A 52,713-nucleotide genomic window follows, 5' to 3' on the forward strand; every position below is an offset into this window, starting at 1 on the left:
CTGCTGCATCAGGAGGCCCACGAATAGGGCCTGGTATGTAAATCACGATGTACTCAACACCTAAGCACGAGGGGAGCGAATGCACTATTCAGTTAACCTTGGCAACGACGGGCAAGGCCGGTATTCCTGTGCCACTTCACTTACAGAGGTGCAGCAAAGGGCTGAGGTCACATCCCATGTGGAGGTACAAGGACTCAACTTGAGGCCCAAATGCCTCTGAAGTCCTCTGTATTTGCAGATGCCCGTAGGCGGCCAACCTGGCTTTCAGAGCACAGCATCCTGAGGTTACTGGTGGACGAGATCAAACTTCTGCACGCACCTAAATATTAACTTGAGGGGCTTCCTCCATTGAGCAGGGCACGTGCCGCCTTTTGTAAACATCACCATCAACTGAAACGCATGAGAAAAAATCCGACGGAAGCGTCCACTCTCACGGGTGAGAGTGGTGGGGGCACGCGCACTGGGCAGCAGCTCCAACAGCCACAGGACGCAGGCGCCCAGGGGTTCAGAGGCTCCCTGGGAGGCCTCGTGGGGCAGCTCGAGGGAGTGACGATGGGAGAGAGCGGCAGGGGTGGGCGTGAAAAGGAATGCAGTGGGGAGAAGGGAGAGATGGAGACAGTGGATAGTGACTATGGGAAAACGGGCAATTTTCATTTTCAAAATTATTTTTTTGAGATGTCATTCACATGCCATAAAATTCACCTTCTGAAACTGCAAATTCAGTGTCATTTAGTACATCCACAAGCCTATGCAACCATCACCGGCATCTAACCCATCACGTTTTCATCACCCCAAAAAGAAGCCCCCTTAAGCATCAGCAGGCACTCTTCATCCCCTCTTCCTTCAGTCCTGGCAACCATTAATTTGCTTTCTGTCGCTATGGTTTTTGCCTTTTCTGGACATTTCATGAAATAATACAAATGTGACCGCTGTCTCTGGCTTCTTTCACTTAGCATAATGTTTTCAAGTTCGTCCATGTTGTAGCATGTGTTAGTACTTCATTCCTTTTTATGGCTGTATAATATTTCACATATACACCACATTTTAAAAATCCATTCATCCACTGATGGGCATTTGGGCTTTTTTCACTAATAATGTCCATTTTTTGAGAGTTTATTCTGTGCCAGGCAGCACCAGGCTAAGTTACTGACCTTACTTCACAGATAAAGAGGCTTGGAGAGTGTGAAGAGTTTGCCCAAGATTAAGAGCTAGCAATTGGGGGAACTGGGGTTTGAACTCAGGCAAACTTCACAGGTAATAGATTCACATGACAGAACACTAGAAAAGGTACACAAGGGTATTCAATGAAAAGTGACCCTTTTCCCCACGTTCCCCAGCCACACATTTCCCTCCTCAGAGACATCTGCTTTGGCCGTGCTGTGGATCCTTCCAGAGAAATATTTATACCCCAACATTTATGTATCACAATTTACTGACTAATCTGTCCCACTGATTTGAAATGTCACTTTTATGGTATAACAGATTCTTATACATATATATATATATATATATATATATATATATATATATATAAATGTATTTATTTATTTATTTTTGGCTGCTTTGGGTCTTTGTTGCTGTGCGCAGGCTTTCTCTAGTTGCGGCAAGCGGGCTTCTCATTGCGGTGGCTCCTCGTGTTGCCGAGCACAGGCTCTAGGCGCGTGGGCTTCAGTAGTTGTGGCACACAGGCTCAGTAGTTGTGTCTCACGGGCTTAGCTTCTCCACGGCATGTGGGATCTTCCTGGGCCAGGGATCGAACCCATATCCCCTGCATTGGCAGGAGGGTTCTTAACCACTGCACCACCAGGAAAGCCCCTTATACGTATTTACTCTTTTCAGAGCTGTCCTGACTCTTTTTTGCCTATCTGTTATGTTTGCCATTTCTCTAAAATTCTTTTTATCTTCTTTTAGATTTAAAAAAATTTTTTCCTCTTCTTGTTTGTTTCTCTTAAGGCATTATCCATTATGTTCATTCACTCGTATTATTTTATTTAATTTATTTAATTAATTAACTTATTTATTTTTGGAGGTGTCGGGTATTAGTTGCAGCACGTGGGCTCTTTGTTGCAGTGCGTGGGCTCTTCCTTGCGGCTCGTGGGCTCTCCAGTTGTGGCGCGTGGGCTCCAGAGCACGTGGGCTCAGTAGTTGCGGCGTGCGGGCTTAGTTGCCCTGCAGCATGTGGGATCTCAGTTCCCCAACCAGGGACCGAACCTGCATCCCCTGCATTGCAAGGTGGATTCTTAACCACTGGACAACCAGGGAAGTCCCCACTCTTGTATTATTTTAAATTTAGTCCTCACTTCTGAAACTTTTTTCTTTTATTTTGAATTCTGTCTTGAGTTCTATCATCTTACCTAATTCTGGTTTATGCTGTTCTTTCATCTTTTTTTTATTATGGTAAAATATACATAAAACAAAATTTATTATTTCAACCATTTTCAAGTATACAATTCAGTGACATTAAATACATTCACAATGCTGTGCAACCATCACCACTGTGCAAATTCAAAATAATTATGTCAAAAGATTGAGCAGGACATCAGAAAGATGGAGGCAGCAGCATAGTTTCTGAATCTCTCCAAACCCTTTCATGGAAGAAGATCAACTAAAACCAAACACCCATAGGTGGCATTTATCAGCATTTACCATTTCCAGAACTTTTTCACCATCCCAAACAGAGACTCTATAGCCACTAAACAATAACTTCCCATTCCCTCCTCGATCCATGTTCTTTCATCTTTCGCATTGTTTTTCCTAACGTCTTTTAGCCTACTTTGAAATAATAGGTTACAGTTTTGATCTGTTTTGTGGACCTGTCTTTTCCAACTTGATTTTATTGTCTGAAGACATGCTATTCTGCTCCTTATTCTCTTTTTTCTTACACTACCTCTGTACGGGATTTGATCCCAATCCTTTTCTGTTACTGATTTTTGGGTGAAAAAAGTTTTACAGCACTTTGAAAAGGTGGTGCGAGGCCATGTGGAAACATGTTCTTCATGGCTGTTTCATCAATGCTTCACTTATACTGCTTTGGAATAACTGTTTTCCAGGAGGCATAAACCAGTGGGCTTTATCATTGGACAGAGTGCAGAGAAAGGACCCCACGAAAGCTGATCACCTTAGCAGAAATGACTTAGTTATGATTTCACCCAAGATTGGTCACAAACCAGCCTGGGAAACTCAAGGAACCAGAGACAAGGCATAATGCCATCTTTCCTTCTCTCTGCCTCAGCTCTCAAGGATTGGTCACCTCCATGTTATTAGTAACTATTATTTGGTTTCTGTTCATAATTACTATCAGAAGACACAGCACTTAGGGGCCTAATTACACTGCCCAGCTACGCACCATTCTTCTTCATTTTGGCTTCCTGTCCACCAGCAGGAACCTGATTTAGTTTTGTTCTCCCTTCACCACAGCCCAGTAATTTTTGTGCATGACTCTCAGTCTCACCAGAATCTGTATCTCTCACTCTGCCCCAACATTCCACCCCATCATTCGCTCCCTGAAGTGTACTCTAGAAATTTCGGTCAACTCGATATTTTACCACTGTTCACCATCTCTTATGAAACCAGAAGACGAGCAGCTTTCTTATGGAATGATGGAGAACTTGTAAAGATAAAACACCAGTCTGCAGGAGAAAGGGAAGAAGAGAATGATGGAAATCGTTTCTGGAAAACTAGTTTTACATTACGTTTTGTTTGTTCCTGGTAAAGAAACTGAAATCTTCTAAACATTAAAAAAAAAACTAAACCACTAAATTCAATAATACAGGAATATAACTTTTAAAAAAAATTTCTTTGGCTGCGTAGCACGTGGGATCTTAGCTCCCCAACTAGGGACTGAACCCAGGCCTGCTGCATTGGAAGCGCAGAGTCTTCACCACTGGACGACCAGGGAAGTCCCAGGAATATAACTTTTAAAGGAGAAGTTATAAACCCCTTGGTTACATGAACTGGAGATTTTTAGTGAGAAGTCATGTATTTTAAATGACTTGGAGCTTTAAAGGAAGGAAGGAAGGAAGGGAGGAAGGAAGGAAGGAAGGAAGAAAAAGGGACTTCCTTGGTGGGGCAGTGGATATAATATCAAAAGTAAATTAATTAATTAAATAAATTTAAAAAAGAAAAAAAATGCTGAAATCCACTGACTAATTATTCAGGCTATTATATCTTGCTATTTCCAGATACATCCCTTTATAAACTTTTGGTAAAAGGTTATCGTATATCAGAACAAATGAATTACAGACTTTTCTATTTTTCCAAAATTTGAGAAATTCCCTTACATTTCTCCCTTCAAATTTTATAACAAGGGAAAAGTAGTGACAACCCTTATACTTACATTCAATTGCATCATCTGGCCACATGCCTTCTACATCAATCAAATATCTACAAAACAACAAAATTCGAGTCATTTGTAAATAAAAAGGAAAGAAAATCAAGTTTTTACAAAAAAGGGTCCAATTGTGCTTTACAAATATAGATAGAAAAATCCTAAGAAAATATCAGCATATCTAATCAATAATTATTAAAGAATGATATATACCATGACTACAAAAAGGCTTTATTCCGGAGTTTCCCTGGTGGCGCAGTGTTGAGAATCTGCCTGCCAATGCACGGGACACGGATTCGAGCTCTGGTCTGGGAAGATCGCACATGCCCCGGAGCGACTGGGTCCGTGAGCCACAACTACTGAGCCTGCGCGTCTGGAGCCTGTGCTCTGCAACAAGAGAGGCCGCGATAGTGAGAGGCCCGCCCACCGCGATGAACAGTGGCCCCCGCTTGCCGCAACTAGGGAAAGCGCTCGCATAGAAACAAAGACCCAACACAGCCAAAAAAAAAAAAAAGGCTTTATTCCAAGGACCAAGGATGCAAGGATAACGCAACTTTAGAAAATCTATTAATATAGTTATTTACATTAATACAACAATTTAATTAATAAATGAAAGAGAATAAAATACAGGACCAAACTGGCAGATGTTAAAAAGTTATCTGATAACATACAACGGGTCAGTTTCGGTCAAAATGCTTTGTACACTAAAAACAGGAGACTTAATATGACAGAGTATTCATCAAGAACCAACAAATAACAAAAGACAAATTAGGACAAATATTAACATCATATCTAAAAAAACCCCATCTAACCAACCATAGGAGCCAGAAACTTAGGCATCACCATCACTGACAGCTATTTCTCCCTCACCCTCATCCTCAACCCACCACCAGTGCTGACAATGATACTGCCTACATACCTCTAGAATCTGTCCACATCTTTCCACCAAAATGACCACCATACCCTGGTCCAAGCCACCATTATGCCCAATTTCTACACAAGTCTCCTAACTTGTTTCCTCGCTTCCACTCTTTCTCCCTGCAGTGTATTCTCCACTCGGTAGCAAGACGATAGGTTGAAAATGCAACTGGGTATGTTCCACACACTCACCTTCAACAAAAAAAAGTTCAATGGTTTTCTATTACTCTTCAAGTCTGAAACCTTAAACATAAGCCTGCACGATCGAGCTCCTACCCACACTTGCAGCTCCATTATAATGACATGCTCCCCCAACGGCCCCACCTTCCTGGCCAGTTCCTCCAACACAGCATATGCTTTCCTCTTATAGGGTCTTTTGCTATTCCTTATGCTCAGAAATCTCTCCCCAACGTCCCTATCGGGTTAATACCTACTCATCCTTCAGATATCAGCTGAAACATCCCTAAACCTTCTCTAATCTCCATGATGAGATCAAATCCTCCCTAAAATATGCTCTCATGGTACCATGTCCCTCTCCTTGGCACTTGTCAGAGTTGTAATTCTACATGCAGAGTGTGATACTTGAATATCTATTCCCTCTCTGGACTGCTAGAATTCACAAAGGGCAGGTCAAGTCTCCTCACTCACAAAATTTCTCAAGTCTTTTTGCTAGCACCCAGCACAGTGCTTAAACATAACAGATGCTCAATAAGTATTTCCTGCACGAACAAGCATACATTGGTACAGTGTAGCAACACCCACAAAAAGCATAAGGGCATAAACTCCTTGATGCAGAAGTCCCATTCTGAGTGAAGTTAACTGAGACAAAGCATATATATTCAAAGATGTTCACACAGGAATGTTCATTACTTTGACGTTTTATAATATCAAAAACTTCTGACTTGTACATGTTCATCAGTAAGCAAAGGAACAATGCAGCCTTAAAAAAATAATAAATAAACCAATCAACAGACAAAGGATTAATCTCCAAAATATATAAATAGGTCATGCAGCTCACTATTAAAAACACAAACAACCCAATCAAAAAATGGGCAGAAGACCTAAATAGACATTTCTCCAAAGAAGACATACAGATGGCCAAGAGGCACACGAAAAGCTGCTCAACATCACTAATTATTAAAGAAATGCAAATCAAAACTACAATGAGGTATCACCTCACACCGCTTAGAATGGGCATCATCAGAGAATCTACAAACAGCAAATGCTGGAGAGGATGTGAGGAAAGGGAACCCTCTTGCACTGCTGGTGGGAATGTAAACTGATACAGCCACTATGGAGAACAGTATGCAGGTTCCTTAAAAACTAAAAATAGAATTACCATATGACCCAGCAATCCCACTACTGGGCATATACCCAGAGAAAACCATAATTCAAAAAGACATATGCACCCCAATGTTCACTGCAGCACTATTCGCAATAGCTAGGTCACGGAAGCAACCTAAACGCCCATCGACAGATGCACGGACAAAGAAGATGTGGTACGCATATACAATGGAATATTACTCAGCGATAAAAAAGAACGAACTTGGGTCATTTGTAGAGACGTGGATGGACCTAGAGACTGTCATACAGAGTGAAGTAAGTCAGAAAGAGAAAAACAAATATTATATATTAATGCATATATGTGGAATCTAGAAAAGTGGTACAGAAGAACCGGTTTGCAAGGCAGAAATAGAGACACAGATGTAGAGAACAAACGTATGGACATCAAGGGGGGAAAGCGGGGCAGGGCGGGGGCCGGTGGTGGTGAGATGAATTGGGAGATTGGGATTGACATATATACACTAATATGTATAAAACAGATAACTAATAAGAACCTGCTGTATAAAAAATAAATAAATTTTAAAAATTCAAAAATAAATAAATAAATAAACTAATTAATTAAAAAAAAAAAAAAAAAAAAAAAGAATGAGGTTGGGAGACTGTCAAAACAGCACACAGATCACACACTCAAGTCCCGGAAGATGGGGAACTGCCTTAAGTCCCCCACTTCGGATGACATCTCCCTGCCTCACAAGTCTCAGTCCGACTGGGCTAGCTTTGGCAAGGGGACGGAGCTGGATCAGGAGCTGCTGCTGCCATATCTGGATCAAGTTCCAGTTTTGGTCTCTCATCCAACACCTAGTCAGACTCGCCTAGCACCTCAGCTGAGAGGAGCAAATTAGGATAGCTCAAAGAATAGGCCTCATACAGCATCAGCCTGAAGGAGTTTATGACCCTGGAAGAAACGGATCAGAAAAAAGGATCCGGGGGACTTCCCTGGTGGTGCAGCGGCTAAAGACTCCACACTCCCAATGCAGGGGGCCCGGGTTCGTTCCCTGGTCAGGGAACTAGATCCCACATCCATGCCGCAACTAAGAGTTTGCATGCCACAACTAAGGAGCCCACCGACTGCAATTAAGACCCGGCGCAACCAAATAAATGAATAAATAAAATAAAACAAATATTTAAAAAACAGATCGGGGAGTGTGTGATCTGTATGATGCACTTTGTTTATGAGAACCCAATTTGATTTCTGCTGTGTATGCAGATCACCTGGGCTGTACAGATGACTGGCTGATGAGATCCTTCACGTGCCCCTCCTGCATGGAGACAGTTGATGCAGCACTGCTTTTGTCCTACGAGACTAACTGAGCCAGTGTCTCTCACCTGACTTCAAGTGAACCATCATTTTTGGTGGTTTTGATCTTTTGTCGTTGAGCCCAAAGAGCCAGGGATTAGGAATTAAGATCATGCATGAAAGTTTCCTAAAAATTCCTGAACGGCTGCAGATGTTGGGGAAAAGCACGTGATATTTTAGAAATTTAGGGGGAAAAAGTAGGATGGTATTTTTATGTAAAGCCTTCACCCCGTGTTGAAAAATATAATTGTTATTTAGATCTTGTTATTCCTCCAGTACATAGGAATTGTGTAAAGTGTTACAGCAGCTATATATGTTTCAATTGTGTGTCAAAGATTAGGATAAAGATAGTGGTTGTTTTTCCTAAGTGAGATAACTTTCTTCTTCCCCCTACCCAAATTCTTTTCTGAAGTTGCTGGCATTTGGGTCAAGGTTTTATTAAAAGCCACATTTTAGAACACTGGCACAAAAAAAGGAGTTTTAAGCTGGTTTGCATAGTTCTTTTTTTGTTTTAGAATAAACATAGAGCACTTATTTTTTACTTTATAGGAACTCTACAAGTTAAGGTCCCATTGTTCTTTTGCTGTGATTGTTGTTACTACTGATGTTGCTGTTTTCTGTCTTTGCTGGTTCTTTCTAATCTACCATTTGTCATTATTGGCATATGATCATCTCAGGGTCACAAGATGGCTGCTGTAAAACCAAATATCATATTCTCACAAAACAAGGAGGAAGCAGAAAAAGAGCCCAAATGGTCATTTTCCTAATGCCTATTTATCTTTTGTCAGAGAAAAATATCATTCTCATAAGCACAATAACAGCCTTCCCTTAATTACTCATTTGCCAAAACAGACTGATATGACCATTCATAAGACAATTCATGGCAAAGAGGGATATGATAATGATTGTCTTAGCCTAACAAGGATTTATCCACTCAAGCTGAATGCTTCACTCCTCAAAAAAGTCATAAAGTTCTATGAGCAAGGAAGAACTACTAAGTGACTGTTAAGTGAACCATCAGAATTGTTTGTCCAAGACCATACGATTCTTTCTTTCCACTGGAAATGGAATTCATTGCCTTAGGTCTTTTTAAATAGTGTACTATTACTGTTGGGGCTGGCTCTGTGCTTGAAAACCAGCTGAAAACCAGTTATAACCTGTTACAAGTGCTGTATCTGTTTGCAGTTAAGAAATGCAGAATTCAAAGTGATCTCCTAGCTTGTAGGCAAACTGAGATTCACTGTCCCTCTTCTATAAAAAAAATGAGCTAATGTGTCCAGAAACTAACTCTAGTAAAGTGGGGTTTAACATTACCCTTTCTTATGAGTTTCGTCAAATTATTTTGGTGGTTAACATGGTGATAATTAAAAGTCAAGGTAAATTTTAAATATTAAGAATTCTGATGTATGGAGCTTGACTTATGCCACCATGCTTATGTAAAAATGAAAGTGGCACCATGGTTAAACTGAGAAAAGTTTCTCAGTTGTAACAATTTTGATTTATTCTTTCCTGTGACCTCCTTCCCTGTTGTCTTGAAGCACAGCAAAAGGATACTGCATGTCTTCTTACGGTAGTGCTGAGGTTATTGAAGTTATATAAAACACATCTCAGTCTCTGTTTCTTGGAAGGAAAGTCCTGCTAGTTGACTGACAATTCTAAGCAGGGAGAATTTAGAGAAATGTGTTTCATGTTTCGCACACAAATGAAGAATCTGTATAATCACGACTTCACAGCTGTGATCTCAAAAAAGAAGGAATTTCTCTCTTTCTATTTTTCTTGCACATAACGTAAGAACACTCTGAATCTCTAAGCTTCTGAAGCGTTAGTAGAGATGGTCTAGTAAAGATGTAGTTGTAATGTTTTACCCATTTAGCATGTGTTTATTTTTCCTTATGTACTCCAAGGTGACATATTTGTTCAGCTCAGTGATATTACAGCTAAAAAAATCATTCATTAGTAAAAGGAGAAGCAATCTCAACCTAACAAATCAGAAGTGTTTCTTATTATTTTATATTGAGTTGAATATTTGACTCTTAACACTTTTTGCTACATACAAAACACAAGTCCCTTGAAGGGTTCTTCATAAGTGCATTATACAAGGATTTAGTATGTCATAAGCACTTAAAGATTTGACATTCAACTGTAGTAGTATCCATGTTGGTTACTTTTCTTACGAGCCCCATGATGAGTTGGAGAAACACTGAAAGAATTAGAGTATCAGGTTCTATTAAATTGTTACATGTATCTTGCTTAAGTTTGTGCTCATTTATTTATATCCAACTACATAAAGCAAATTTGGAGGAAAAAAAAGAATAATAAATAAATAAGAATGAGGTCTCCAAATATTGTCAGAGGAAGATGTCCTCCATATATTAAATTATAAACCAGAATGTCTAAAACACTATACCATTAAATCACATGTACAGTCAGTTCTGTATATCCAACGGTTCCATAACCTGCAGATATGGAAGCCCGACTGTACTACACCATTTTACATACGGGACTTGAGCATCCGAGGATTTTCGGATCCATGGGGAGTCCTAAAACCAATCCCCCTGCAGATACCAAGGGACCATTGTATATGCTTATATCTGCATTTTTTACGTCTGAAAAAATATGTGCTAAATTATTACTGGTGGTAACATCTGAGTAGGGGGCAAAATTGCCTTCCACTTCATACACTTCTCTGACTGCATTTTTTGCATTCAGCTTACATTAGCTTACATTACTATTGTAAACAGAACAATTTAAACATGCTCTGCCTCTTGGGGTTGGCAACTCACCTGCACATGAGGTAGCCAGTCCTGTTGAAACCATGGGTACAGTGGACACCAAGAAGTCTGTCTAGAAAACAGGGAATATGGAATTAAGTAAGCGAAGTAGATACACTAAAAACAAGTTAGACAATTTTCTCAAGAGTAGCCTTTATTAGTTACCACAACACTACCACTATCCTGAAAAGGAAAAACTCTGAAGAAAAGAGTGTTTTTGCAGGAACATACTATAAAGAATTAACTACTATACAGTCAAAATTCATTGTCTCTGGGAAATTTTGCATAGCCTCCAATCAGATGCAATAGTGTGGACTGGAGAATGCCCATCAGGAACTGATCTGACTACAGAAAAAGGGAGTGGAAAAAAAAAACAGGCTATCAGAAGAACAGAATTTGTTTCTGAGTGAAACAAATGGAATGCCTTCACTTTTAATGCTCAATAATAAAAAGAACAAACGGTTTCTGAAGGGCTCTTGGGGTCCCCCAAAGCACTTCCATTCCTTCTCTCCTTCACTGCTCCTCACACGCCACGGGTTTATGTGCCTGTGGAGTTCTCGGGTTAAGTAGCACTGTTCTTATTTCACAATGAAAAAGTAAGGCTCGAGACGTAAGCCCAAGCTGCACAGCAGGCAAACAGAAAAAAGACTAGAATCGAGTCTCAGATTTTTCCAACTATGCCACAGTATTTTGTGGTCCAGGACTTAAAAAAAATTATATGAGAGAGTAAATAAAAAACAACAACATGTAGCTGATCGCTGCAAAAGCTATGTCTGTGACTAGGTGGTGTCTGGCATTCGTCATCTCCTGCCTGGATTACTACCACCCTACAATTCTAACAATCTCTTCTATTTCAACTGATCCTCCATATGGAAGATGTTCTCTCTCTAAAATATAAACTTGGCTGGATTGCTCTGTTGCTTAAAAATCTGTTGTAGCAATGCAACTTCCCTAACACGAAGCGTCTGCAACTTCTCCAGAGTCCCTGCTCCTGCCGTCAGTTCGGCATCGGCTACCGGTACCTCTTTCCAGACACTCATGGGTAGTGCCTACCTTTACCAACATTCTAGCACGACTATGTTACCTGGAGTTACTGACCACAGCCAGATCTCCACTTCAGCTCCTTCCTATCTAGCTGTTCTTGAGTGGGACATCACAGGAAGCACTGAAAAGAATTCCTCTTCACTCGGAGACTTTACTCTGGCACTCACTGACCGGCACCCAGCTGCTTCCTCCATGTTTATGGCAGCCCAGTATGATAAAACTTCAGATGCCAATAACATGGTCCCTCTATATCCATCACTTACTGCCAGGCTTGCTTAGGTAACACCATCTCAGATTCCAAATCAGGAGCATAGCCGCCTGTCACTTCCCTACCAGGAAGGAAGCCAGGTATATTACTATAACCAAGGCACACTGGGGTCTTCACTGTATGGAGAACTTGGCTCCTGCCCGCAATCCTATGGCTCCGCGTCATACACAGGAAGTAGGGCCTCTGCGCAACCAGAAATGGGAATGGGACTGAAGGAGATTCAGCCCGCAAATATCCGACCACCAGCTTCCACCTCTGCAATCTGCCACCCTGTGTCTGCTCAACGCATCACAGAAACAAGTTTTCAAGGTGAGTATACAAACGGCAGAGAAAGTTGAAGAATGAGGTCGGCATTCACAAACGGGGTCAAATCGACAGCTGGGAAGGGGTGTAGAGACAGGTAGAATTTAGATCCTGAGCCTTTAATAACCACTACCTTCTCTCAGTGCTCTCTGTTTTTAGACTCTATATAAGAACAGCTAGGGCTTCCCTGGTGGCGCCTGCCAATGCAGGGGACACGGCTTCGAGCCCCGGTCTGCGAAGATCCCACATGCCGTGCAGCAACTAAGCGCATGTGCCACAACGACTGAGCCTGCATTCCAGAGCCCGTGAGCCGCAACTACCGAAGCCCACGCGCCTACAGCCCATGCTCCGCAACAAGAGAGGCCACCGCGATGAGAAGCCCGCACACCGCAACCAAGAGTAGACCCCGCTAGCCGCAACTAGAGAAAGCCCGTGCACAGCAATGAGGACCCAGTGCAGCCAAAAAAACAAATACGTAGAATAAATAAGTTCAATCAATCAATCAATCAATGAACGTAAATTAAAAAAAAAAAAACAAACAAAAAAACAGAACACCTAATGCAGGTGGGAAGGTGGGAGGGACACTGTAAAGGTCATCTATGCTACATGTACAAGAACCCCGAGAGCACACCAATAGGTACCACATTTTTCACTGCTGTAGCCGAGCATTCCCCCTGTACTACCACACTGTAGCACTCCCTTCCCTCGTCTACTGCTACAGTCTCTTTGGAAGGTGTTTCAGAACTCTTGTTATGAGAGTGCCAGTTGAACTGTCCTCACTTCCGTCATTTATACCAGGATTTAAGACCTTGTGGTCCGAGATCCTGTCCAGAGAGCAAGCAGGCTAAGACTCTGTCTTTGTTTCTATATTTCATCAGAAAGGGCTCTACCCCCTCTCCTAGTTCATGGTGTGAAGTGTTCTTAGCCTCTCGGGAAAGTGGGGAGAATTCAAAGGACTCTCTATGAGAATGCTAGGCTTTGTAAAACATTTCAGTTTTTTAAAAAGAAGACTCATTTTGTATTGGACTCACAACAGTCCTATGAGATACAAAGAGAGCCAAGGATCAGTGACATGAAATGATCACCAGTAAGAATTACAACAGTCACCGCTTACCTCGTAGCATAGGGCACTGTCCATGATCCTTAAGAAGAGTTAGTAGAAATGCCTTGCCCATCTTGCCCCTGAACCCCTTGAAAGGTACACGACTGCTGTGTTGGTGTTTAGGGGGAGCATCTCACTTACCCGGGACTGACTTCTCCCTTGATTCCTCTGTAGTGATGGAGACTTCCCCGCTGATGAAAAATTCCCTGGGATTGCAACCTCCAAGCCACACCGCTTTCCTATGGAATGACAGAGAACTTCAGAGAACTTGTCAAGATGAAACACCAGTCTGCGGGAGAAAGGGAAGAAGAGAACGATGGAAATCGTTTCTGGGAAACTATTTTTACATTATGTTTTGTTTGTTCCTGGTAAATAAACTGAAATCTTCTTAACATTCAAACAAAATCTAAACCACTAAATTCAACAACACAGGAGTATAACTTTTGAAAAAAATTTCTTTGGCTGCGCAGCATGTGGGATCTTAGCTCCCCAACCAGGGATTGAACCCACGCCTGCTGCATTGGAAGCGCAGAGTCTTCACCACTGGACCACCAGGGAAGTCCCAGGAATAGAACTTTTAAAGGAGAAGGTATAAACCCCTGGGTTATATGAACTGGAGATTTTTAGTAAGAAGTCAATAGATCTTTTGTTAGGCACATTTTATGTTAGGCTGTCTCCCTGCACAGGACGCAGGCGCCTTGAAAATGGAAATCACATGCCTCTATAGTACGTCCCTCTTCTTTCTGCTTTGCAGTTTGCTGCTCCACTTGTTCAACCCCACCTAGTAATAACCTATACTTCCCTTGTTCCTGTTTTCCCATCTGGAAAACAGACAAAAGGCAACCAAACAACGCAAAGGTCTCAACAAATAAGGGATACCCAAAACCAGAGATGGCCAGAACTTCTGTATCCCTCATGAAACCTAGCCCGGTGTTCAATACTTAGGTATCATTAATACATGCGTGTTGACTGAAACAGTTGAAACTCAATTCTTCCACTTCCCAGTTTAGTTTTAGTCCTCATACAAAACCTGATCATCAAATTCCTTAATGCTAGGAATCACAGTGAAAAATAATTTCTCAACTGACTTCTGTCAGATGAGTGAGAACTAAGGTTAATTCAGTGTATCTGAAGCATAGAAAGTGAGGGCAAACGTGGCACAAGATGGGGCTAGAGAAGCAGAGAGGATTCTAGAGCACGCAGAGTCTTAAAGGCCACCAGTGTGTTTTCTATTCTCAAAACAATGTTTGTGAGCGATGTTTATGAGCAATGTTCCAACTTGCTTTGAAGCTTTCTTGTGTGAAGAATGGATTGGAGGGAAACAAGATATATGGACACTAGTTAGGACCTAATCGCAACAGACAGGCAAGTTCAGTATTAGGATGTTGAGGGAGAGCTGACAGATTCCAAAGAAATTCAGGAGATAAACTGAAGCGGGCTTCATGGGGTATGAGATGGAGGAAAGGAAGGTCTTAGGGAATTAAAGGGTTTACTGCACACATGAGCAGAGTCTCAAAATTAATCATTTGAACGTACAGAGGGGGATCGATCTCCCAAATGACACCGGTTAGGAAGCAACGGTACGCCCTGTAGAATTCCTAGAGACAGCACAAATCAACTGTTTCGATGGAAAATTCGGCGGGACCCTTGATTTCCATGGGAATATAGAGAAAAGAGACACTGATCTGGCTTGCAGGTATTTAGGAAGTTGTTAGCCTGACATCACATACTAGTCTCATGTAAGTAGGCCGTCTGAAGTATGAAGCTTAGGGGAAAAACCTTGAAGAAAACTTAAAAGCTTAAGCCACACCTCTATACTACACCACCTTTCACAGTTTCTTCTCAGATAAGCAGCATCCCCATCAGTGAAGAAACTCACATCTCATAATAGGAACAACAGGCCTAAAAATTAAATGTGTGTCTTTGGAGGTCCCATCTATGCGATATCTTCCTGGTACCAGAAAAGTCCCCAGGAAGATCGATCTTTGCACCCCTGAAAGCTTACCACCAAGGAAAATGACTAGGTCCATAGATTTCCTCCCTCAAACCAGCCTACCTCACACATAAATCACTAGCAACTCAGCCCTTAACTCACATTATCACAGTCACAAGAGTGGTTAGGGAGAAAAGCACTAACCAGGGGAACTAACACAGAGGCAATCCAGGCCAAGCTGGGCTGGTGGCAGATATCTGCTCCTTACGCTCGGGTGCATAATGCGACTCACCACAATGCCTTTTTCACAGACCCTTTTTAAAGTTTCTCCACAAAATCCAACAGCTCAAGTTAGTTCATGACGCTTCAAGGTAAACAATCGTCAAGAGAAAAACATGCAATATGTCTTACAATGTTGGATTCCTTACAAATAGGACAAGGAAATAACCATGTAGACAAAACCAGAGCATTTGAAAACATCTGCGTTCTACAAACATACCAGTGAATGCTATAAATAAGGTAATATGACATAAAACAAAATGAAAACTAGATGTGAGACTGTTCTCTTCAGTGTACAGACTTCATGGCAGTTGCTGCACGATCTAGCTACTTATATCTACAACTCTCTGTTCTGTTAATACAAAATGAGGCCCAAGTGTGTCAACTTGTTTCCCACAGAAACCAAAAAACCTACATGCATCTCTTTTCTCCGGTGCCCTTTCACCTTACCTGCTCCCAGTTCTCCACCAATGTCCTCCTCTTTCTCTAATTATTCTCCTCTTCATTGTGCTTGGCCTTGCACCCAAGCATGCAAGACAGAGAGTCCTAGAGGTCCGAGATTCTAGAGGGGCTGTTTGCAAGGGGGAGGAGATTACGGTAACTGCCACACTGTATATACTTCTGTGCAAAGAAAGAGGGACAGTGTTCAGAATGTCTCTCACATATAAAAAGAGCTGGATGGCAGGATACCTGTGTGGCCCAAGGAACTAGAGCTAGCAAATCATGGGCAAAACAATTGCAACCAAAGGCTGGAAGAGGAAAGGTCTGCAACCAGCTCTGTCTCCTGGCTCTCTGGTATTTGCTGCCAATGGGCAGAGTCTATTTCGTGAAGCATCAAGCACTGAAAAGAAGACTCCTGCTGCTGGAAGTTGACAGGAAGGAACATCCAATGCAAGATCAAGGCTTGTCCTAGAAGCAATGCCCATAATGGAAGAAAAAAAAAAAAAAAAAAAAAAAGAAAGCGGAAGAGAAATGTTAAGTCGCAAGTCCAACCTGGCCCCCAGCCTAGCCCAGCCCAAGGAAGGTAGGAGTCAAGGAGAAGAAACTAAAAGAGAAGAGCCTTGGACCACAACATTCTCCACAGGGTACACTCAACAAACTTCACCCTGCTCTTTAACCAAGTTACAACTGTAATAGTTCAAACTACATGGCTCTTTCCTTCCTAAGGATACTAGTTAAATAAGATCTATATAGCTCTAAGTATATGATACATAAAATAGAATACTCTGTAGAATATAAGTAACTGTTAGTTAATTATATTAATGAACGTCTGTAAGAAATGTTGCAATGATTTCCCTAATGGAAGAGCCTGGGGGAGGTAAATCTGTCTTCTAGGATTTCCTCCCCAGAGCTCAGAAATTGAGGGGTTGTTTTAGCTCTCCTACGCTCTCTTCACCCAAGCCCGCCCTCCTGTTGGGGATCGGACCTCCCTATTGGCTAGCTCATACCTTTCAACTGCCTGCTTTGTGACATCACTCTCCTACCAAACCTACTACCACTTGGTAGAGGTCTTGGGGTTTCCGTGGAGCCGTTTGGACCAGTAACCAGTGACCTTTGTACTGGACACGTGCGCCGTTCAGCTGCAGCCACTCAGACATCCTCTAGTGTTGTCTCCTCATCCCTTGTACCTGCAGTTGATGTCTCCTCTTCTCTGACCATGTCAGGTAAGAAAAGAAACTTTGGAAAGTTTTGCGTTCGATTTCTTGTGCCCCTAAATTGAGGAGGAGATTCAAAATAGCGTGGAATAATGAGGGAAAGTATTGAACTACAAGTCTGGAGACCTAATTTCAGTTTTGACTTTGACGTTTACTGTCTGTGTGACTTTGGACAAATCACTGACTGCCTCACAAAGCCTGCTGCTTTCCTTATCTGTTACGTTAGGATACCACATTGGGTTGATCACTCTGATCCCCTTCTTTTCCAATATTGAGCCTTAAAGGGTACCCATGTAGAAAATGAAATCAGAGACTTCTCAAAAGAGTGTTTCAACAGAAACATAGAAAAGCCAGGTGACACAGAAAACTAGCGATATATACCAAGATGTTTCATCTCCAATGGTCTCCCTCCACTAGTATTTCGACTAGTTGAAAAGAGAGAATAGGGAGAGAGGATGGAGAGTACTGGGCTATATAGGGAGGCACAGAGTCAAACGTAAGCAAGTTTAGGATTGTTTTCATTAGCACAGGCCAACAGGAACCAAGAGATGGGAAAAAAATATAAGAATGAAGAGGGAAAGCATAGAGGAGCTCTCAAGAAAGAGGCAGTTTGCCATGGAATGTTGACGGGAGCCAAAGATTTTAAATTAAAGCAGAAACAGCACAGAGGGAAATCTGCTCAGAGCAGGGCAAAACAAAGCTGATGGTAGCAAATCCTTACATTAACAGACTAAGAAGGAAAGTAAGGCCAGAACAGGGGATCACCAGGAAGGGCAGCCTATCAGAAAAGTCATACTCCGTTTTCTTTCTTTTATTGCCTCTCTGAATACAGCTGGCACTTGACAGTTTGGAATAGAAACATTTTAGAAGTATGTTTTAGAAATGATGCTTCCTAGAAACCAGAAACCAAAGTGGTTATCTAGGGGGCTGCTTTTCAGTGTTCTATTCTTTCTAATTTTTAAACTAGGTAGACATTTGACCAATTAAACATTTTAAATGATATCTTCTACATTGAATCAGAAGGACTATTTCCTTTGTGTGATATGTAGCTTCTAAGGCAAGGTTGCTTTTCAATTTTTACAGTTATTTCCTTCCTAACACAGAGAGCACATTGATCAACAGCCATCGTTCGCTTGTAGATCTTAGCTACCGGAGAAGAAAAAGAAAAAGTCAAGCCCCACATCTCTAATTCCCCATTTAGGGAATTCCCTGGCGGTCCAGCGCTTAGGACTCGGTGCTTTCACGGCCAGGGCCACGCGGCGCGGCAAAAGAAAAAAAGAAAACACAAACATCCACATTTATCTAAAACAATGTTGTGGAGTCCTTTGGATTTTCTTACATTTGAAAATCTTTTTTAATTGGATTCTAGGGATGATGGTTTTTTGAGGTCTTGGGATGTCATCTTCTTGGATGTGGAAGATGATTCTAAGTTCTAGGATAAATACAAAAACCTTCTTGATACTTTTTAAGCTTCCTTTCTGCTTATTATATGAGTTATATTCATGGAAAGATATATTTCTCCTAGGCTTAATACCTGTTACTTGCTGGGTAAAAATATGAATGAGCACAATAATGAAACTCTTTTACACTTACTATTTTGCTGTCTGCTTTGTACCGGTTTTCATTGAAATACTTGTCTATATATGTTGTGGCTACCTATACATTCACATTTGTTGCATTCTGTTGCTTGTTGTGCATTTTTTACTGATTTATCGTCTCTGTCTGTATGCATTGGCTAGGAATTCATTCACCTCTATCACCTCCATCGTGTTTTTTGGTTAATAGTATTCACTAAAATAGAGTGGGCAAAATTCACTTTCATAATATTGCATGTATGGTACAGAATGTCATTTGTTAGTAAATTCATTAGGCTTTGATACTTGCCCACATACCCCAGTTTTCATTAATATCTATGGATTTCTTTTTCGTTACGTAACATGTTTTTCATGATTTTTCTTTGTCTTTCTAGAACTTATTGTATCTTCCTCCATATAAATCATACGCAATAGATCAGCTTATTCATCTATTAATTATTACTGCTATTATTATTGGTGGTGGTGTTATAACCACTTTATAGATGAGTAATCTGAAGTAATCAGATAACTTTTCTCTTTCCAAAAGCACTTAAGAAATCCACTTTCGGGTAATCATTTTGAGGTAGGATGAGAAACCAGGCTTGAAGAGGGCAAAAATGACTCTTTCAGTTCACCAGTTGGACTGAGCTATACGTCAACTCTAGGTAATAGCGTGGGAACTGCACAAGCAAAGGGAGACACTGAAGATGACAATGGTAATGGCCGTACTGTTTTCTAATGGACAAAAAAAATGCTTATATTATAAGTTCTATTTCTCCTGCTTTCTGGCACTATCATGCTCAGAGTGGAGTCCTGGCAAGGAAGTCAGGATACTTAGGTTCTGAAACCTGGTAATGACACTAACATAATGAGAGAACTTGAACAAGTCAACCCGACCTCTCTGAGCCTCAGTTTCCTTACTCGTGAAATGAGACTGAAAAAAGAGAAAGTTCTCTAAGGGCCTCCTAGTTCTAAAATGCTTCCAGTCTAGGAAATAGCATAGAAGTCAATACGAGTGCAGGCTGAAGGGAAAGACAGGGCAGGGAGAAGGTTGCTTCCAGCCTAGAGAACAATGTCTGAACCATACCACTTGGCTCTTCTGCCCATCTGTGCCCAAGATGGGAGCACAGGCAGTTAATACAGAAGAGTGGAAAACTGCTCAGTCCTTACAGCCATCATTAACTGTCTGATTTTGGGTTTCTCAGGAAGGGTCGATAGTAGAGGTGTCCTGAGAGCAAGAACCTTAAGATAATGCTGTTCCTCAAACGTAGTGAGAATTTCTCAACCTCCCTGAGTTTTTCATGACCCTCTTGTTCTTACAGAAAATTTCCAAAATCCATCTCTACTTGGAACTCTAAATTCTCTGCAGCATTCTCTTCCTGTGGTGAGCAATGCAACTTCCCTAACACGAAGTGTCTGCAACTTCTCCAGAGTCTCTGCCCCTGCCGTCAGTTCGGCATCGGCTACCGGTACCTCTTTCCAGACACTCATGGGTAGTGCCTACCTTTACCAACATTCCAGCACGACTATGTTATCTGGAGTTACTGACCACAGCCAGATCTCCACTTCAGCTCCTTCCTATCCAGGTGTTCTTGAGTGGGACATCACAGGAAGCACTGAAAAGAATTCCTCTTCACTCGGAGACTTTACTCTGGCACTCACTGACCGGCACCCAGCTGCTTCCTCCATGTTTATGGCAGCCCAGTATGATAAAACTTCAGACGCCAATAACATGGTCCCTCTATATCCATCACTTTCTGCCAGGCTTGCTCAGGGAGCACCATCTCAGATTCCAAATCAGGGGCATAGCCGCCTGTCACTTCCCTACCAGGAAGGAAGCCAGGTATATTACTATAACCAAGGCACACTGGGGTCTTCACTGTATGGAGAACTTGGCTCCTGCCCGCAATCCTATGGCTCCGCGTCATACACAGGAAGTAGGGCCTCTGCGCAACCAGAAATGGGAATGGGACTGAAGGAGATTCAGCCCACAAATATCCGACCACCAGCTTCCACCTCTGCAATCTGCCACCCTGTGTCTGCTCAACGCATCACAGAAACAAGTTTTCAAGGTGAGTATACAAACGGCAGAGAAAGCTGAAGAATGAGGTCGGCATTCACAAATGGGGTCAAATCGACAGCTGGGAAGGGGTGTAGAGACAGGTAGAATTTAGATCCTGAGCCTTTAGTAACCACTACCTTCGCTCAGTGCCCTCTGTTTTTAGACTCTATGTAAGAACACCTAGGGCTTCCCTGGTGGCGCCGTGGTTAAGAATCCGCCTGCCAATGCAATGCGGGGGACACGGGTTCGAGCCCTGGTCTGGGAAGATCCCACATGCCGTGGAGCAACTAAGCCCATGTGCCACAACGACTGAGCCTGCATTCTAGAGCCCGTGAGCCGCAACTACCGAAGCCCACGCGCCTAGAGCGCATGCTCCGCAACAAGAGAAGCCCGCACACCGCAACCAAGAGTAGACCCCGCTAGCCGCAACTAGAGAAAGCCCGTGCACACCAATGAAGACCCTGTGCAGCCAAAAAAATAAATACGTAGAATAAATAAGTTCAATCAATCAATCAATAAATAAACGTAAATTAAAAAAAAACAAAAAAACAAAAAGAACACCTAATGCAGGTGGGAAGGTGGCAGGGACACTGTAAAGGTCATCTATGCTACATGTACAAGAACCCCGAGAGCACACCAATAGGTACCACATTTTTCACTGCTGTAGCCGAGCATTCCCCCTGTACTACCACACTGTAGCACTCCCTTCCCTCGTCTACTGCTACAGTCTCTTTGGAAGGTGTCTCAGAACTCTTGTTATGAGAGTGCCAGTTGAAGTGTCCTCACTTCCGTCATTTATACCAGGATTTAAGACCTTGTGGTCCGAGATCCTGTCCAGAGAGCAAGCAGGCTAAGACTCTGTCTTTGTTTCTGTATTTCATCAGAAAGGGCTCTACCCCCTCTCCTAGTTCATGGTGTGAAGTGTTCTTAGCCTCTCGGGAAAGTGGGGAGAATTGAAAGGACTCTATATGAGAATGCTAGGCTTTGTAAAACATTTCAGTTGTTTAAAAAGAAGACTCATTTTGTATTGGACTTACAACAGTCCTATGAGATACAAAGAGAGCCAAGGATCAGTGACATGAAATGATCACCAGTTAAGCATTACAACAGTCACCGCTTACCTCGTAGCATAGGGCACTGTCCATGATCCTTAAGAAGAGTTAGTAGAAATGCCTTGCCCATCTTGCCCCTGAACCCCTTGAAAGGTACACGACTGCTGTGTTGGTGTTTAGGGGGAGCATCTCATTTACCAGGGACTGACTTCTCCCTTGATCCCTTTGTAGTGATGGAGACTTCCCTGGTGATGAAAAATTCCCTGGGATTGCAACCTCCAAGCCAGACGTTTTGTGTGACACAAACTCAAGAACTCCCCAAGTCCTGCAGTAGCAGAAACAGTCACATACTTGAGAGTAACCCACCATCTGAACTTGGGGACATTTCAGTGACAGCTCCAGTCCAGAGTGCCAGGCGTCTCCTGGCCCTGCCTCCAGCTCCAAGCCAGGGACAAACAGAGAGTAAGAACGTGGAGGATATCAAAACCAAGCTGTCAAAGCCTCTGGAGGCCTACCAGATCCCAATAGAAAACCAAGATCCTCCACTACTCCCTTTAGGAATCCCTGATATTCCCCAGCCGCTGGCCTGCACCGATCCCCTCAGCCAAGAGGAGCAGCCTGGTTCTGAAAATGCTGATCTGGGAGAGAACAGCCTGAGTCGTCAGGACCTAGGGACACTTGAAAATGGGACTGAACCTAGCAGTGGTCTTGCAGACATTACTACACTGGCGGAGGATATTCACCTTCCCCAGCTCTTTAATTCTTGGAAAGATCTTGATCGATCCCAAGGTCCCAACGTGATCAAAGCTGAAGACACCAGAGCCATTAAGGTGAATCAGGTGCAGGAAAAGCCAAGTGTCGTAAAGGTTCCCTCTGATCAACCCAGGAAGAACAAACAGAAAGCCTCTGAGCCTATCGGTGGTGCTCCCAAGGCCAAAATCCAGCCAAAGGATCCAGAGTGCCTGTTAGGGGGAGAAGCGGTTATATGCACTGCTGCAGTCAGTGACAGGGCTCCTGCGAACACGGCCAAGCACTCTCAAGGCAAACCTCAGAAAGCTGCATCCGGAAAGATCAGCAAAACTGAGAGCCATGGGCAGGAAAAGACCAAAAGGACCAGAGGAAGAAACAAGGCTGAAGAGAACAAGCAGTCAGGGAACAAAGTCAAGGCAGAAGACAAGCCAGCAATCCCCAACACGAAGCGAAAGGAACACCAAACTGAGCTTCGCCAAGAGAGCTTTCAAAAGCCTCGAACCTCCCTTGGCGTGCGCATGCTGGAGTCTGTGAAGGTTCTTCATGCGCTGGGGAAGAAGAATGAGACGAAAACTGGGCTCTCTTCCTGTCGGCTCTTGGGAAATTCAAGCAACCCCAAAGACCCCCAGCCACCCCCAGCGATCCAGCCACGGCGGCATACCCCACGTGAGGGTAAGAGGCCTGAGAAAACGCAAGTCCAAGCCCAGAAACCAGACAGCAGTGCTGAAACAGAGTGTCCATCTCCATCCCAGTGTGAGCGGCCTCCTCCTGGGAAGGTCAAGTTGATACCTCTGCCTTTTTCTGCCTGGGACAAGCCTCAAGCTCGACCCACTCCTCGGAGGCCACAGTCTCTGGCCTCACATCGGCCTGCTGTGGCTTACCGTGCCCAGCCTGGTTCTACTGACTCAGCTCAACCTGCTGCAGTCAATTCATCCCAGCCAGCTCCTGCCTCTTTGCCAGGTCCCGCCAAACCAGCTCAGCCAACTGTGGCCAACCCAACCCAACCGGCTTGGACCAACCATACCCAGCCTCGTGTCCCTCAGCCTGCTGCTCCTAGGCCTGCACCCTACAAAACTTCATCTGGCGCTTCTCTCCAGCGCGAGCCTGTTCCCCCTGCTGTGACTAAGCGCCAGTCCCCACCCAAGCTCCAAACCCAACTTCTACTCCAAGACTTCAGCAAGCAACGAGTTCCATGGAGGGAACCCAACGTGCCTGAGCCAGTCATGTCAAAGCCCATCGAACAAGAGCAGAGGCCAGAGCGAGAGGCCATGAAGAGGCGGGCTCAACAACAACGGGAGAATGCTGCCAGATACACCTCTTCGGGGAAGCTGCAATTTTTCACCCAGAGGGACAAAGAAATGGAAATTGCTGACTACTACGGATACGTCAGGTGACAGCTGCTAGGATTCTTGCTGCCACCTTGGCTACCAGCGGTTCTTCCATACATAGGTAAGATAGGTATAGAACCGAATAAGTAAATGGAATAGAATTAATAGATGAGTAATAAACCTTTCGAATTTTGAGATGCTGCTAACTGGAGCGTGAGAAAGGAAGGCCTGAAAGTTGGATGGGAGAATGAAGGAAAGGGGTAAAAACTGAGGAAAGAGGAAGGAACTTGGCCCAGGGCTAGGAAGGCCAAAAGAGACGTATGGATTTAGGAAAGGAAGCAGGAGTGAGGATGAAATGGCGGAAGTAAAAAGCAGGGTCAGGGGTCTGGGTTGAAAGAACACAATTGGAGTAGAGTTGAAGGTGACAGGAGATGAGTCTAGGTTTACTAGGAGAAATAGAAACAAAGTCTCTCGGGGAGGTTGGCCTTAAGTCTCACAACCACCAGATAGGTATTTCAGAAAACAAGAGGTTCACGACACATCTCTGAAAGGTTTGAGTTGCCTTATTCAGGTGTGATTATAGTGGGGGAATAGGCAAATCTACCAGAGAAGTGGCTAGGGCTCAGAGTCCTCCTAGGGGCAGCTGACGACAGGGCCAGAGCCAAGGGAACTGCTGTATCAGGAGGCCCACGAACAAATCAGGGGCATAGCCGCCTGTCACTTCCCTACCAGGAAGGAAGCCAGGTATATTACTATAACCAAGGCACACTGGGGTCTTCACTGTATGGAGAACTTGGCTCCTGCCCGCAATCCTATGGCTCCGCGTCATACACAGGAAGTAGGGCCTCTGCGCAACCAGAAATGGGAATGGGACTGAAGGAGATTCAGCCCGCAAATATCCGACCACCAGCTTCCACCTCTGCAATCTGCCACCCTGTGTCTGCTCAACGCATCACAGAAACAAGTTTTCAAGGTGAGTATACAAACGGCAGAGCAAGTTGAAGAATGAGGTCGGCATTCACAAACGGGGTCAAATCGACAGCTGGGAAGGGGTGTAGAGACAGGTAGAATTTAGATCCTGAGCCTTTAATAACCACTACCTTCTCTCAGTGCTCTCTGTTTTTAGACTCTATGTAAGAACAGCTAGGGCTTCCCTGGTGGCGCCTGCCAATGCAGGGGACACGGCTTCGAGCCCCGGTCTGCGAAGATCCCACATGCCGTGCAGCAACTAAGCGCATGTGCCACAACGACTGAGCCTGCATTCCAGAGCCCGTGAGCCGCAACTACCGAAGCCCACGCGCCTACAGCCCATGCTCCGCAACAAGAGAGGCCACCGCGATGAGAAGCCCGCACACCGCAACCAAGAGTAGACCCCGCTAGCCGCAACTAGAGAAAGCCCGTGCACACCAATGAGGACCCAGTGCAGCCAAAAAAATAAATACGTAGAATAAATAAGTTCAATCAATCAATCAATCAATAAACGTAAATTAAAAAAAAAAAAACAAACAAAAAAACAGAACACCTAATGCAGGTGGGAAGGTGGGAGGGACACTGTAAAGGTCATCTATGCTACATGTACAAGAACCCCGAGAGCACACCAATAGGTACCACATTTTTCACTGCTGTAGCCGAGCATTCCCCCTGTACTACCACACTGTAGCACTCCCTTCCCTCGTCTACTGCTACAGTCTCTTTGGAAGGTGTTTCAGAACTCTTGTTATGAGAGTGCCAGTTGAACTGTCCTCACTTCCGTCATTTATACCAGGATTTAAGACCTTGTGGTCCGAGATCCTGTCCAGAGAGCAAGCAGGCTAAGACTCTGTCTTTGTTTCTATATTTCATCAGAAAGGGCTCTACCCCCTCTCCTAGTTCATGGTGTGAAGTGTTCTTAGCCTCTCGGGAAAGTGGGGAGAATTCAAAGGACTCTCTATGAGAATGCTAGGCTTTGTAAAACATTTCAGTTTTTTAAAAAGAAGACTCATTTTGTATTGGACTTAACAACAGTCCTATGAGATACAAAGAGAGCCAAGGATCAGTGACATGAAATGATCACCAGTAAGAATTACAACAGTCACCGCTTACCTCGTAGCATAGGGCACACTGTCCATGATCCTTAAGAAGAGTTAGTAGAAATGCCTTGCCCATCTTGCCCCTGAACCCCTTGAAAGGTACACGACTGCTGTGTTGGTGTTTAGGGGGAGCATCTCACTTACCCGGGACTGACTTCTCCCTTGATTCCTCTGTAGTGATGGAGACTTCCCCGCTGATGAAAAATTCCCTGGGATTGCAACCTCCAAGCCAGACCGCTTTCCTATGGAATGACAGAGAACTTCAGAGACCTTGTCAAGATGAAACACCAGTCAGTCTGCGGGAGAAAGGGAAGAAGAGAACGATGGAAATCGTTTCTGGGAAACTATTTTTACATTATGTTTTGTTTGTTCCTGGTAAATAAACTGAAATCTTCTTAACATTCAAACAAAATCTAAACCACTAAATTCAACAACACAGGAGTATAACTTTTGAAAAAAATTTCTTTGGCTGCGCAGCATGTGGGATCTTAGCTCCCCAACCAGGGATTGAACCCACGCCTGCTGCATTGGAAGCGCAGAGTCTTCACCACTGGACCACCAGGGAAGTCCCAGGAATAGAACTTTTAAAGGAGAAGGTATAAACCCCTGGGTTATATGAACTGGAGATTTTTAGTAAGAAGTCAATAGATCTTTTGTTAGGCACATTTTATGTTAGGCTGTCTCCCTGCACAGGACGCAGGCGCCTTGAAAATGGAAATCACATCCCTCTATAGTACGTCCCTCTTCTTTCTGCTTTGCAGTTTGCTGCTCCACTTGTTCAACCCCACCTAGTAATAACCTATACTTCCCTTGTTCCTGTTTTCCCATCTGGAAAACAGACAAAAGGCAACCAAACAACGCAAAGGTCTCAACAAATAAGGGATACCCAAAACCAGAGATGGCCAGAACTTCTGTATCCCTCATGAAACCTAGCCCGGTGTTCAATACTTAGGTATCATTAATACATGCGTGTTGACTGAAACAGTTGAAACGCAATTCTTCCACTTCCCAGTTTAGTTTTAGTCCTCATACAAAACCTGATCATCAAATTCCTTAATGCTAGGAATCACAGTGAAAAATAATTTCTCAACTGACTTCTGTCAGATGAGTGAGAACTAAGGTTAATTCAGTGTATCTGAAGCATAGAAAGTGAGGGCAAACGTGGCACAAGATGGGGCTAGAGAAGCAGAGAGGATTCTAGAGCACGCAGAGTCTTAAAGGCCACCAGTGTGTGTTTTCTATTCTCAAAACAATGTTTGTGAGCGATGTTTATGAGCAATGTTCCAACTTGCTTTGAAGGTTTCTTGTGTGAAGAATGGATTGGAGGGAAACAAGATATATGGACACTAGTTAGGACCTAATCGCAACAGACAGGCAAGTTCAGTATTAGGATGTTGAGGAAGAGCTGACAGATTCCAGAGAAATTCAGGAGATAAACTGAAGCGGGCTTAATGGGGTATGAGATGGAGGAAAGGAAGGTCTTAGGGAATTAAAGGGTTTACTGCACACATGAGCAGAGTCTCAACATTAATCATTTGAACGTACAGAGGTAGATCTCCCACATGACACCGGTTAGGAAGCAACGGTACGCCCTTTAGAATTCCTAGAGACAACACAAATCAACTGTTTCGATGGAAAATTCGGCGGGACCGGTGCGTTTTTTCACTCCAACTTAGTTCCAAATTCCTATTACTCACATTTTCTGTGCCAAAACAACACAGCTGGAGGAACTGAAGGGGATTCCGTTTTGGTAATTGAGGAGTGTCCCCAACACTGACAGTCCCATCTTAAAAAGCACTCCCTCTGCATTTTACCCGAGGAGCAATGGCCAGAGCCTCCCTTTGAAAACGATGGGGAGAAATCAGAACATAACACACTGTCCCTTTCAGCTACTGTGAACTGAGCCGCGAGACGACCAATACGCCCTGACACAGCGCGGACGGGCCAGCGCGCGGCGGCAACAGGGACAGGAGACAGCACAAGAGACGAAGTCCAGGCCCAGGGGCCAAGGCCTATTACCTTTCCGGCATGTGCAAAACATAAAACAGAAGCAATATTGTAACAAATTCATTAAAGACTTAAGAAGAAAAAAAAATCAGATGCTAAAGTGCATACTCTAACCACTATACTATATTGCTTCTATAAAACAAGCACTAAACCTCAGGTACAGGAAAAAACCCTTTTCGTGTCCTCACACCTAGGTCAAAATTACAAAGAGTTATTAATTCAGGAGACAGAAAGAGAAGGAGTAAATCTGAATGAATCTGAGTCAGAACACAGTGTTATAACCTTAGGTAAATTCCACAATACCCATGCCTAAACATGGCAAATTCCACAATACCCATGCCTCAACCTCCCTATCTATAAAGGAGTTAACCACACCAGCGCTAACCATTACTTGCCTCCTGGTAGCTTGTGAGTGTTAATATTACTTGTAAAAAAAAAAAAAAAAATTATTTTGTAATAAATACACAGATCATCAGTTGAAAGAAACAAGGAAAACTACAGCGTTATTATTATTGCCTTGTTACTAGAGCTAAACACCAGAAATCAACATAAAGAAGTTATGTACACCAAGAATGTAGGGTTTGAATATGTACTTTGAGAGGCAATCTTATAATTAGTTGTTGTACCTCTAATTGCTTCTCCTTTTTTTTTTTTTTTTAATTTAAAAAAGCAATACAGGGACTTCCCTGGTGGTTCAGTGGTAAAGAATCCGCCCTGCAATGCAGGGGACGCGGGTTCGATTCCCGGTCGGGGAACTAAGATCCCACACGCCGCGGGGCAACTAAGCCCTCGCGCCAAACTACTGAGCTCGCACACCTCAATGAGGTAGCCCACGTGCAGCAAACTACAGAGCCCACGCGCTCTGGAGACTGCACGCCACAACTAGAGAGAGAAAACCCGCACGCCACAACTAGAGAGAAGCTCTCATGCTGCAACGAAGAGCCCGTGCGCCGCAATGACAAAAAAGATCCCACATGCCTTAACGAAGGTCCCGCGTGCCGCAACTAAGACCCAATACAGCCAATCAACCAATCAATCAATCAATCAATCAAGTGGGGCAGGGGGAGCAATACAGGAATTTCCCTGGCAGTCCAGTGGTTAAGACTCCAAGCTCCCAATGCAGGGGGCACGGGCTCGATCCCTGATTGGGGAACCAAGATCCCACATGTGGCACAGCGTAGCCAAAAAAAAAAAAAAAAAAAAAGCAACACATACCATACGGCATTTACCCCAGAGAACGCATGTTCGCACAAAAAAAGGTACACAAATGTCCACAGCATCTCTCTCAGTAATAGTCAAGAAATGGGAAAAAACTCAGATGTTCTTCAATGGGCAAGTGATTAAACAAACTGAAGTATAGCCAAACCATGGAATACCACTCAGCAATTAAAAAGAAAGCGGCACTGGGACCTCTCTGGTGTTCCAGCGGTTAAGACTTTGCACTCTCAATGCAGGGGGCCCAGGTTCCATCCCTGGTCAGGGAACTAGATCCCGCATGCTGCAACTAAATACCCGCACAGCCAAATAAATAAATAAATAAATATATATATATATTTTTTTTAAAAAAAAGGAGCACTATTGATTCATGCAATTTGGATGACTCTCCAGGGAATTACATTGATTGAAAAAGGCCAATCCAAAAGGTTACATACTGGGAATTCCCTGGCGGGCCAGTGTTTAGCACTCAGCACTTTCACTACCTGGGCTGGGTTCAATCCTTGGTCGGGGAACTAAGATCGCATAACCGGCAGCGCAGCCAAAAACAAACTTTTTTTTAATTAAGAAAAAAAAAAAAGGTTACACACTATATGATTTTATTCACATAGCATTCTTTTTTTTAGTTAATTAGTTAATTTATTTTATTTTTGGCTGCGTTGGGTCTTCGTTGCTGCGTGTGGGCTTTCTCTAGTTGCGGCGAGCGGGGGCTACTCTTTGTTGCAGTGCGCGGGCTTCTCGCTGCGGTGGCTTCTCTTGTTGCAGAGCACGGGCTCTAGGCACGCGCGCTTCAGTAGTTGTGGCACGTGGGCTCAGTAGTTGTGGCTCCCGGGCTCTAGAGCGCAGGCTCAGTCATTGTGGCGCATGGGCTTAGTTGCTCCGCGGCATGTGGGATCTTCCCGGACAAGGGATCAAACCCATGTCCCCTGCAATGGCAGGCAGATTCTTAACCGCTGCGCCACCAGGGAAGTCCCACATAACATTCTTGAAATGACAGGTTGCCAGGGACAGATAGGGCCGGGGGACTGGGAGATGGGCCATCTTCCCCAGGGGCTATTTTCCCTTGATCATCTGCACAAAAACTTTAGTGCAACTTTATCCACTGCACTATCAGATCATTATGATTTGGTGGGGAGTGGGGGAGCAGCAGTGGCTATAAAATGGCATCAGGAGAGATCCTGTGGGATGGAAATGTTCTGTATCTTGACTGTGTCAATGGCAATACCCAGGTTGTGACAGTATACTATGGTTCTGTAAGATGTTACCATTGGGGAAAACTGGGTAAAGGACACACAGGACCTATCTCACTATTATTTCTTACAACTGCATGTAAACCTACAATAATCTGTAAACAAAAAGCTTAATCAGAAATGAAGGCAACACATGCCTCTTGTAACAAGTAAAACAATAGCCTGTGGTCAATCTCTTTCTCTACACGTCCCATTCCCTCCCTCTTGAGATAACCATGCAAACTCACTGCCCATACAAACAGGCATGCATTTAATACTTTCTGTTTACTGTATCAAAATGGGATCATACATACTACATTATTACCCTGCAGCCTACCTTCTTCACCCATCATCCCTATATCATAGAGACCTTAAAAAAAAAAAACTATTTTAAGTGCCAAGCAGGATGGCAGGTATAGAAAATTTTCTGACTAGGGCAAATCTGACAAATGTTTACCGTGCTAATGTGCCATAGCTCAGCCAGGTGCACTCAGTGAGAGCATAATATACAAGTAGCATTCTAAAGAGATCTGCAAAAAATGCAAGGTCTTCAGCAGCTCTTCGAGGATCCCATCCCCCTCTCTGCCTCCTCCATGGAACCATCCCATGGAGGTTTAACAGTTTAACTCCATTTGCCCCCTCCTGCTGTTTGTGCTTTTGTTGTATACTTCTGTTCTACATCTCCACAAGACATTATTATTGTCATTTATTTACAAAACAACATATAAATATAAAGGTGTATGTACCTGGGTATATGTACATATATATATTAAACACACACACAGACTTTAAGTGCTCTTTGCTCTTTCCTGCAGTTCTGTTCTTTTTTTTTGGGGGGGGGGGGCAAGTTTTTATATTGGTAAAGTTCTGTACTACTAGAAATATAAGATTTGAAAAGAAAAATGAGACTTGAGGATTATCTGTGGAGCTTATCCTCATTCTCCTGCTGACGCATTATGTGTTTATAATTTGAGAACTGCAGATAAATACAAACTGGTCTTCTCCATACTTGCTCACTAAGGAATTCCTCATTTCTAGGAAACGTCTATTTCAAGGAAAGGAAACAAACAAAAACACCTAGTGCACTAGATGATTAAAAGGTACACATTTTATAGCCTGAGTTCGAGAAAAAAATTACCCAAGAAACGGCCTTTTTCCCTAGGAGCCAGCTTCTACTAGGGGAGTCTAGGGTTCTCTAGGCAAAGAAAAAAAACTTGCCAGTTTAAACAGAATAACAGAAACGTTCAGCCAATCAAATATACAGAACTCATCACTTGCAGTGAGGAATGAAAGGCCTGTATCAACAGAAAAAATAAATGGCACAGGCAACGTCTGGAACAGAAAACAAACAGGAGGTACTTTAAAAAGCCAAAATTGCAAAGACAGATTAACAGGGTATGAAATTACACGCCGGGCAATGCACCTGTTAAAGGAAAAGAGGCGCACACCAAGTCTGAAGTCTTAAGAATTCGGTGTTTAACATTACTTCTGCATGCTGCCCAGCAGGAAACTCGGGTCCTGGCTTAATCCACAACGCACACTTCATTTAAGGAGGTGAACTGCTTGGTCTGACTCAGTTTCTTATTCTGTAAAATGAATGCAACACAGCTGTCGTGAGTCGCCAAAGAATTCTGCACAAACGCTTTGTAACTCCAAAGTGCTGTGCAAATCAGAGCAGCCCTTCTCTCCTTCACATTCGTTTGACTTGGAATTTCAGAAGTTTAGCTGAAAATATAGACGACTCGGAAGCAAGGGACTGAGAGTGACCCACACAGGTGGACAGAAATGCAAAAACTGGAGCACCTCATACAAACCACAAGAGAACACGTTCACGTGCACACGTTATCAGTAACAGAAAACGCCACCGGTAGCAACCGTAAACCACTGAGAGGACCAGCAACGACATGTGTCCAAATCCAGCCGGCAGCACAGCCTCGTCGGCGGCAGTGCCTTAAACACAGCTCCCCGCACTCCGCGGCCTAACAAGATCCACTTTTTCCAAAAAGTTTAGCAACTTGCCAAGTACACTGGCGTAGTTCACCTTTTTTAATTGCTAAGCAAACATGCAGGAGAGTTGAGACAATCAAGGGAATGTTCAGCCTTCCTCAAAAATAAGATCCAGGAAATTCACGTTTTGCTTGAACAGTTTCATGTCTAAAACTGATCACAAACCTCTGTTTGATGTTGTTTTCTCGCTGCTGGCCAATGAGCCCGGGAAAGACAACGAATTCTTTCAAACAGGGAGGGCTCTCTGCACTCTTCAGCTAAACCAGCGAGGCTTTACCACCGTCACGTTTAAAATAATGAGGAGGACGCCTCGATGGAGTGTACCGGGCTGCGCTAATCACGAGGGGCCTCGGGCGCCCAGGGCGGGCCCCAGCGCCGGTGGCCGCGGGACCGGACGCCCTCCCCGGGACCCCCCCAGGACCCCCTCCCCGGGACGCGGCCGCGGGACAGGACGCCCCCCAGAACCCCTGACCGGGACGCAGCTGCGGGACAGGACGCCCCCCAGAACCCCTGCCCGGGACGCGGCTGCGAGACAGGACGCCCCCCAGGACCCCTGCCCGGGACGCGGCCGCGGGACACGAAGCTCCCCCCTCCCCAGGAACCCCTCCCCAGAGCGCGGGCCTCGCCGCCGTCACGCGGCACCCGCCGCGCTCACCGCGGGCCGGGAAACCCCTCAGGCCGACTGACCCCCGCCCGCCGCCCAGCCTCCCTCCGGCCCGCGCCGCCCGCCGCGCCTACCGCGTTCTTCTGCATCATCTTGTCCATCTTCTGGGCAATACGGACCACCTCGTCCTCCATGGCCCCGGCAGGCCTGCCCCGCGCCGGGCCGCGGGGGACGGGAAACGAGCGGAGCTGGCGGGGCGGCGGGTAAGCCCAGGCGTCGGCGAGGGCCCTCAGCAGGCCTGACCGAGGCGCTTCCTCACTCACGGCGACGGCGACGGCGGCGGCGGCGGCGGCGGCGGCGGCGCTCCTCCCCCGCAGGCAGCGCCAATCGAGCTCCCAGCTCGCGGCGGCGGCGCTCCACCCCGCAGGCAGCGCCAATCGAGCTCCCAGCTCGCGGCGGCGGCGGCGGCGGCGCTCCTCCCCAGCAGGCAGCGCCAACTGAGCTCCCAGCTCGCGGCGGCGGCGGCGCTCCTCCCCCGCAGGCAGCGCCAATCCAGCTCCCAGCTCGCGGCGGCGGCGCTCCACCCCGCAGGCAGCGCCAATCGAGCTCCCAGCTCGCGGCGGCGGCGGCGGCGGCGCTCCTCCCCAGCAGGCAGCGCCAACTGAGCTCCCAGCTCGCGGCGGCGGCGGTGCTCCTCCCCCGCAGGCAGCGCCAATCCAGCTCCCAGCTCGCGGCGGCGGCGGCGGCGGCGCTCCTCCCCGCAGGCAGCGCCAATCCAGCTCCCAGCTCGCGGCGGCGGCGGCGGCGCTCCTCCCCCGCAGGCAGCGCCAATCGAGCTCCCAGCTCGCGGCGGCGGCGGCGGCGGCGCTCCTCCCCAGCAGGCAGCGCCAACTGAGCTCCCAGCTCGCGGCGGCGGCGGCGGCGGCGCTCCTACCCCGCAGGCAGCGCCAATCGAGCTCCCAGCTCGCGGCGGCGGCGGCGGCGGCGCTCCTCACCCGCAGGCAGCGCCAATCCAGCTCCCAGCTCGCGGGGGCGGCGCTCCTCCACCGCAGGCAGCGCCAATCCAGCTCCCAGCTCGCGGCGGCGGCGGCGGCGGCGCTCCTCCCCCGCAGGCAGCGCCAATCGAGCTCCCAGCTCGCGGCGGCGGCGCTCCACCCCGCAGGCAGCGCCAATCGAGCTCCCAGCTCGCGGCGGCGGCGGCGGCGGCGCTCCTCCCCAGCAGGCAGCGCCAACTGAGCTCCCAGCTCGCGGCGGCGGCGGCGCTCCTCCCCCGCAGGCAGCGCCAATCAAGCTCCCAGCTGGCGGCGGCGGCGGCGGCGCTCCTCCCCCGCAGGCAGCGCAAATCCAGCTCCCAGCTCGCGGCGGCGGCGGCGGCGGCGCTCCTCCCCCGCAGGCAGCGCCAATCAAGCTCCCAGCTCGCGGCGGCGGCGGCGGCGCTCCTCCCCCGCAGGCAGCGCCAATCGAGCTCCCAGCTCGCGGCGGCGGCGGCGGCAGCGGCGGCGGCGACGCTCCTCCCCCGCAGGCAGCGCCAATCGAGCTCCCAGCTCGCGGCGGCGCTCCTCCCCCGCAGGCAGCGCCAATCGAGCTCCCAGCTCTCGGCGGCGGCGGCGGCGCTCCTCCCCCACAGGCAACTCCAATCGAGCTCCCAGCTCTGTTCTTTTTTTTTTTTTTTTTGGAATTTTGAGATTTTTCATTTGAAGTAAGTCTTAATGCTATTAAATTCACAAATATGCTAATTTAAATACCCAAGTCTATTATCTAAGACACACATTGCAAACACAAATATCTATTCTCTCCACATGTCAGAGCCCATTCATTTCATGGTTTGGAAATGGGGAGAATAGATCCCCTTAAACTGCAAGTCAGCAGGTGTTTCTTTACAGTTAACTTCAGCAAAATTCATACAAAATATTAATTAACAATGATCTTCTTGTTAACTCACAAGGAAACACCTTCAAAGCTGCATTTTGTTAAAGTTTCTGTACTAAAATGTAGAAAAACTGAACTACACAAATATTGAAAAGTTAAAAATTCCTTAATTTTTTATTCCTGGTACCACTACCACAATTTACAGGGCAATATACCTGATGTAATGAAAAGAAAAAGAAAAAGACAAAGCTACAACAGATAAAAGACCTCAGGAATGTACATCTAATTGACACTCCATTGCATTAATCAATAGCTGCACTTTTTGCAAACTGTGGCTAGGACAGTCCTGAGCAAGAAGGGTTTCCTGTTTAAGCTGCAGTAACTTTTCTGACTATGGATCATCGTTCCTTCTGTGGCAGATTTTTACAGTTCCTCTAATGCATTCGGGACGACTGTCTCAAAGTAACCTGCAGCTTTCCTGACACCTCCTCGCTCTCTCTCCTGCCAAGAACTGTAGCCCTTTTCTTGTGAGTTTTGAGAACCTTCTGCTACCATATCCACCACTTCCACCACCAGATCCATAACCACCACCATAGGGACTTCCCGAGCTTCTTCCACCAAAACTGCCTCCCTTCATGGGTCCATCATTTGATTGCTGTTGTCCACTATAATTTCCAAAATCATTATAGCTCCCACCACCACCATAGTTACCTCCAAAATTTCCTCCTTCATTGTAACCATCATATCCTCCACCACCGCCACCATATCCCCCATCTTGGTTTCCATATCCTGGTCCACCACCACCATAGCCTCCTCTACTACTGTAACCAGGACCACCGCCATAGTTACCACCGTCGCCTCCAAATCCGTTCTATCCACCATCACCTCCTCCATAACTACCTCTGCTGCCACCACCTCCACCACCATAGCCTCCTCTTCCACCAAGTTTCCACCACGGCCAAAGTTACCTCCACCACCTCCAAAGTTTCCTCCACGACCCATAAAGTTGCCAGATCCACCTCCACGACCTCTTTGTGATCCAGCAGATTGCGTTTCTTCTTTAGGAAGGGCCTTTTTCACTTCACAATTATGCCCATTAATAGTGTGGTATTTCTGAACAACAATTTTATCAACTGTATCATGATCATCAAAAGTTACAAAAGCAAATCCTCTCTTTTTTCCACTCTGCCTGTCTTCCATAACTTCTATGGTTTCAATCTCGCCATGCTTTTCAAAGTAGTCTCTCAAATTACATTCTTCTGTATCTTCTTTAATACCACCAACAAAAATTTTCTTCACTGTTAGATGGGCACCAGGCTTTACAGATCCTCTCTAGAACCAGCTCTCTTTGGTTCCACTACACGCCCATCAACCTTGTGTGGTCGAGCACACATTGCTGCATCCACCTCTTCAACCCAAGAGTAAGTCACAAAACCAAAGCCCCTGGAACGTTTTGTTTGGGGGTCTCTTATCACCACACAATCTGTAAGTGTGCCCCATTCCTCAAAATGTTCTCTTAAGCTATCGTCTGTAGTTTCAAAGCTCAGGCCACCAATAAACAGTTTTCTCAACTGTTCTGGTTCCTTTGGATCATGGCCCTCCTCCCCACCCCACCCCCGGCGGCGGCGGCGGCGGCGACGGCGGCGGCGGCGACGGCGACGGCCGGAGTCGGGCTGGGGGCGACCGGGCGGCGGTTTTACCTCCGTTTTGAGACCGGACTCGCCTCTTCCAACTCGAGTTCAATATGGGACGGAGAGGCCAGCTCTGTTCTATGTTGGGCCATTTTACTTCAGCCTAAAAAAATTTCTTCTAGTACTCCCTAAGGTCTGCTGGGGATCAGTTTTCTTATTTTTCATTTATCTGTATTTGATTTTTTAAAATTGATTCCAATTTTCTGTTGAGATTCTCCATATTTTAATCTATTAATCCCCATCTTTTACTCTCAATATAGTCATTTTAAAGTTCTGTGCTAACTCCAGAATCTGAATTCCCTCTAAATCAATTTTTCTTGTTTTGTTTTGTTTTTTTTTTGTCTTAATTTTTAGTCACTTTTTCCTGCTTCAGGAATTTCATAATTTTTGATTGTGTGCTGGACATGGTGAATAAAAAATTCATAGAGACTGAAGATGCTATTACTTTGAACCAGAGAAGATTTACCCCTTTCTCTGTTAATCAGAGTGGCTGATCATTTCAGTCATTTCAGGAATTTTACTAGGTCAGAACTGGGTTGGAGCTTTACTTGTCTCATGCTACCTATGATTTTTCCTGATTTGTGGCCTCCCTGGATTTTTGCTGTGAGCCTGACAGGTCTTTGATTCTTCAATAAATACAGTCAGTTATTGACTTCAGTCTTTCAGATGTTTGAATTCAGCTCTTTAGGCTCTCAGTTCTCACAGCTTCAGAGTATGGCAAATGTAAGGAGAGACCAGCTATGTATTTGTTACCGTTACACTTTCTCAATGAAAATTTGTCTCATAAACACTGAAACATTGCAGATGATTTCACTTTTTCTGACTCAGCCCCCTTCTTGGGGATGGCACTTCTGGGTTTTTACTGTGAGTCTGGTAGGTCTCTGATTCCTCACTTTGGAAAGTTCTCTCCCTCAGGCATTAGGTATTTAAGCTTCCTGCTTTCTATAGGTTCAAAAACTGGCAAATGTCTTGAAGAGGAGACCTAATGATTGTCACAGGCCCCTTTATCTAGCGGGATTTGGTTTGTTCGTGCCATGACTGTGCAGGAAATTTCACTCTGCTTTCTTGGCTCAGTCCCCCATCATCCTGTACCACCCTGACACTAAGGAAATGTCCTGTGGGGGAAATCGGCTTGACATTCTGCTAGATTTCACTCCATCATGCCAGCAAATGAGTTCATCAAAAGGTATGGTGATTTCTCTTTTCCAGTGGAGTATGTCCACTACATAAGGAAATACAAAAGACAGTATAAATGTATTTTTGTTTGTAATTCAGTTTTTCTCCTATATGACTTAAAAGACAAATGCAGTATAAGCAAGTCCCAAATACATAAAGAAAAACTAACAGAATTAAAATGATAAAGCCTGACACTATTTTTTAAATAAATAAATAAATTTATTTATTTATTTATTTGTATTTTTATTTTTGGCTGCGTTGGGTCTTCGTTGCTGCGCGCGGGTTTTCTCTAGCTGTGGCGAGCAGGGGCTACTCTTTGTTGTGGTGCGTGGCCTTCTCGTTGCGGTGGCTTCTCTTGTTGAGGAGCACGGGCTCTAAGTGCATGGGCTTCAGTAGTTGTGGCTCTTGGGCTCTAGAGCGCAGGCTCAGTAGTTTTGGCGTGCGGGCTTAGTTGCTCCGCGGCATGTGGGATCTTCCCAGACCAGGGCTCGAGCCCGTGTCCCCTGCATTGGCAGGCGGATTCTTAACCACTGTACCACCAGGGAAGTCCGAAAAACTGACACTATTAAAGGGAGAAATATTTCAAGCCAATAGCAAAAGGTCATATATTGTATAATTCCATGTCTATGAAATGTCCAGGATGAGCAAATCCATATAGACAGAAAGTAGATTAGTGGATGCCAGGGGATGTTGGGGAGGGGAAAATAGGGAGTAACAGCTAACATATACAAGATTTCTTTGTGGGGGGCGTGACAAAACTGTTCTGGAATTAGATAGCAATATTGGTTGTGAAAATACTAAGAACTAGTGAATTGTACACTTACTTTAATCGGTGAATTTTTTTTTTTTAATCTTGTAGAAGTTTTTATTTCAGTGATTACAAGAACGCAGTAAATGGAAACTATGCTGGTTTACATTAGGCATGCACCTCTACCTGAAACTGCTGTTAGTTTTTGACTGGCCTAAATCTTTATAACTTATTTTTGCATTAGGCACATCTTTAAATTTTTTTGGACCCTGACATACAGGGTAAGTTAACTTCTTCCTTGTGGCAGTTTAGTATGAGAATTATGTTCGCTGGCTAGATTCCTTTAACTAAAGGCCTCTAAGACTCTCAGGCTACCTGTACTAGCTCAAGACTGTACTTTATATATAGATATAAAGATGATAAAATAAAATAAAATAAAGCTTTTGGGAGGTCTGACGTCTTCTGCCAGCGTTCAGTGGGTGTTCTGTAGGAGCAGTTCCACGTGTAGATGTATTTCTACTGTATCTGTGGGAAGGAAGGTGATCTCCACGTCTTACTCTTCTGCCATCTTGCCCCTCCCTCCCCCCAGGAATATCACTTTTAAAGGAGAAGGTATAAACCCCTTGGTTATATGAACTGGAGATTTTAGTAAGAAGTCAATATATTTTTTGTTAGGCACATGTTATGTTAGGCTGTCTCCCTGCACAGGACGCAGGCGCCTTGAAAATGGAAATCATATCCCTCTATAGTACGTCCCTCTTCTTTCTGCTTTGCAGTTTGCTGCTCCACTTGTTCAACCCCACTTAGTAATAACCTATACTTCCCTTGTTCCTGTTTTCCCATCTGGAAAACAGACAAAAGGCAACCAAACAACGCAAAGGTCTCAACAAATAAGGGATATCCAAAACCAGAGATGGCCAGAACTTCTGTATCCCTCATGAAACCTAGTCCCGTGTTCAATACTTAGGTATCATTAATACATGCGTGTTGACTGACACAGTTTAAACTCAATTCTTCCACTTCCCAGTTTAGTTTTAGTCCTCATACAAAACCTGATCATCAAATTCCTTAATGCTAGGAATCACAGTGAAAAATAATTTCTCAACTGACTTCTGTCAGATGAGTGAGAACTAAGGTTAATTCAGTGTATCTGAAGCATAGACAGTGAGGGCACAAGTGGCACAAGATGGGGCTAGAGAAGCAGAGAGGATTCTAGACCACGCAGAGTCTTAAAGGCCAACACTGTGTTTTCTATTCTCAAAACAATGTTTGTGAGCGATGTTTATGAGCAATGTTCCAACTTGCTTTGAAGGTTTCTTGTGTGAAGAATGGATTGGAAGGAAACAAGATATATGGACACTAGTTAGGACCTAATCGCAACAGACAGGCAAGTTCAGTATTAGAATGTTGAGGGAGAGCTGACAGATTCCAAAGAAATTCAGGAGATAAACTGAAGCGGGCTTAATGGGGTATGAGATGGAGGAAAGGAAGGTCTTAGGGAATTAAAGGGTTTACTGCACACATGAGCAAAGTCTCAAAATTAATCATTTGAACGTACAGAGGTAGATCTCCCAAATGACACCGGTTAGGAAGCAACGGTACGCCCTTTAGAATTCCTAGAGACAACACAAATCAACTGTTTCGATGGAAAATTCGGCGGGACCGGTGCGTTTTTTCACTCCAACTTAGTTCCAAATTCCTATTACTCACATTTTCTGTGCCAAAACAACACAGCTGGAGGAACTGAAGGGGATTCCGTTTTGGTAATTAAGGAGTGGCCCTAACACTGACAGTCCCATCTTAAAAAGCACTCCCTCTGCATTTTACCAGAGGAGCAATGGCCAGAGCCTCCCTTTGAAAACGATGGGCAGAAATCAGAACATTACACACTGTCCCTTTCAGCTACTGTGAACTGAGCCGGGAGACGACCAATATCCCCTGGCACAGCACGGACGGGCCAGCGCGCGGGGGCAACAGGGACAGGAGACAGCACAAGAGACGAAGCCCAGGCCCAGGGGCCAAGGCCTATTACCTTTCCGGCATGTGCAAAACATAAAACAGAAGCAATATTGTAACAAATTCATTAAAGACTTAAGAAGAAAAAAAAATCAGATGCTAAAGTGCATACTCTAACCACTATACTATATTGCTTCTATAAAACAAGCACTAAACCTCAGGTACAGGAAAAAACCCTTTTCGTGTCCTCACACCTAGGTCAAAATTACAAAGAGTTATTAATTCAGGAGACAGAAAGAGAAGGAGTAAATCTGAATGAATCTGAGTCAGAACACAGTGTTATAACCTTAGGTAAATTCCACAATACCCATGCCTCAACATGGCAAATTCCACAATATCCATGCCTCAACCTCCCTATCTATAAAGGAGTTAACCACACCAGCACTAACCATTACTTGCCTCCTGGTAGCTTGTGAGTGTTAATTATTATTTGTAAGAAATACACAGATCATCAGTTGAAAGAAACAAGGAAAACTACAGCGTTATTATTATTGTCTTGTTACTAGAGCTAAACACCAGAAATCAACATAAAGAAGTTATGTACACCAACAATGTAGGGTTTGAATATGTACTTTGAAAGGCAATCATATAATTAGTTGTTTTACCTCTGATTGCTTTTCCTTTTTTTTTTTTTTTTTTAATTTAAAAAAGCAATACAGGGACTTCCCTGGTGGTTCAGTGGTAAAGAATCCGCCCTGCAATGCAGGGGACGTGGGTTCGATTCCCGGTCGGGGAACTAAGATCCCACACGCCGCGGGGCAACTAAGCCCTCGCGCCAAACTACTGAGCTCGCACACCTCAATGAGGTAGCCCACGTGCAGCAAACTACAGAGCCCACGCGCTCTGGAGCCTGCACGCCACAACTACAGAGCCCACGTGCCACAACTAGAGAGAGAAAACCCGCACGCCACAACTAGAGAGAAGCTCTCATGCTGCAACGAAGAGCCCGTGCGCCGCAATGACAAAAAAGATCCCACATGCCTTAACGAAGGTCCCGCGTGCCGCAACTAAGACCCAATACAGCCAATCAACCAATCAATCAATCAATCAATCAAGTGGGGCAGGGGGAGCAATACAGGAATTTCCCTGGCAGTCCAGTGGTTAAGACTCCAAGCTCCCAATGCAGGGGGCACGGGCTCGATCCCTGATTGGGGAACCAAGATCCCACATGTGGCACAGCGTAGCCAAAAAAAAAAAAAAAAAAAAAAAAGCAACACTTACCATACGGCATTTACCCCAGAGAACGCATGTTCGCACAAAAAAAGGTACACAAATGTCCACAGCATCTCTCTCAGTAATAGTCAAGAAATGGGAAAAAACTCAGATGTTCTTCAATGGGCAAGTGATTAAACAAACTGAAGTATAGCCAAACCATGGAATACTACTCAGCAATTAAAAAGAAAGCGGCACTGGGACCTCTCTGGTGTTCCAGCGGTTAAGACTCTGCACTCTCAATGCAGGGGGCCCAGGTTCCATCCCTGGTCAGGGAACTAGATCCCGCATGCTGCAACTATATACCCGCACAGCCAAATAAATAAATAAATATATATATTTTTTTTTTTTTAAAAAAAGGAGCACTATTGATTCATGCAATTTGGATGACTCTCCAGGGAATTACATTGATTGAAAAAGGCCAATCCAAAAGGTTACATACTGGGAATTCCCTGGCGGGCCAGTGTTTAGCACTCAGCACTTTCACTACCTGGGCTGGGTTCAATCCTTGGTCGGGGAACTAAGATCGCATAACCGGCAGCGCAGCCAAAAACAAACTTTTTTTTAATTAAGAAAAAAAAAAAAGGTTACACACTATATGATTTTATTCACATAGCATTCTTTTTTTTTAATTAATTAGTTAATTTATTTTATTTTTGGCTGCGTTGGGTCTTCGTTGCTGCGTGTGGGCTTTCTCTAGTTGCGGCGAGCGGGGGCTACTCTTTGTTGCAGTGCGCGGGCTTCTCGCTGCGGTGGCTTCTCTTGTTGCAGAGCACGGGCTCTAGGCACGCGGGCTTCAGTAGTTGTGGCACGTGGGCTCAGTAGTTGTGGCTCCCGGGCTCTAGAGCGCAGGCTCAGTCATTGTGGCGCATGGGCTTAGTTGCTCCGCGGCATGTGGGATCTTCCCGGACAAGGGATCAAACCCATGTCCCCTGCAATGGCAGGCAGATTCTTAACCGCTGCGCCACCAGGGAAGTCCCACATAACATTCTTGAAATGACAGGTTGCCAGGGACAGATAGGGCCGGGGGACTGGGAGATGGGCCATCTTCCCCAGGGGCTATTTTCCCTTGATCATCTGCACAAAAACTTTAGTGCAACTTTATCCACTGCACTATCAGATCATTATGATTTGGTGGGGAGTGGGGGAGCAGCAGTGGCTATAAAATGGCATCAGGAGAGATCCTGTGGGATGGAAATGTTCTGTATCTTGACTGTGTCAATGGCAATACCCAGGTTGTGACAGTATACTATGGTTCTGTAAGATGTTACCATTGGGGAAAACTGGGTAAAGGACACACAGGACCTATCTCACTATTATTTCTTACAACTGCATGTAAACCTACAATAATCTGTAAACAAAAAGCTTAATCAGAAATGAAGGCAACACATGCCTCTTGTAACAAGTAAAACAATAGCCTGTGGTCAATCTCTTTCTCTACCCGTCCCATTCCCTCCCTCTTGAGATAACCATGCAAACTCACTGCTCATACAAACAGGCATGCATTTAATACTTTCTGTTTACTGTATCAAAATGGGATCATACATACTACATTATTACCCTGCAGCCTACCTTCTTCACCCATCATCCCTATATCATAGAGACCTTAAAAAAAAAAAACTATTTTAAGTGCCAAGCAGGATGGCAGGTATAGAAAATTTTCTGACTAGGGCAAATCTGACAAATGTTTACCGTGCTAATGTGCCATAGCTCAGCCAGGTGCACTCAGTGAGAGCATAATATACAAGTAGCATTCTAAAGAGATCTGCAAAAAATGCAAGGTCTTCAGCAGCTCTTCGAGGATCCCATCCCCCTCTCTGCCTCCTCCATGGAACCATCCCATGGAGGTTTAACAGTTTAATTCCATTTGCCCCCTCCTGCTGTTTGTGCTTTTGTTGTATACTTCTGTTCTACATCTCCACAAGACATTATTATTGTCATTTATTTACAAAACAACATATAAATATAAAGGTGTATGTACCTGGGTATATGTACATATATATATTAAACACACACACAGACTTTAAGTGCTCTTTGCTCTTTCCTGCAGTTCTGTTCTTTTTTTTTGGGGGGGGGGGGGGCAAGTTTTTATATTGGTAAAGTTCTGTACTACTAGAAATATAAGATTTGAAAAGAAAAATGAGACTTGAGGATTATCTGTGGAGCTTATCCTCATTCTCCTGCTGACGCATTATGTGTTTATAATTTGAGAACTGCAGATAAATACAAACTGGTCTTCTCCATACTTGCTCACTAAGGAATTCCTCATTTCTAGGAAACGTCTATTTCAAGGAAAGGAAACAAACAAAAACACCTAGTGCACTAGATGATTAAAAGGTACACATTTTATAGCCTGAGTTCGAGAAAAAAATTACCCAAGAAACGGCCTTTTTCCCTAGGAGCCAGCTTCTACTAGGGGAGTCTAGGGTTCTCTAGGCAAAGAAAAAAAACTTGCCAGTTTAAACAGAATAACAGAAACGTTCAGCCAATCAAATATACAGAACTCATCACTTGCAGTGAGGAATGAAAGGCCTGTATCAACAGAAAAAATAAATGGCACAGGCAACGTCTGGAACAGAAAACAAACAGGAGGTACTTTAAAAAGCCAAAATTGCAAAGACAGATTAACAGGGTATGAAATTACACGCCGGGCAATGCACCTGTTAAAGGAAAAGAGGCGCACACCAAGTCTGAAGTCTTAAGAATTCGGTGTTTAACATTACTTCTGCATGCTGCCCAGCAGGAAACTCGGGTCCTGGCTTAATCCACAACGCACACTTCATTTAAGGAGGTGAACTGCTTGGTCTGACTCAGTTTCTTATTCTGTAAAATGAATGCAACACAGCTGTCGTGAGTCGCCAAAGAATTCTGCACAAACGCTTTGTAACTCCAAAGTGCTGTGCAAATCAGAGCAGCCCTTCTCTCCTTCACATTCGTTTGACTTGGAATTTCAGAAGTTTAGCTGAAAATATAGACGACTCGGAAGCAAGGGACTGAGAGTGACCCACACAGGTGGACAGAAATGCAAAAACTGGAGCACCTCATACAAACCACAAGAGAACACGTTCACGTGCACACGTTATCAGTAACAGAAAACGCCACCGGTAGCAACCGTAAACCACTGAGAGGACCAGCAACGACATGTGTCCAAATCCAGCCGGCAGCACAGCCTCGTCGGCGGCAGTGCCTTAAACACAGCTCCCCGCACTCCGCGGCCTAACAAGATCCACTTTTTCCAAAAAGTTTAGCAACTTGCCAAGTACGCTGGCATAGTTCACCTTTTTTAATTGCTAAGCAAACATGCAGGAGAGTTGAGACAATCAAGGGAATGTTCAGCCTTCCTCAAAAATAAGATCCAGGAAATTCACGTTTTGCTTGAACAGTTTCATGTCTAAAACTGATCACAAACCTCTGTTTGATGTTGTTTTCTCGCTGCTGGCCAATGAGCCCGGGAAAGACAACGAATTCTTTTCAAACAGGGAGGGCTCTCTGCACTCTTCAGCTAAACCAGCGAGGCTTTACCACCGTCACGTTTAAAATAATGAGGAGGACGCCTCGATGGAGTTTACCGGGCTGCGCTAATCACGAGGGGCCTCGGGCGCCCAGGGCGGGCCCCAGCGCCGGTGGCCGCGGGACCGGACGCCCTCCCCGGGACCCCCCCAGGACCCCCTCCCCGGGACGCGGCCGCGGGACAGGACGCCCCCCAGAACCCCTGACCGGGACGCAGCTGCGGGACAGGACGCCCCCCAGAACCCCTGCCCGGGACGCGGCTGCGAGACAGGACGCCCCCCAGGACCCCTGCCCGGGACGCGGCCGCGGGACACGAAGCTCCCCCCTCCCCAGGAACCCCTCCCCAGAGCGCGGGCCTCGCCGCCGTCACGCGGCACCCGCCGCGCTCACCGCGGGCCGGGAAACCCCTCAGGCCGACTGACCCCCGCCCGCCGCCCAGCCTCCCTCCGGCCCGCGCCGCCCGCCGCGCTTACCGCGTTCTTCTGCATCATCTTGTCCATCTTCTGGGCAATGCGGACCACCTCGTCCTCCATGGCCCCGGCAGGCCTGCCCCGCGCCGGGCCGCGGGGGACGGGAAACGAGCGGAGCTGGCGGGGCGGCGGGTAAGCCCAGGCGTCGGCGAGGGCCCTCAGCAGGCCTGACCGAGGCGCTTCCTCACTCACGGCGACGGCGACGGCGGCGGCGGCGGCGGCGGCGGCGGCGGCGGCGCTCCTCACCCGCAGGCAGCGCCAATCCAGCTCACAGCTCGCGGGGGCGGCGCTCCTCCCCCGCAGGCAGCGCCAATCCAGCTCCCAGCTCGCGGCGGCGGCGGCGGCGCTCCTCCCCCGCAGGCAGCGCCAATCGAGCTCCCAGCTCGCGGCGGCGGCGGCGGCGCTCCTCCCCCGCAGGCAGCGCCAATCGAGCTCCCAGCTCGCGGCGGCGGCGCTCCACCCCGCAGGCAGCGCAAATCGAGCTCCCAGCTCGCGGCGGCGGCGGCGGCGGCGCTCCTCCCCAGCAGGCAGCGCCAACTGAGCTCCCAGCTCGCGGCGGCGGCGGCGCTCCTCCCCCGCAGGCAGCGCCAATCCAGCTCCCAGCTCGCGGCGGCGGCGGCGGCGGCGCTCCTCCCCCGCAGGCAGCGCCAATCGAGCTCCCAGCTCGCGGCGGCGGCGGCGGCGCTCCTCCCCCGCAGGCAGCGCCAATCGAGCTCCCAGCTCGCGGCGGCGGCGGCGGCGGCGCTCCTCCCCCGCAGGCAGCGCCAACTGAGCTCCCAGCTCGCGGCGGCGGCGGCGGCGGCGCTCCTCCCCCGCAGGCAGCGCCAACTGAGCTCCCAGCTCGCGGCGGCGGCGGCGCTCCTCCCCCGCAGGCAGCGCCAATCCAGCTCCCAGCTCGCGGCGGCGGCGGCGGCGCTCCTCCCCCGCAGGCAGCGCCAATCGAGCTCCCAGCTCGCGGCGGCGGCGGCGGCGGCGCTCCTCCCCAGCAGGCAGCGCCAACTGAGCTCCCAGCTCGCGGCGGCGGCGGCGGCGGCGCTCCTACCCCGCAGGCAGCGCCAATCGAGCTCCCAGCTCGCGGCGGCGGCGGCGGCGCTCCTCACCCGCAGGCAGCGCCAATCCAGCTCCCAGCTCGCGGGGGCGGCGCTCCTCCACCGCAGGCAGCGCCAATCCAGCTCCCAGCTCGCGGCGGCGGCGGCGGCGGCGCTCCTCCCCCGCAGGCAGCGCCAATCGAGCTCCCAGCTCGCGGCGGCGGCGCTCCACCCCGCAGGCAGCGCCAATCGAGCTCCCAGCTCGCGGCGGCGGCGGCGGCGGCGCTCCTCCCCAGCAGGCAGCGCCAACTGAGCTCCCAGCTCGCGGCGGCGGCGGCGGCGGCGGGAGCGGCGGCGGCGGCAGCGACGCTCCTCCCCCGCAGGCAGCGCCAATCGAGCTCCCAGCTCGCGGCGGCGCTCCTCCCACGCAGGCAGCGCCAATCGAGCTCCCAGCTCTCGGCGGCGGCGGCGGCGCTCCTCCCCCACAGGCAGCTCCAATCGAGCTCCCAGCTCTGTTCTTTTTTTTTTTTTTTTTGAATTTTGAGATTTTTCATTTGAAGTAAGTCTTAATGCTATTAAATTCACAAATATGCTAATTTAAATACCCAAGTCTATTATCTAAGACACACATTGCAAACACAAATATCTATTCTCTCCACATGTCAGAGCCCATTCATTTCATGGTTTGGAAATGGGGAGAATAGATCCCCTTAAACTGCAAGTCAGCAGGTGTTTCTTTACAGTTAACTTCAGCAAAATTCATACAAAATATTAATTAACAATGATCTTCTTGTTAACTCACAAGGAAACACCTTCAAAGCTGCATTTTGTTAAAGTTTCTGTACTAAAATGTAGAAAAACTGAACTACACAAATATTGAAAAGTTAAAAATTCCTTAATTTTTTATTCCTGGTACCACTACCACAATTTACAGGGCAATATACCTGATGTAATGAAAAGAAAAAGAAAAAGACAAAGCTACAACAGATAAAAGACCTCAGGAATGTACATCTAATTGACACTCCATTGCATTAATCAATAGCTGCACTTTTTGCAAACTGTGGCTAGGACAGTCCTGAGCAAGAAGGGTTTCCTGTTTAAGCTGCAGTAACTTTTCTGACTATGGATCATCGTTCCTTCTGTGGCAGATTTTTACAGTTCCTCTAATGCATTCGGGACGACTGTCTCAAAGTAACCTGCAGCTTTCCTGACACCTCCTCGCTCTCTCTCCTGCCAAGAACTGTAGCCCTTTTCTTGTGAGTTTTGAGAACCTTCTGCTACCATATCCACCACTTCCACCACCAGATCCATAACCACCACCATAGGGACTTCCCGAGCTTCTTCCACCAAAACTGCCTCCCTTCATGGGTCCATCATTTGATTGCTGTTGTCCACTATAATTTCCAAAATCATTATAGCTCCCACCACCACCATAGTTACCTCCAAAATTTCCTCCTTCATTGTAACCATCATATCCTCCACCACCGCCACCATATCCCCCATCTTGGTTTCCATATCCTGGTCCACCACCACCATAGCCTCCTCTACTACTGTAACCAGGACCACCGCCATAGTTACCACCGTCGCCTCCAAATCCGTTCTATCCACCATCACCTCCTCCATAACTACCTCTGCTGCCACCACCTCCACCACCATAGCCTCCTCTTCCACCAAGTTTCCACCACGGCCAAAGTTACCTCCACCACCTCCAAAGTTTCCTCCACGACCCATAAAGTTGCCAGATCCACCTCCACGACCTCTTTGTGATCCAGCAGATTGCGTTTCTTCTTTAGGAAGGGCCTTTTTCACTTCACAATTATGCCCATTAATAGTGTGGTATTTCTGAACAACAATTTTATCAACTGTATCATGATCATCAAAAGTTACAAAAGCAAATCCTCTCTTTTTTCCACTCTGCCTGTCTTCCATAACTTCTATGGTTTCAATCTCGCCATGCTTTTCAAAGTAGTCTCTCAAATTACATTCTTCTGTATCTTCTTTAATACCACCAACAAAAATTTTCTTCACTGTTAGATGGGCACCAGGCTTTACAGATCCTCTCTAGAACCAGCTCTCTTTGGTTCCACTACACACCCATCAACCTTGTGTGGTCGAGCACACATTGCTGCATCCACCTCTTCAACCCAAGAGTAAGTCACAAAACCAAAGCCCCTGGAACGTTTTGTTTGGGGGTCTCTTATCACCACACAATCTGTAAGTGTGCCCCATTCCTCAAAATGTTCTCTTAAGCTATCGTCTGTAGTTTCAAAGCTCAGACCACCAATAAACAGTTTTCTCAACTGTTCTGGTTCCTTTGGATCATGGCCCTCCTCCCCACCCCCCCCGGCGGCGGCGGTGGCGGCGGCGGCGGCGGCGGCGGCGGCGACGGCCGGAGTCGGGCTGGGGGCGACCGGGCGGCGGTTTTACCTCCGTTTTGAGACCGGACTCGCCTCTTCCAACTCGAGTTCAATATGGGACGGAGAGGCCAGCTCTGTTCTATGTTGGGCCATTTTACTTCAGCCTAAAAAAATTTCTTCTAGTATTCCCTAAGGTCTGCTGGGGATCAGTTTTCTTATTTTTCATTTATCTGTATTTGATTTTTTAAAATTGATTCCAATTTTCTGTTGAGATTCTCCATATTTTAATCTATTAATCCCCATCTTTTACTCTCAATATAGTCATTTTAAAGTTCTGTGCTAACTCCAGAATCTGAATTCCCTCTAAATCAATTTTTCTTGTTTTGTTTTTTTTTTTTTTTTTTTTTGTCTTAATTTTTAGTCACTTTTTCCTGCTTCAGGAATTTCATAATTTTTGATTGTGTGCTGGACATGGTGAATAAAAAATTCATAGAGACTGAAGATGCTATTACTTTGAACCAGAGAAGATTTACCCCTTTCTCTGTTAATCAGAGTGGCTGATCATTTCAGTCATTTCAGGAATTTTACTAGGTCAGAACTGGGTTGGAGCTTTACTTGTCTCATCCTACCTATGATTTTTCCTGATTTGTGGCCTCCCTGGATTTTTGCTGTGAGCCTGACAGGTCTTTGATTCTTCAATAAATACAGTCAGTTATTGACTTCAGTCTTTCAGATGTTTGAATTCAGCTCTTTAGGCTCTCAGTTCTCACAGCTTCAGAGTATGGCAAATGTAAGGAGAGACCAGCTATGTATTTGTTACCGTTACACTTTCTCAATGAAAATTTGTCTCATAAACACTGAAACATTGCAGATGATTTCACTTTTTCTGACTCAGCCCCCTTCTTGGGGATGGCACTTCTGGGTTTTTACTGTGAGTCTGGTAGGTCTCTGATTCCTCACTTTGGAAAGTTCTCTCCCTCAGGCATTAGGTATTTAAGCTTCCTGCTTTCTATAGGTTCAAAAACTGGCAAATGTCTTGAAGAGGAGACCTAATGATTGTCACAGGCCCCTTTATCTAGCGGGATTTGGTTTGTTCGTGCCATGACTGTGCAGGAAATTTCACTCTGCTTTCTTGGCTCAGTCCCCCATCATCCTGTACCACCCTGACACTAAGGAAATGTCCTGTGGGGGAAATCGGCTTGACATTCTGCTAGATTTCACTCCATCATGCCAGCAAATGAGTTCATCAAAAGGTATGGTGATTTCTCTTTTCCAGTGGAGTATGTCTCCCTACACCAAACCCCTGCTCCAAATCTCTAAATGTCCCTCTCTAGCATACTAGTTGATATTGTTTCTTGATTGCTTCCTTAGCTCGATGATCCTTTATTCAAGTTTGTTTGCTCGTTGCAGCAGGAGTGATGGCCTGTGCCTACCTAGTGCAGGCATATTATTATGGAGATATGGCTTTGGTCCCAGACACCACAATAAGGAGAATATCATAAGAAAGCAAGTCACACGAGTTGTTTGGTTTCCCAGTGCATGTAAAAGTTATGTTTATGCTATACTGTAGTCTATTAAGTGTGCAATAGCATTATGTCTAAAAAAAGTACATATCTTAATTTGAAAGCAGACTTTAAGAATGCTACCCATCATCTGAGCCTTCAGCAAGCTGTAATCTTTTTGCAATAGTAACATCAAAGATCACTGATCACAGATCATGTAACAAGTATAATAGTGAAAAAGTTTGAAATATTGTGAGACTTACCAAAACATGACATAGAGACACGAAGTGAGCAAATGCTGTTGGAAAAAATGGCACCACCAGTAGAGCTGCTTGACACAGGGTTGCCACAAACCTTCAATTTGTTACAAAAAAAAAAAAAAAAAAAAAAAAAAGCATTATCTGCAAGGTACAATAAAGTGAAGTGCAATAAAGTGAGGTATGCCTATATATCCTGCCTCAAAGTAGAAATCCTATTTAGATCACCTTTAATTTCTCTCTATGATATATTAATAGTTTTCTGTTCAGGGTTCTTACATTTTTTATTACACTTATTATTAGGTATATGATGTTTTGATGATAATGTAGATGGCATATTTTTTAGTTTTTAATTTTATAACTTTTCAGACACAGAAAAATGTTAGTGGAATTTTTTAATGTTTGGTCTCTTATCTGGCAACTCTTCTAAAAACTAACTGATATTCTAATAAGTTATCTGTAGATGGTTTTGGATTTTCTGTATCCTTAATTATATCAAATATGGAAAGTGACAGTATTATTTCTTCCTTTCTTAGCCTTATATTTCTGATTTCTTTTTCCTGCCTTACTGCTAATGCCATTTAATACTTTTACTAACAGGTTGAATAGAAAAGGTAAGAGTTGGCATTCTTATTTTGTTCCTAATCTTACAGTGGACATTCTCCACATTTCACTATAAATAGGATGGTGGCTCTAAAGTTTTTTGTAGTTTCCCTTTGCTATGAGTTTTTAATCATACATAATTATTGAATTTTATCAAATGCTTTATCTGACTATACTGATATGATCATATACATTTTCTCCTTTATTTTATTCATGTGGTGCATGACATTTATTGATATTTGAATGTTAACTCACCTTGCATTTCTGGAGTAAAACAACTTGGTAGGAATTCACACACACACACACACATTCACTCACTCACACACTCTACATTTGATTGTCTAACATTTTGTGTATGATTTTTGCTTCTGTATACATAAAGGAGATGGGCCTATTTTCTTTTCTCATAATTGTCCTTTTAATTAGTGAATAGTATATAGAGGGTAGAGATTTAAAAGACCTTTTAAAAGGTCTTCTTCTTCTGTGATATAATACAATACAGTATTACTCCATTTTTTAAAAATGACCTTTTTTATTTTCAAATAGTTTCAAATCTGCAGAAAAGATACAAACAGAGTTCCCTTTACCTCTCTCCCAGTTTTTCCTATTGCTAACATCTTATACTACCATACTATATTTTTCAAAATTAAAAAGCCAACATTTATACATTACTATTAACTAAACTTAAGACTTTTTTTGGATTTCACCAGTTTTCCTGTTAATGACCTTTTTCTGTTCTAGGACCCAATCCAGTATATCACATTCCACTTAGTTAGTTGTCATGTCTCCTTAGTCTTCTCTGGTCTATGACAGTTCCTCATTCCTTCCTTGTTTTTTATGATTTTGACAGTCTTGAGGAATATTTGTCTGATATTTTGTAGAATTGTCCTCAGTCTGGGTTTGGCTGATGTTTTTCTCATGATTAGACTGGAGTTATAGGTTTTGACAAAGAATACCACAGAAGCGAAGTAACCGTCTCATCACATCATAACAGAGAGTATGTAGTGTCTCCGTGACATCACTGGTGATGTGAAACATCATCACTTGCATAACATGGTGTTTGCTTGGTTTCTCCACTGTAAAGTTACTTTTTCTCCCATTTTATACTCTCTTTGGAATTCAATCATTAAGGCCAG

The 52,713-nt window shown here is 45.3% G+C and overlaps 1 long non-coding RNA gene and 2 pseudogenes across 20 annotated transcripts; 1 reads left to right on the plus strand and 2 right to left on the minus strand.

The window, feature by feature from the left end:
* Window positions 1-2,405: 2,405 nt before the first annotated feature.
* Window positions 2,406-50,995, minus strand: LOC309654271. 18 transcript variants are annotated; one of them, XR_014260087.1, is made up of 6 exons: window positions 50,981-50,995; window positions 13,516-13,663; window positions 10,670-10,730; window positions 4,541-4,714; window positions 4,337-4,383; window positions 2,406-3,629 (listed from the first exon to the last, which is right to left on the minus strand). It is a non-coding gene; the product is annotated as an uncharacterized lncRNA (long non-coding RNA). The 18 variants fall into 18 exon arrangements; XR_014260089.1 differs by lacking the exon at window positions 50,981-50,995 and adding an exon at window positions 26,221-26,338 and having other exon boundaries at window positions 10,670-10,726; XR_014260090.1 differs by lacking the exon at window positions 50,981-50,995 and adding an exon at window positions 26,221-26,338.
* LOC309654270 (RING finger protein 11-like) lies at window positions 5,453-9,490 on the plus strand (annotated as a pseudogene). The gene is made up of 3 exons: window positions 5,453-7,510; window positions 7,725-9,234; window positions 9,370-9,490. The product of its transcript is annotated as an RING finger protein 11-like (transcript).
* LOC309654268 (heterogeneous nuclear ribonucleoprotein A3 pseudogene) lies at window positions 27,966-36,746 on the minus strand (annotated as a pseudogene). The gene is made up of 3 exons: window positions 36,708-36,746; window positions 36,059-36,605; window positions 27,966-27,975 (listed from the first exon to the last, which is right to left on the minus strand). The product of its transcript is annotated as a heterogeneous nuclear ribonucleoprotein A3 pseudogene (transcript).
* Window positions 50,996-52,713: the final 1,718 nt, after the last annotated feature.

The sequence above is a fragment of the Balaenoptera physalus genome, assembly GCF_965194825.1.
Source record: "Balaenoptera physalus genome assembly, contig: HAP1_SCAFFOLD_2450, whole genome shotgun sequence".
Taxonomy (NCBI): domain Eukaryota; kingdom Metazoa; phylum Chordata; class Mammalia; order Artiodactyla; family Balaenopteridae; genus Balaenoptera; species Balaenoptera physalus.